At 42.8% G+C, this 72089-nt stretch overlaps 1 protein-coding gene and 1 long non-coding RNA gene across 2 annotated transcripts in view; one reads left to right on the plus strand and one right to left on the minus strand.

Moving 5' to 3' along the window:
- Window positions 1-870, minus strand: part of LOC142767888 (large ribosomal subunit protein bL21m-like) — an 876-nt gene extending 6 nt beyond the window's left edge. The window contains exons 1-2 of the mRNA XM_075870131.1: window positions 795-870; window positions 1-623 (exon numbers count right to left, since the gene is read on the minus strand). The exon at window positions 1-623 is cut by the window's left edge and continues 6 nt beyond it. Of these exons, the coding sequence (XP_075726246.1) occupies window positions 1-623; window positions 795-870 (699 nt within the window). The remainder of the gene's footprint in view (window positions 624-794) is intronic.
- A 32099-nt stretch (window positions 871-32969) lies between these two features.
- On the plus strand, window positions 32970-43368 carry LOC142767654 (uncharacterized). The gene is made up of 2 exons (XR_012885075.1): window positions 32970-33205; window positions 40788-43368. It is a non-coding gene; the product is annotated as an uncharacterized LOC142767654 (long non-coding RNA).
- The last annotated feature ends 28721 nt before the right edge of the window (window positions 43369-72089 follow it).

Here is a 72089-nt window from a genome sequence, read left to right on the forward strand (position 1 = left end):
TGAAAAGCGTGACCGAGAGCTGTCCTCGCCGTCTGAAGGTGCATCTACATCTCGGAGTAGCTTAATGGAATCGATGCACAGTATGGTCTGCGGGTATTGGTAAAAATGGTGTCTCTCATAATGGCTCCGCTTAATGTAGACGAAGTTTTGCTTTGTTTGGGACAACGGCTTCTCCACGACAGTGGCATCAACACGAACGAGGTTGCGGTGAAGCAGAGGCCGGCCTAGGAGTGTGAAGTCGCGAGCATTGACCAACAGCACCTTCTCAAGACGCAGGGAGTCCCTGATGTCCACCAGCATGTCGGCTTGAACGAGCACCAGGTCTTTTGGGGTCACCTTGAACTGCTTGCCGTAGATGTAGATGACCGCAAATAGACGACCCGTCGTGTCCTCGGTGATCTGCGCGTTGACGCTCTCCGACACGCGCCTCGTTTCTTCGACATTGTTCGACGAAGAGACCAAGCTGCCTTCGACAACGGACAGCCGCGGTGCCGCCGGCGAGGGGATGATCACGGGCTTCAGACGCGTCGCATCAGAACACAGACCGCGATTCTCTGACCGTGGAGTGCCGGCCCCGAGTGCGTGAACGGTCCGTAGTAAGGAACTCGGCTTATATGTGTCACCTACGGCACATGCAAGAAACAGTGTTCAGCTCTACGCACTCGGCAGCTGTGCTGTATTATTGGAGGACGCCATCACAAGGCATGAAAAAGTAAGGGGAGAGTCTAGAGTAATAGGGGCATTGACGCTGGATAATGACTACCATTGTGTCTCACTGAGCTGTCTTTTCTTACTTTCGTGAAGCCAAGTAAGGCATTTAAGCAGGCACCTTAATCGTGCACTGGCAAGCCAGGGATAAGCAGTTGGCATCCTTGCGTATTCAGTCAGGCTTGCAAGAGACCAAAATGAAGTATTCGAAATTCAAGGTTCAGGAGCCTGGTAATCCATCCGGATCTTTGAAGGTGGACAACCAGCACAGTGCATAGCCATCTGCAACCACTGGAAAGGAGGGGCCAAGAAAGTGTCGTCAAACTTTTCCAACTGCCTGAACTAGTCCAGAGCACTCACACTCGATGATCTAAAATATGCATTCTGAAGAGGAAAGGAGGCAGTTAACATTCAGTGACATGAACGCCACTTTGATGTTGGGTGAGAACACTGCCGATTCCATGACCACTGGTGTCACTGCAAGTTTTGGTGTTAGGCTGATAGGTCAGATGACGTCCCACCAGTAATGACAGAAGTCAGGAAAGCCTCGAAAGGAGTGCAAAGAGACAAAGCTGCTGGTGGGGACCAAGTAACGAGATATTCTGAAAAACGAGGAACAGATTGTGTTAGAAAGACTAGCCACCCTGTTTACGAATGGTATTTTCCCGAGGCGGGTACCAGAATCTTGGAAGAATGCTAACATCATGCGACAAATAATAAAACTACAAAAAAGGTATTAGGAAGTTTCCAAAACCATCGTGGTAAGCCGCAAGACTTACCCACACGCTATCATTTTGATGAACATTAATTTATTGAAAGCAGATCAATTTTACTATTATAGATTATTATTGTTCATAAAAAAGCAGAGACTCCATGTTAGTAATATATCAATTTAATCTCCATGGTATCAGTTATACTAACAAACAAATGTCACCACTCACGCAAACAAACTACGGACGTCAGGACCTACGATATCGATTACCCCGGCTATTAAACATTGTGAGGAATGACGTAGACTTGCGCACCTTGTTTTAAACAATACAAAAAAAATCTTTGTTACATTCTATGATAACTTTTCAACATTTTGTACACTGCTTATACATGTTTTTTTTTTGTTCACTGATTTTTTACTACAGTTTCAAGCTTCATGATTTGATGCATTTAGGTAAGTCATCTTAAACTGTTTGAATGATACATTTTCTTTTCCATGAAGTGTTTTGCATATGTTTCTTTTCATGAAGTGTTTTCATGATATTTTTCACTTTACATAAATTGTTTTTTATTGTATCATTTCATGAAGTGCCTGTATACTCATATTTCTTTAATGTTTACATAAATTGTTTTTATTGTATCATTTCATGGAGTGTTTATATATGATGTTTTTAATTTATATAAGGTTTTTTATTGTATCGTTTCATGAAGTGGTTGTATGCGTTTTGTTTTCTGGCGGTACTTGCATGATGTGAAATTGTATTGCACTGTTTGCATTTAGTTGTGTACATGCTGACGCTTTATTGTTGTACTTGCATTCAAAACCATGTGTACGCACACCCAATGTGCAGAGGAGTAAAAGCCTCTGTCAGGCCACATGGCCTTAGGCTCTTGCTCTTCTTTCTGTAAAACGAAAGAAATAATAAATTTCAAACTACAAATCTTAATTTATAAGATAGAGGATGACAAGGACATAAAAAATTACAGGCCGATCAGCTTACTGTCTGTTTTCTACAAACTATTCACATAAATAATAACTAATAAAATTAAGGCGACTGAGAGCTCAATCAACCAAAGAACCAAGCAGGGTATCGTACAGTCTACTCAACAATCGACCGCATTCATACTATCACTCAGGTAATAGAGAAATGCTCAGAATACACCCAATCACTATACGTAGCCTTCGTAGATTATGAGAAGGCATTTGATTCAGTAGAGATATCGGCAGTCATGCCGACGCTGCAGAATCAGGGCGTTTGTGAAGCATATATAAACATCCTGGAAGAAATCTACAGAGGATCAACTGCCACCGTAGTGCTCCATAAAGAAAGCGACAGAATACCAATAAAAAAGGGTGTAAAATGAGGGGATATAATCTCCCCAATGCTATTTCCTATGTGCTTACAGGAGGTTTTCGGAGGCCTAAAATGGGAAAAGTTAGGGATAAGAATCAGTGGGGAGCACCTTAGTAACGTGCACTTCGTCATTGGCATTGCATTGCTGAGTAACTTGGGGGACGAATTGCAATTCATGATTACTGAATTAGACAAATAGAGTAGAAAGGTAGGGCTTAAAATTAATCTGCAGAAAACAAAAGTAATATACAAGAACCTCAGAAGAGAGCAGCTCTTCAAGGCGGGTAGCAGTGCACTTTAAGTTGTAAAAGAGTACGTATACTTAGGACAGGTAGTAACCTCAAAGCTTAACCACGAGACTGAAGTAACTAAAAGAATAAGAATGGGGTGAAGCACATTCTGCAAGCATTCTTAAATCATGACTAGTAGATTGCCACTATCCATCAAGAGGACAGTATATAACAGCTGCATCTTATCAGTATTTACCTATGTAGCAGAAACCTGGAAGCTTACAAAGAGGGTTCAGCTTAAATTGAGGATGACACAGCGAGCGATGGAAAGGAAAATGATAGGTGTAACTTTAAAAGAGACAAGAGAGAGCAGAGTGGGTCAGAGAACAAACCGGTGTTAGAGATATCATAGATGAAATCAAGAAGAAATGGACATGGGCCGGGCACGTAATGCGTAGACAGGATAACCGCTGGTTGTTAAGGGTAACTGACTGGATTCCCAGAGAAGGCAAGCGGGTTAGGGGGAGACAGAAGGTTAGGTGGGCACATTAGAAAGTTTGCGGGTATAAAGTGGCAGCAGCAAGCACCGGACCAACTTGATTGGTGGGAGAGGCCGGTCAACATAGGAGAGGCCTTTGTCCTACAGTGGGCGTAGTCGGGCATGATGATGATGATGGCGATAGGTCATAATGTGCTAAGATGTGTGGGAAGGCGAGTAATGTAATGGGTGCAAAATACAATAGCTTGTTCGGGGATCCATCTAAAATGACATGTCCTTCTTCAGGAGTTCTTTAGGGCACCGGCAATGGCAGTGAAGTTTTTGATGAAACATTGAAAATGGAGCACAGGCCAAGGAAGCTTTGTCGATCTTTTGGGGAATGTGGTCTGGAGAAAAGATTTGATAGCATGAATTTTGTCTGGATCCAGTTGCCCTCCCCTTCCACTAGTAAGGAGGACAGGCATATCACTTTCCCGGCAGCCAGAACAGCATGTAGAAATATTGAACTTAAGGACTATTGGTCTGAATACATTCAAAACTACAGAAAGCCATCTTGTGGCCTTTGAATGTGAGTGTGAGACTATGATGTCATGCAGATTGCAAATGTGTGCTGACCATTTGTATCCGTGAAGGAGGGAATTAATCATTCTTTGAAACGTAGCTGGGGCAGTACTCAGTTCCAAAGAGATTACCTTAAGCAGGATAAAGCTATTAAGTGTGACAAATAGGGTCCTTTCAAGGTCTAGCTCATGGCCAGAAAGCTACCATTATGTTGATGTCAAGTATATAAAAGAGAAATGTGGACAGTCGACAGTGTCGTCATTTCATTGTTGAGGTTAGAAAAGGCCTTGTGCATCATATTAAGTCATTATTTTACTCAAAAGCACCAGCTTCTCTTCTACTTTGCTCTCATGACCGGTTATGCCTTGTACCGCAAGAAGAGTCGTCAATGTCTTTTGTGAGCATATTATTTTACTTCATGCTGAATCTTCTTTTCTTTTGCAAGGGACATGCAATTAGGATGTATTCAGATTGGGCTGCAGTGTCCAGTGTTGACCTTGTGAATGACAATGGACGTTCAATGATGTCACGAATGAGGCTTCATGTGCTGAGTATTCACCTTTGTTGGCAGAAAGTTGGGCATGTCCATCTTTTCCATATTGCCATCGACTGGGCTGTGTGAGGATGAGGATGGAGCAGAGAACAAAGTGTCTGCAGTGAATGCATATACAGCATATTTAGCGATAGAAAATATGTTGGCCAGTAATGCCTTCTAGAATAAGTTGAATGCACCTGCTGAGTAATAATATTGGTACGAGCGCTCGATTATTGGAATGGTGAAAAGTGTTTGTGGGATGCAATATGTGGCTTCTATGGCGCTTGCAATTTTCCCAGTGTCGATAATTAACCTTGGGGGTTAATATATATAACCAACCTAGCTATGTAACCAACCTAACTATGTTGGTTATAGTGACAAGGATGTCCTTATACAGTCTTTGACTTTGGGATATCGTTTTGTATGATAAACACATGTAACATTCTTGTATTTATATCAATAAAAAATCTGAAATTTGAAAAATATACTGATGGCATGCCAGTACTTGTTTCACAACAACCTCAGCTGTGTCTTCTCGTTTGGCTTGATTGTGGCCAGCTTGCACTGTTGCCAAATAAATCCATTTTTTCTAAGGATCCTTGAATCCTTTAGTGACTGATTGTTCCTCGAATACTGCACACAATGATGCAAATGTGCTAGAAAACAAAGAAACATTCCCAAAATACTGTGTGATACATTGTGAACAATGAGCCGCGGAAGCTCGTGCAATTCATCTTTTTTTTTTGTAGCTAAATGTCAAATGGAAACTATTGCAAGTGGTTATGAAGCCACAAAAATGGTAGCTAGGGATTCACTCCTCGAAGTCAGTGGCAAGGCAAAGTACAACAAGCTCGCACATCTCATGGCATTTGGCGGCAAGCTTGTTTCAGTGAGTCACACTAGACCACAAACACTATCAAAAGTATAGTATCTGACATGGACCTGATGGAATTACATTAAGAACTCCTAGATGGATACGGGGATCAAAATGTAGTAGTGAATGTGCAATGCAAATCGGACATGGCAAGACTGAAATCTCAACAAACCATTTGATGTTTGCATACAGAAGAGTAATTGTTTGGGCCGGTTGATGTTTATTCATTGTTGCATTATTACGCACTGCTTAGAGGAGGAGGACAGAACTGCACAAACATAAGCACGGACTTTCAACATTCAGTGCACAAACGAATCTCTTATCAATCTATAGTGAGTCACTTTTTGATATCCCCTTCAAATGAAAATTATGATGCACTGTCTGCAAATGTGCCAAATTTGCATTGCATGTTTTGAAAGCACTAAGTATTACATTCCAAGAAAGAAAATAAAGGAATGCATTGTTTACATGAGTTTCAGTAATTATGTTAATTGGAGTGTAATCAAATATATAATTATTCTGCTAAATTTAAGTTTGAATACTTGCATAAAAAGAATCCAATATTAGGCCCAAAATGCATGCCCAGTTCGTTCTTTTATTGTTCACTTATGCAGCCTGCACAAATGTGTACACTGTGCCTTAAGCCATTTGAAGAAACACGGTGCGTGGTACGCCTCCGAAGTTTATGTGTACAATCGCACTCGCAGCCCCCGAAGGGGATATACACACATCTAATCATAGACATAACACCACACTTACTTGTGTGGTCTCTATAACATCAGCGTATTTTATGCATGTAAGTAATAAACAAATATAAAAACAGCTGCCTAATTCCGGCAGCCACTTTTTGGTAGCCACTCCAGTTCTGCCCTTGTCCTCTAAGTGGTGCACTATAACACAGCAGTGCTTATACTTAGCGCTACTACTCAACCAGAGACCCTAGAAGCCGTCTATATCAGTCGAGTGTAGTCCTTACAGTCCAAACTGGCGATGTTGCTTCAGATGTCTCAAATGTTGGTTTGGCTACATGTGTCAGCGCTGTTGAGGGCCACTTACTTCTGCATAGTACAGTACAATGTGTCACGTTGTTGATGACTGCACTGCTGAAGTGCATTTTGTAAACTGCAATGAAGGTCGCCTTTTATAGTCCAGTGGTTATCCATCCTGAAAGGAAAAACAATAATCACTATTTAGGATTGATGGTTGATTGATTGATTGATATGTGGGGTTTAACGTCCCAAAACCACCATATGATTATGAGAGACGCCGTAGTGGAGGGGTCTGGAAAGTTCGACCACCTGGTGTTCTTTAATGTGCACCCAAATCTGAGCACACGGGCCTACAACATTTCTGCCTCCATCGGAAATGCAGCCGCCACAGCCGGGATTCGAACCCACAACCTGCGGGTCAGCAGCCGAGTATCTTAGCCACTAGACCACCGCGGCGGGGCATGACTATTTAGGTTAAGGAGGACATAATGTTCTGTGAAGCATGACAGCGCTTCGTATTGTCATTGGCACTGTCATATTTCACCCAAGTGATTTTGTCTAGCTAGCTGGCAATGCATACTGTAGCCTTTTAAAGTCGGTTCATTAGCTCTAATGTTTGCGCAAGTTTGGCTGCAAAGCAATGTTTTAGAAATAAGTTACCGTTATACTCTGCAGTGGTGTATTTCCTTTGTATTACCAAAAATTAATGATAATCCTGAAATAAATTAGTATAGGTGTGCTTTGTTAAATTGTTATGCATTCTGTGCTTCAACCCTTTATGTTTGTGTTCTTGTACTGTGCTTTCAAGTTAGTGCGGTTATAAAATTAATGTGAACTAACTTCATTTGTTTTCTTATTTCAGTGCCACTGACTGAGGAACAATAATTTCCTGAATACTTTTAAATATGGCGGCATTCTTCAAGACCATCAAGTGTTCTAGCATATTTAATTTTGTCAAGTTGTTTTTTTCATTAGGTTTCATATTATGTGACATCCACTTCGTTTGTGTTCTTTCTTGGGCATATTTGTTGGTACACCTGGTGTGTTTGTGACATGAATACTTTGATGTTTCGAGTGCATTAAGTACTTTGGTTTATTTATTCATTTTGCAAAAGAAAACATTCAGATTCCTTGGAATGTTTAGCAGTATCATTGTAGCTTTCAAATGTAGCTATTTCATTCATTAAGGATAATGTGTTATTTAGCATTGAAGTGGAATGTCTACTTTTTACAGTAGTGGCATGTCATAATAATTACCTGGTGAGTAACTTACCTAAACTGCTTTGTTATTGCATTTCACTGTCATTAAATATAGCCCAAGATAGGTATGAAATATTGTCTAGTCAGGTAAAGGCATTGTAGAAAAAACAGATCACTGACCAATGTCAAAACAGAACAAAATGATGGTTATGTAATGAGATTGTGAACAAGGGATTAAACTGTTAAAGAACAAGTGATCTTTTCTATAGTTCTATGTCCGGCCAATATTGGAGTATGGATGCTCTGTATGGGACCTTTGCTTCAGTACTCATTGCAACAAGCTTGAGAGAGTTCAAAGCATAGTGGCAAAGTACGTTATTGGCAGCTATGAAAGAACCCTTAGCGTTATGGCTACCAAGGCAACATTAAAATGGGAGCCTTTAAAAAAAAGGCACGCTTTAGGCTTGAAGCTTTTTCACAGTATATTTTATAGCCACACTAGAATCGACCACAGTAGGTACATTTTTTAGCCTCATTTTATATCCAGACAAACAGACACCGAACTCAAGATTTGAGGACATAGTTGCAGAACGGATTACTTTAAAAGTATCCTTTCCCAAAAACAGTTGCAGATAGAAATTGACTGCCTACTGCCACAGCTAACATATTAAATAATAAAGCTTTTGCAGCCACTTTTTGACAACTCATTCTGTCTTTGGAAGTAGATGATTTTTACACAAACTTCATTTATTGCATGGTTTTTCTTATCTTATGTTTATACAGTGTAATTTTTAATTTTTTTTGGTATTCGTGTAAAAAAGATTATGTAAATGTTGACATATATTGACACACATTTTGCTTCATAGTGCTCTTGATTCTATTTTTTGTTGTTATTGATGTAGTTCATATCTGCAGATTTTTGTTGCTATGTATGGTGTATTTTTTATCATTGTGATGCATTCTTGAAGAGTGAACTACTATGGGTTGTTCAAACTTTTTCTAGACATGTGGTGATTGAACGTGCTTCTCATTTTTCAAAATTATTATTTTGAGTCTTCTTTTGTCAGAGCCTACCACTGTAGTGCCGGAATGACGCTGTGGGTATGAGTAAAAAAAAAAAGAGATCGGTACGGATTCCGAATTGTCGTTTTGAATTGACATTGGTCAGTGACCTGTTTTTTCAACAATGCTTATAATGGGAAATCTGTCAGTTTCAATAAAATGTGAATACTATCCTTTTGTAATGCACAAAAGTGTGGCTGCCACTAAATACTGCGATGCCATTTGGGCCGTTGTGTTGTTGCTTCTTTTCTGTTTTCATATTTCGCACTTTGCATCATATTAACTTCTTGAACTCATATTTTCCTTAAGGTGCCTCATTTGTTGAAATATTAAGATGCTTTTGTCATGTTACATCATGTAGACACACCTATTCGAGAAGTAAGCGGGCCAGCTAGCTCGTAAATTTAGCACTTCATGCATTTATTCATAAAGGATGAAGAAATGCACCTGTGTAGTTATAGTATTAGCAGAATTATATTCTAATAACTCTTCTACTAGGAGAAGGTGTTTTTGTGTGTTGAGCATAATATGTATGCACAGAGAGTTGGGAACTTAGGTGAGACATGTATTGACTTAGTGTACCGTTACCACTTCAGTAAGACGTGCTTTATCGTGGTTCAACATTTGTACATGCAACTGTTGGAGCTATCTCTAACTGCAGGGTATACCAGGGGGGCTATTTTGTAAGCTTTTTGTCACAGAATGGGGAGGAGACAAGACAGAAGAATTGGAGGGAGCTGCATAAGATTGGTCGAGGCTAGTATGATGGTCAAGATGTGAAAATAGCCACAGAATGGTCAAAGAACAGGCGTAGGCTCTGCTCTGCAGATAGAACAAGTATTTAACAGTCTCTAGATGACGTGTATTATATAAAATTGTAACCGGTTGAGCCAGTCGAATCAAATTGGCCTGTTTTGTACCTGGCTTACCCCAGTCTCGCACCGCTAGTTTTGAAAAATTGCCACCGAATGACCCATAAAATCGCGCCGCCGCCTAGTGTCGCTCAAGACATTAAAGGGGTGGTGCCACCATATTTGTGGCTTGCACGTTCTTTGCTGCAAGCGTTTTTTATAGCTCAAATGGAACAAACACCAAGATTCATTTATTCTCTCTAAATAATTTAATATGGCCGTATTTATGTGGACAAGTTCTGGTTTCGGTTTCTGGGTGCTGAATCAGGCAGTGACGTAGCAGTGTGGCTTGGTCACGTGGTCATGCAATGCTGCAACACATGTTAAACTGAGTATTGTCTGCTTTCGCACGCATGTGCTGCACAAGCACCTGCAAAACAAGCACGCCGACGGACGGTTGTGTTGGGCAGTGGCAGCAGCCAGGATGATTTGCTGGTGTGTACGTTACGAAGGTCACCTAAGAAGGGGAAGGGGGAGCTTAAAGTCAGTCCCATACGCTGATGTAACAGGGAAAGGGGCACTGCAATAAACCTTCATTCCCTCAGAAGAGGAACCCTGCTCACTACAGATCTGTTGAGACGTCACTACAACTTCCATTGCCCTTTCTATAGAGCTACGTCAGTGCTGGATGCACCAGTGATGGGCTTCAATTAGGAGAGGCAGCATTTAGGTAAATTTTAGAAGTGAATTGAAATATATTCCAAATGTTTGCTGTGTGCAAACATTCCTGTGGAATGTCCTTGCATACAGAGAAAACACACAAAAGGCTTGTTATAACCTTGAAATTTAATGGCATCAAGCGATTAACACAAATAATGTGTTAGTCATGCCACTCTTCAATCTCAAGTTTTAAGAACCAATGCCTGTTAATACTTATGTTAAGCTATATTAAATGTATATTTCCGTTTGTGTTGAAAACATTCATAAATTTCCTCAGCTGCCCTATTGGCTATTTGCTTCCTCGCGTTATCCCATTCCCTCTCCTCTCCGTTGTGTGACAGAACGCTTACAAAATAGCTCCTTAGTGCAGTTCCACGTTGAGGGAGATGCATGGTTTGCATTGGCATCCTGTTCTTCTTGTGGCTTTGCAGATTCCTGGTACTTCGAGTCTCCTCCGGAGCAGTACTCTTCACTCGCATCTGTACAAGGCAAAGTGCACTATTGTCGCCACTGCACCTACGTGACCAAGAAAAGGACAGACATGAGAAGACACCTTTGCATACACACGGGCGAGCGCCCCTTCCGCTGCCACTTGTGCCCTGCTGCATTTCCTCAGAAAGGAAACCTCAAGAGGCACATACGCACTCACACAGAGAATCGTTAATTTTTCTGTCTGCAGTGCAATAAGTGTTTCCAAAGAAAGGCCCCTTAAACTACCACATCTCCTTTCGTCATGCAAAGAAGAAGCCCTAAAGGTCTGTGCCATACATTTAGTGATTCGGTTAACTTTTCAAATGCTCTGGTTACTACATGTTCCGGGAAACCAGCGCATACCAACCGACCTACTTGTCCAAAGATGCTCTCCTTGATCCTATGACGGCGTGTCTTCCGGACAGCCGTCCTCAAGCATGAAGTGGCTATTCTATCCCACACTATTTTGTAGTGGGCTGATGAGTAGTTTGAAGGCCTTTTTCAGAGCATGGCCAAAATACTCAACACGGATTTTTAGGCATCACGAAAATCACCAGATCAATAAATCTCAATTTTTGCTCTTCTGGAACTTCGTGCGTGAACCTGAGGCCCATACCTTTCTGCTTGAACATCTATAAAATTTCATTCATTGGTATTGAACCACGACTCTTATCTATGAGCACCTAATAATCATCTATGTAATGGAAGATCCTAATGTTCTCATTGTCATGAACATGTTACCTGGGAGTAGAAGAGGAAGAAGAAACAATAGAGAAGAATAATATGAATTGAAGAAAGAAAGGGAGAAGAGGACTATACATTGAAGCAGGCGGGGTGTAAAAAAGAACACAAGAAAGAAGAGGTTGAGGAAGGTGCCCCAGAGATCAAGCACCACAATTTTCTAAGTCATCTGTAATATTTCTAATATATAACATCCATTATTCTGAAACTACACATTATTTCATAAAACCACTCAATTCTTGGGCGATCCCCCACGGTGTGTATGTGCCATGGGCAATAAGTGAACAAGGCGATGTGGTCAGCGGAGAGAAAAGGAGGAAAAAAGGCGGGCTTGTGACGGCAAGAGGGAGACGTGAGGTGGCAGCGGCACAGCGTTCGACCGAAGTCCACCGGCAGAGCTCATGGAGAGGTGCCCCCTACTTTCTCGGCAACGCCCTGTGAACTGTGGGGTGCGACCAGGAGAGGAGTTCGGCCGAGTGATGTCATCCTTGTGAGGACGCGAAAGATGTCTAGTGGCTTCGCTACGTAGAGTGCACATCACAAGGACGAGTGGTACAGCCGCTGTGGGGACCCGAGGCTGCAGTCATGTGATACTGCAGGGACCCGACGGTGTAGCTGACGGCCCTGCACCTGTGGCGCGACAGACTCCATATAAATGTCGAGCCTCGACGGCTCTACTCCGGAGCCGCCGCCACCACGTCGAGCCTTACACCTGTACTGTAAATATATCTTTCTAGGCTGTGTATATAGTGTTTAAGGGACTGTTATAGCTTAGCTTTCGTGTAATTGATTTCAAGGATGTTGGCGCGAGTCTCAGCGATACCAAGGGTGAAAGCTTACGTGGGTATACATTGTGTGCGTGCTGCCTTTAACAGTCATCTCATTCCTCTTTCAGACATGTCTGTTCCCTCTAACGAACCATCTAAGAAGTTACATGCTTTTGATATAGCTGTGAATGCATGACACTGGCCCCTTCATATAAATTTCGTTACCATTAAGCAGCACTTTGATTTGTTGAGTATACATGATATTGTGATGGTGATGGGACTATCCACTTACTGCTGTCTCTGATATATTGTATTGGGCCCCGCCACAGTGGACTAGTAGCTAAGGCACTCAGCTGCTGACCCGCAGGTCGCGGGATCTAATCACAGCTGCGGCCGGATTCGATCCCACCACAGCACTGTTCAAGTTTCAATTATCAGTGTAAGGTAGTTGTGCCTGTCTTCGCAAAGAATTTGTTCAGGCTAGGTAGGTAGTAATGCAGACTCTATCACCTTACAAATCTGTTCAACCACGCAAATGGTCATGCAAGTCTAGCTGAAGCAAATACATTTGTATGCAAGTTACCACAGCGCTCTGAAGTGGCCCTTTAGTTATAAAAAAAGACCTTTCGCAAGCTGCAGCAGTGATGTGCCGGGTCATGACTAATAGGGTCCTGGCAGCATATTGCAGCAAAGAAATGCCTAACCAAATTTTTTTTGTGGTTCGCCTTTAAAAGTAACGCGGAAGTAATTTTTCACTGGAACTACTGCACTACTCCGTTATGCCTTTGCCCCTATCATCCTTTGTGTTTCACTTCTTTTGTTGTGCTTTGAAGTCAAAGGTATATCTAAAGCAATGTTGACCAACTATCTCAAAATTTTTATTTTTACTGTGGTGCTAATTAAGGATGTGAATGCTCTCAAATATGGCACTATTCTATTCAATTATAAAACATCGCACCATTTTTTCTTGGATCGGTTCGTTTTGTGATATTGTTTTAGGATTTCAGGATAATTTTATTCATGTTCTTAACCTTTATGTATTGGTTTATTTGGTGTGCTTATTATGTGGGAGTCTCTCTCGAGCGTTCACAGAGCGTGCTGTGGAACCTAATCTTCAGTGCCAAAGCGGTGCGGTTGCGTCTTAAACAGGCACAGAGACTGTGCAAAGTCATCAGCGAGCAACCGACAACACTTCGCCTACCGGTGCCTGCAGCCGATGTCGAAACAATTGCAAGGGGCCTGACGTCCTCGGCGGCCCCCTGCCCTATCACTAGCACCACGGCATCTTTGATCACAGTAGCGGCGCTATATACAGTGCAATCCGAAGATCCCGGCTCAATCAGTAGGGTCCTAACTTCTTCCTCGCTCCTGGCAGATTGTGTGGAATCTTGCACTGTGACAAGATTGCCGTGCGCGCACATCACTGATCCGCAGAACATACCACTGCCGTTAGACGAGGAACCTAATCTTGCCAACATGAACACTACGTCAACACCAAAGCACTCGCGTCCTAGGGAGTCAGGCAGCGACAATGAGGGTGCCTCGCGGAAGATGCACGCTGTAGCAACTGAACATGCCATGGCTACATCGCTTACCCAACCATCAAATGATGTGGTTGCCCATGAATACTCCGTCACTCACGAAACTGACAGAACCAATGAGTCTGAGTTTCAGACCGTCCTCTCCAAGTCAAAGAAGCGCCGACAGCCAGCCTCGACATTTCAGGGACCCGCTGCCCACACTGGTCCTCGTCCTGCCACTGCACCTACGGCTATGCCTGCCCACGTTGCCCCACAGCGCCCACAGCGACTAAGATCGCTCCTGCAAGTGTACGTGCTGCTGAACATACCGTGCTGGCCTCTGAATCATCGTCGCTAGACTCAGGCACAGTTCTTTTCTGACCAGCAAACGCCGGTGCTTCCTTTAACCACATCTCATGTCTTGCAATTGCGCAAGCTCTCTTTGCGCTTCCCGGAGGCAAGGAGGTGCAAGTAAACACACGCAAAAAAAACATCATGGCAGCAGATGTATCTACACCAGAATGAATGGATTGCCTCCTAGCAACATCGGAGCTTGCAGGAATACCCGTGACTGCCCACCTTCCTGCTGACCGTTCACAAAGCAGTGGTGTGGTGCAAGGCGTCGATGGTGACTATAACGACGAAGCCCTCCTGGCAGCCGTGACGTCCGAGGTGCCGGTGATTGCAGCCAAGTGACAAGGGACATCACTAGTCTTACGGTTCGCCTCTCCCGTGCCTCTCACCCGGGTCCGCCTTTTTCGCATGGTGTTCTAAGTGAGGCCATCCCGACCTCGTCTGCTTCAGTGCCTGCGGTGCGGATGCTATGGACATATCGCCGTTGCTTGTCGAAGACCAGAGTGGTGCTTGCGGTGTGGTTGCCACCATAGAAAAGATGCCAGCTGTGCCAACAAACTAAGATGTCTGCACTGCGTCAGGCCACATTCAGCTGATTCCGCAGACTGTCAGCTCTGGACGTCGTTTCTACCTTGGAGGAGGCCAAGAGCAATCGCGATGTGGTCCTCCTCGTCCTGCTGGATGTCCAGAGCGCTTTTGACAGCCTGCCTCACATAGCCATAGAGAGTGCGTTTGGCACACTCGGCTTCGTGGGCTGCCTAAGTACATTCATCAGTGCCTTTCTGGCAGGACGGACCCTTCTGGTTAGAGTACGATGCGCGCTCAGCGATCCACGCCCAGTGACAGCAGGCGTTCCACAAGGTTCTGTTCTGAGCCCCTTTTTGTTTAATCTGATATTAGTGGGGCTGCTGAGCGCGATGCCCGTTTACAAGCGTTACCCCACGCAGTGGTCCTTGTATGCAGATGATGTGGCACTGTGGGTTAAGGGGCCTAGACGTAACTTCACGGCCATAGGGCGTTTTCTGCAACGCTCCTTAGATGCTGTTGCCTCTTTCTTCAAGGCAATCGGACTGACCGTGTCGCTCACAAAAACAGAGGCACTGCTGGTTCACCCCAGAGCCGCTGCACGGAGGGCCATCCGAAAGCTTGTGCTAGGTGATCGACCGATCCTGTGGAGCAAGGCAGTGACGTACCTGGGGCTAAGGATTGACCTCCACCTTACCTGGATACCGGCCGTTAAGCTCGCCGCCTTCAAGACCATCAGGATCGAGACTGCCGTAAGCAAGCTGCTCAGCAGGGGCCAAGGGTGCACCTCGCGGCTGGCACTAAGGCTCTACGAAGGGGCTGCAACGGCAGTGATAATGTCGCGTCCATCAGTCTTGATGCTACGTCAGGCGCTGCATCACGTGGATCACCTTCACAGGGCCCCCGGGGGCGCTACCCTCCTTCAGAGACTGCGCAGCCGACTAGCGTCACGAATTACACAAATCTGCGCTCTCTATAAAGAGCTTGTCCCCGATCCTCCCAGTCCTATCCAGCCCCCTCCACCACTTCAGCAACCTCTAGACGTACAATTAAGACTGGACAACCTCAGGAAAAGGCGGACACCGGCATGCGAGCTCCACCAAGTAGCCATGGTGAAACTTTATGACAGGCTTAAGGGGCAGCTCTCGGTGTTCACAGACGGGTCTGTTCGAGACAGCCCCTGTTCGGCCGCGGCTGCCTGCGTCATACCATCAACTGGGACAACCGTACGGTGCCGACTACCCTTTCACGCCAGTTCCACCGCAGCTGAATTGACTGGCCTTCACTTGGCAGCTGACCACCTCACTGGCCACGTTACCCCAGCTGCCTGTGGCGATTATGTGCAGCTCCCAGCCAGCCCTACAAGAGCTGCTCCAACCAGACCAAGCAGACATGACTGTGGCGTTGCTGCACGCCAAACTGACCACCATCAAAGATAGCGGTGTACGCCTGTCCCTCCACTGGCTTTCCTTGCACATTGGAATAGCTGGCAACGAGGGAGCTGACGCCGCCGCTAAGGCAGCACACCACTGTGACACGCCAGTCACCAAGGCAGTAGCCCAGTCAGATTACTCACCGTAGCGACTGCAGATGCTCCTACCGTTGGCCCACCCTGACACACGGGTGGCAAGTGGCAAACCTCCACCATCCCTTCCGGAGCCCAGCCTAGACAGATGCGGGCGGCGGTTGTTGATTCGCCTGCGCACCGGCAGTGCCTGGCCTGCGTAACGCATGTATTCTGCGGTTCGCTCTTCATCGCCAGCGTGCCGAAGGTGCGGTGATGATGAAATGCTGCAGCATATTATTTGCTCCTGACCTGACCTGGCCACAGAGCATCGCGTACTGGTGAGATACTATTGTCTGCTTGGTCTACCTGCCACAACGATGGAAGACATACTCTTTCCCTCACGTTCAAATACGCAAGCCCTCCGAGCCTTCCTCAACTTCTGTGCATGTCGGACCTTGCCGCCTTATAGACGAACGCTTTTGCTTCGCACTACTGACTGTGCTGACAAGACATTCTCTTGTCATGTCATTCACTTTTTATTTCTCTCCTCTCTTCTTCCTATTATCTTTACTTCCCCCATCCCTAAAGGCGTGAGCCGTGCCCCTGCAACGGTAGGCAGAAGATAGCGTCTTTTTTATCTCTTGCTCTATCGTTAATCTCTCTCTCATTATGTGAGAACTGATTCTTAATTTGCATGCAGTTCTTTAAGATGAAGTCGGCATTATTCATTGTGACATATCAAAAGAGTCATGATCATTCATGAATGCCAAGATGGCTTTCCAAATGTGGCTTCAACATTGAGCAACCTTATTTTTCCAAGATGTCATTTAAATATTGTGATAAAGTGTAATAGCTATTCATGTGTTTGAGTGAATGAGGTATACTTATTATTTTGTTGTGCTCTCAATGAAGCAAATAGCAAAGCAATAATGGGAAACATGTACCCTCCAACAGTGCATATATGAAACAATAATTGCTTGTGTTATACATAAATGTGTGTTTGTATTTTTCACAAACAAATAAGGGGGTTCTACTTGAACCCTTATAAATTTTCTTTTTTCTTTATTATCTCCAGTTTGTTTCACTTTAACTTCTGTCAGTCAGATTTTACTTCATAGCCGTCTTGTGTTCAACGATAAAGTGATGTTTTTGCTGCCCGGTCTTGCATGGATTCTTTGATTAAAATAAAAGAAGCACGACAAGTATTTGTTGTAATGTCACATATGCGAAAACCTTTAACTGCTTGGTTACACTAATATTAGTATTACATCCGAATTCCACATCTACATATCAACAGGTCGAAGTTGAGCTAGCTGGTGAGCATTCATTGTGGCTAGTACATAGAGTGAAGAATGAATACAGAAGAAAACCAAGTGGTGCAAGTCCCGATTCAACACTTTTTTATTCACGTAAAACAGATCCTTGAAAACAAACAAAACAAAGTAAACTAAGCAGTGTAATTACATGACAAAACCAGCTACTCATTCAACCAGCTGATTGAGAGTGAACACAATAAAAAAAATATATATATGCCTTTTTTTTCATTGCTCATAACATAGCTCATGCATGCAGCCCTTTTCCAACTGCTCCAGTTCATTGTCCAAAGGTGCTACGAAAGAATGGCCAACACAGGACTCTTAATGTTTCTTGATATGGTATACTGCCCTGCCACCTCACGCACTCTTTGATTTTTATCGTGAAAGCACGCAGTGGCTTCATCAAAAGCTGGTGCGCAGGTGCTGCCCCAGAATTGTACTGAAATTCACGTTTTGACGTTTGTCTTGTGTGGTACTTCTGACTTTGATAAATACATTATTAGATGTAATCGTGGCACTGTATCAAAATAGGGATTGCTATTGCATTTCTTTTTTCTTTTGCACATTTTTTCACTGAACGCAGAAGAGACCAAAGCTCTCAGACTTTTTTAGCTTGAAAAGTGCAAAGCTGTGAAAAATTCGCCAAACACCATGGCACTAGAGGCAATAATGCACCAGGGAGGCTCCAGGCACCACTGTTTCAAGAAAGTGAAGAAGAAATGTAAGAGTGTTGATATATAGACGCTGTTGCAACAAGAAAGATCACTGAAACTACAAAACGTCATAAGAAGGTTTGAGAGTTGCCTTGGTTCGTACATGTATTCACTCTTCTAGGATCGAATTGTTTGTTACCATCGCAACAGCATTGAAAATAATGGGCAATATGATGTGCTAGCTTCCCGTGCTTGAGAGTTTTCAATTAATTTCATTGGAGCACCATCCTATGTTACAGGGCGAGGGAAACGAAGTCAGGTGACCCCACAAAAATTGAGTTGAGGGTAGGAATTCATATTGTTGTATTCTAGATTTTCTAGGCTGAATAACTTTGAACTGAATGCTTCTTTCATTGCCGTTCTTGCAGCAATAATCTATTAAGCCTTTATTGTATGCAACCCACTGGTTAAACATCACAATAATGTCTTAAAAAGTGTTAAAAGGCCCTTTAAATGGAGCATTTATGGAGAGAAAGTTGCAAACATGTGTCAGATGGTGTACTACTTGCGCATTGTCACCAATTTAGTAGCACACAGTTTATGTATTCCAGGGTTATCCCATTCTTATGCAGTAGCCTTCCTGAATGATTGATGACACAGGTATTAGGCAATCAAGAAAGCTTGCTACATTTATGATGAATAAAGTTATGTAATGTGACACGTAGTTCACATTGCCTTTCTAATTTTCCTATGGGTTCGCAGGTTCCTTTTCGATGTCTCGGGAGCAGTATGATTCACACGCGATTGTGCATGGCGGACTGCATTCTTGCCGGTGGTGCAGCTATGTGACCAGGGAAAGGACAAACATGAAACTGCACATTTGCAGACACACGGGAGAGCGTCCCTTCAAGTGCCACCTGTGTCCGGCTGCATTCATTCACAAGAGCCACCTCAAGCGGCACATGCTCACCCACACGGGAGAGCGTCCCTTTGCCTGTGTGCACTGCAATGCAACCTTTTCTCAAAACAGCAACCTCAAGTACCACATGTGCAGGCGTCATTTAAAAAAAAAGCCATGAAGGTCAATAGCATGCACTTTTCATGTAGGGAGCAAAGGGAGAGTTAATTGATAAAATAAGTCTTTAAGGGGAAAAGTGAATTCTCCGATGTGTATTAAACAGTTTTGCATGCCTCAGAAATATGCTTTCTTACAGCATATTGCTTAGAAACCTGTTATTTCCAATTGAGGTTTCAAAATAACTGTGACTATAGCTGTTTCACTGTGAAAAAGGTTTTAGTACTTGCATTAAATGGATATCGATTCAAAATGCGCTTAAAACATTTCAAGGTTATTCTATGTTTACGTACGTATTTCATGCGATAGAGACTGGTGTGCAATCGAGATCAGAATTCAGTAGTATGGGTGAAGTTTATGTCCTCCCTCCAAATAGTATGTCCACATATGACATACTTGACGTAACTGTTGATGCGTAATGCGAATTGCATCTAATTGATTATTACTTGATGGTTAAATTTTGTTTAACACAAAATTGAGTTTTGTGACATTTTATGGAGTATTTAAGTTTTCACAATTGTATCACTATCTCTAATTGACAAGGTTCATTGAAAGACGATATTTGCTAGTCACTGTAGTCCTGTAGGAAGCTATTTTCTTCATTTAGACATAGTATAACAATCCCGTTGTGCTAGACGATATTCAGTGTGCCCCATTCCATGTGACGAGGCTGCGATGTTAACAAACAGAAAGTTCCGAAGATTCAAAGGGGAGCGTCAAAAGATTTTTTTTTTCTTAAAATAAAGAAAGTAATTGTAACACCTGTCAAATAAAAACAAGAATCAGTTTACTTTTAGTTAAGGTATGAGGGTGAATTGTAGTAGGAGTGTTTGTTTTCAATTTTGAGGCCAATTTAGGTAATATTTTCTAATATTTTTGGATGCAAATAGTGAAACTGTTGACTTCTGCAAACAGAAAATTTTAAAATAATTTAAGCAGAAAAAGCTTGCCTATTGCACAGCTAACTATGTACAGGAAATTTATGCATTGTACTACTCTACAGCTCCATACAAAGGAGAGAGTAGAAATTTTGAGGGCTTGTTTTTCTTTTTCAGACGTAATGAGAAATAGCAGACAATAATGCCAAGTACAAATGAAATTATTTGTTGTAAAGCTAATAAAAATTTGAAGATAGAAAAGCACATAAAAAATTAACTTTCCATGGGCACTGACTGAACCAGCGTACTTCGAATAATGTGTTCGACAACTATTCGGTCATTCTAGCGACGCAGGAACATTCACGACATCATTGTCTCGTCCGCCATTTCAGCCTTCCGCTGCGCCGCCTACAGTTGCTGGAATGGTTGAAGTCACTGCGCTACCTCAGCGCCCCCCCCCCCCCCAACTTTGGGAGGTGTATATGTGCACTTAAAGATAAGAGCTCTGATAGAGCATTGAATGGATGCGTTATTTGAAGGTCGCAGGTTCAGACCCTGTCCTCAACAAGCTATCTTTTCGTCCACTTTTCCTTTTTTACATTTCCATTAGCCTTAATACAAATAATTCCCTGTATATTCTTGTCATTTTTGTCTGTTATTTCACATTAATATTGTGTCTTTCACAGAAAAATGAGCCTTTAAGATTTATACTCTTTTTTTTTTTCACTCTTAGCGAGGGTCCCGTTGAGGCAGACTTGGATGCCTTCAGGGACTGTATCACTGGTCACCTGCCAGCTTGTAACAAGATCATGCGCTACGTGACGCCAACAGGCAAAAAGAATGTGCCACACTCTGTCATGGCTACTAGTGGGGCTCTGACTGATGATCCGTTTAAATGCATATATTGCATATTTTAAATGCATATTTTTTAAATGCATATTTTTCTATAGCTTTATAGTACCACATATGCAGTTAGTATTTAATATTATGAAGGATGTATACCTAGCTGCTTAATATGTTCAGAAAGTACTAACATTGTCGGCCACATCGTCATTCATGCAGACAGTGAAAACAGCTGCTCTCTAAAAACTCTAGTGCTTATGTTTGCACTGATCATGTCGTCATATTTATTTTTTCATTTATTTATTTAATATACCTATAAGGCCCTCAACAGAGGGCTTTACATGAGGGAGTTTATTTCTTGAGCACGATCGATTTCTTGTTTGAGAGGAGAAATGACAACTGATTGGTGCAAGGTTTATTGCAGGTGCTTCGATTTCAGATAATCCAGAATAATTCTGTCTGGTAGAGTAATGCTGTCATTGAATGATGTCGGTTAAGTGTCATGTCAGAATTTGTCAATATGGATGATTGGGTGGGTTGGTGATACATGATTGTTTTGAAAATGAGAGCGCACTACATAGACGCGGACAGAAAGACAAGGACACAATCGCTTGTCCCTGTCTTTCTGTCCGCGTCTAAGTAGTGTGCTGTTATTTTCGAAACAGTCATGTCAGACCTCACATTCCAAACTCGTGATGTTGCTCAAAATGTCGGTGGTTCGGCTGTGACAGTGTAGCACAATGAGTCAATTTGTTGATGACTTTAATGATGAGGTGCATTGTGCAAACTAGTGATAGAGGTGACCTGCATATAAAGAGTTTGTCGAGACAGGAAGGCAAATAAATGTTATTACCATAAAAGTTCCAAAGAACATGTTCTTACGGGAAGCACTGCAATGAATTTTATGGTTAATTGAACCGACATCTTTCTTCAAAACCGTGCAGTGGTGGGCAGCATCAGAATGCTACTTGCACCCACTGAGTTCACGCATAGCATGCTGAGGCAAACCACTACTTGCCATGGTGGGAGAAAGTAAGGCAGCTTACTTTAACTGAATGCAAAGAACAAGAACATTACCGAGGATGACTGGTAATGTTCAGCCTTTAACACTATAGCGCTCGTCTCTCCCCTGGCTCTTGCCCAGTGTCTTGCTCTGCACACGAAACGGCTCGCGTTCTTGACTGCGCCCCTGCAGAAGGCTGGTAGATTCTGTTGCATTGTGATGCATATCACACACGTGAATGAACGTGAATTAAGGTGTTGATGCCAGGAGTGAAGTTCCAGTGACTCGCATCAGAATGCCCAAAACAGACAACTGACAGGCACAGACGGTGCAAAGTACAGGGTAACTAAACTCGTGTTGCATGTGCTGGCAGTTCCCGTCGGAGTTCACGCATTCTCAGAAATAGATTATGGTGCATTATGCTCTGAACAAGACGGAAGTTTATTCCTTCATCACTAGTGAACCAATCACTTGAAATTTTGTGCTGCATGAGGCTACTCCTGTTCATGCTGGCATAAGTGCTGCAAACATGAATGCACGTACTAGTTACAACAGTGTATACATGGCATATCTAGGCTGCACGCTGAAACATTTTGAATCTGTTGACGTAAAAGGGAATGATGGCTGCATGCATGCAAACAACGAAAAACACCTTGCTGCAACGCTATCGATTCAAAAAGCAGAGCGACGAAATTCACGAAAAAAAAAAGAAAACGAGAAAATTTGCTATGTGAGTAGATATGGTCTGGTATACATATACAGTGCATGACGGAGGCTGTAACAACCAGTCGAGACTGTCAATATAACTGCTGTCGCAATGAAATCTTCACTTAAACCTATCGCTGCATCAAGGCTGCTTGGCATTGTTGTGGATCTCTGCTTCTAGCGCTTCATGACGCGCCTTAACTTCGGGCACTTTGCAATGCGTCTCGCTTTCAGACACCAGTGTGAGTCTTTCTTTCTTTTTGCTAACAGGAGATCCGAATTTCCTGATTAGCTCTACTTTAACGATTTCGTAGTTGTTCGCGTCCTGCTCACTGAGTCGCGCAACAACATCGGCTACCTCGCAGGGCATAACCGTGAGTACCTTCTGAGACCAGGTGTCTCGCTCACACGACAGTTGCCTGCACTTTCGCTCAAAGAGTCTAAGATACAGGCCCATATCCCATGATGCTTCATATGGCTGCATGTACCTAGACATCTCGAACTTCGCCTCATTTTTGAGAAGAAGTACTCCTCGCTGGGGTCCCAACCTGTTACTAAACTCCATATCATGTTCGAAAAACTTCATCTTGAGGTCTAGTTTTTCATTTTCTCCGTTTCCTTCCATCTGAACTGCTCTTAACTTTCTTTCAATAATGGGGTCCCATTTTTCACTTAGTTCTTCATCATCAGCCCCCAAATCATTAATTGCTTGTATAATTATGGGTTTTCGTACCAAACTTTGTGTCACACAACAGCAACAAGTCCGACTTCTGCAGCTCACGTAAGTCCATGACCGTACTCAGTACTCGCTACTTCCAAAAATACTTCCCGAAACGGCAAAACTGAGTCTTTTGGCAAAGTTAACTGCCAGTTCTAAAATTTACCCTCTTTTAGAACCTGGTTTACTCAAATAAAAAAAAGCCAAGCACTCACCCATGCGTGATCCATGTCTCGAGCCAGTTGCTTCTCGTGGGCCGACTGTTTTTGTCTCTTGTAGCTTCGTATCCCACCGCTGCCACCAGTTGTTGCTGATCCCAGTGCTGTACACCACCAGTCTCTCAGGAGGAACTCCAGATTCAAAGGCTCGCCATGTAAGAAAGAGCTCGTCATGTACGAGAGCTCAGCTTGTATATAATATAAATAAACCCTTTTCAAGTCTCTCTTCCTCCTGCCTCGACAACTTCATCCAGGACCTCCGGTGCCTACAAACCTGGTCGTAACAGCATATAGAGCTCATTCCCACAGACATGAAGTCACAAATATCGACAGTAAGAAATTATTCGCTCAGAAAAGTAAGCAAAACCGAAATGCAATTATAAATGTACAAAAACTTGCTGCGTATACCTCTCATTTCTCGTTGCAAGCAGAGCCGTCCTTGACTTGTGAAATGCGCTGCGCCATGACGAGGATTGTGCCATGTACGCTTTACAGAAACTAAAGATTAACGATATGTCTTCTTCGATTAAGCGGGTCATGGCTTCGATGCGTTTTCGAAGACATTGGTACGGCGTGAGGCCGTTACTTCAAACAATTGCTCTACTTGTCGTTAACAGTATTTTACTGTGATTACTTTACTTTTCCTTACGCTCTTCACAAGCATATCCATGAAGAGAGGGGGAGAGTGGTATGACTGATATATATGTACAGACGAGTCCACTCTTAAAGGAAAACACCTGCCTGCGTAGCATGTTTACATTTCTCTACCTTATAGAAGCATAGTTGCTTTGATTTGCACAAGACCTGGTTGACAGAATGAATTAAAGATTGCTTCCTTACCCCCTTGCTGTTACAGGGCCAGCAATATTGATGGCGTTAATTTGAGTGTTCCCTTTAACAGTGTACCACAGTGTACACAATCTGCTCAAGCTAGCGCTGATAATCACGTCATAGAAAAAAGCTGTGCCCCCCCCCCCCCCCCCTCCTGGTCGAATCAGTGTGAACCCCACTCCCCAGAAGAAAACTTCTAGCTACGCCCCTGCCCCCCACCATGTACTAGTACATTCTGCCTAACACAAACGTCAAGTATACACCTTCTCACCGGAGGGGAAAAAACACCGCCATGAAGGGCTGTGCGCGAGAGTACAAAGGCTAAGGGCGCAGCGCGTCCAGTGCATTTTTGAGGGGACGCGCCAATTTGCACAGCCCAAGGAGAGCTATGGCGGCGCCCAGGGAGGCGTTTATGAAAAGGTGAATACACGCGATTTTTTATCTGGAAGATCGCACACTTAATTATTACGCACACCTACCCGAAGTGTGTTTCTCTTGATTTCTCGAGTTGCATAATGCTGTTTAGATCAGGTAAGCAACCATTACTGATTACGCTATTACCTCTATGTGCCATGGCCCATGGCTAGCGAATAAACTTTCAGTTTTTTGTTCCGTCCTTGAGTGCCCGTCACTTTAATAACTGTAGATAAATTTATGCTAATACTAACCAAGCATTTAAAGCCTTTACTTTAAGTAGGTTGGAGAATATCTCTAATGCCACGCTTAAAAAATTTGAACTTAACGCGCATTGTCCTTGTGCTCGAATACTGCGCATAAGCAGCCCGAAGAAAAGCAAAACCGAAACCACGTTGCAAGAAGCTCTCGTTGGAGTGTTCAGATACAGTGTCATTGCTATCGCAAAATGGCGCAAGTAGCGCGAATTGTTTCTTCGTGAGCCGTGTCGTGAGCGCAACAACGGCAAGTAATGGCCTTCTTTGTGAGAAACTATGCCATTTAGTAATTGTGCTTTGCAACAGTCGCTAGGACCGTTTTTAGCACTACTCAGTCCGCTCATTTCGTGCGCGGCGGTGGCTTCCTTGCGTGATGGGACGCATTCATCGTGAAAGCTTGCATCGAGAAAAAGTTGTGCACGCGGCGCAGCATAGCTGGCACGCGTCGTTTTTGCATGAACGAGGCCAGTGAGCGTGATTAGCCCACAAGAAGCACTCACATGCAAGCTACCAGTGGAAAGTGAGTTAAGTCCAAGAGGAGTTACGGAAATCGCGTAACGAATGAAGACGACGTTCATTGACAGTTGACTTTCATTCCCTGTGTTCGTCAAGGTATACTGTACAGTGTTCGAAGACTTAGCGTCCGCCAAGCATACAAACCGTTGGGACGCGTGTTCGTGAAGCCGCACAACCGCCGATGGTCAGTGTGGAATCATTTACAAGTATGAAGCGTAATGGAATTGAACACTGCTGGACAGGCCATAGGTTCGACCTCTAAACAGTGCGACGGTGCTGCATCATGGACGTATGGTGGAGGAGGGCTCCTGGAAACGTTTACCATGGCCTGTGTGACTACAAATGAACTGGTCGACGTCGGCTCATTTTTCCTTTTGTTTTATTTAGTTGCTAGCGTATACTGAGGGTGCACAGGAGGCGAAACGTTTGTCATTTTGTTGATTGTTGCATTAAGCCAAAGTAGAACAAGTTATAATTGCCTCGCTACTTCACTACCTTCTGACTTTCAGCCGTTCCGCGTGGCTGTTTTTCGGCCACCTGTCAAACAAGATTAGCTAAGAACCTCGGATGAAAGAATGCTCCACCAACAGAGCTAAAAGCTAAAATTCAATTGCAATGTAATTGATTTGCGACATGTAGTGTCCAAGTGAATTGTGAATACGGTTTCCTGCAGGGAACATCATCATTTTAGTGACATCCTCTAAACTGTGAAGGAAGCTCAATTGCAGAAAGGTGGAGAAGACAAGTTCGAATAAGGGAAATACACTTAACATCAGCATTTAATTACTGTTGCTACTAAAACTTAACTATAACAAAATTTTCTATTACAATTAGTGTGTGAAAAAAAGTAAGTGTGCTAAATGTCTAAGTTAGAGCAAAAAAAAAAGCTAATTGCCAGTAATGCATTAGTAGCAACTAGTTAAAGTCATAACTGATACGAAAGCAGGAGGCATTCATCTGCATGTCGACTAGCAAAATACTGTGCATGCCAACAACAGGAAAATGACCGGATCTCAAAGACTAGTTTGCTGACAGTCGCAAGGCACTCCATGTAGATCATAGTATTTTTACAAGTTTGCAGTATTTTCCCTAGAGATGACACAAGGCTGTGCCATTAAATGCGCGCTCAAGACTGACGTTGCTCTCATGGCCGGTGACTCCGCCTTCGTAGGAGAACACTGGCACGTACGTTGGCAAGACTATTTCGTTAGTTGCGGAAGCTATTCGTTTCCGGGCTTCAGTAATCCTGGCAGGCCTTTCCACACTTCTAAGATATGCACATGCATTACCGAGAGGCTGCTCCACGACTCTCATTATGCACTGCTGACATGTCTTGATACCTACCAAACGCTGTCACTACCATGCTGTCTTATTACGTTGTGCTTGAGCCTGCTCAGTTCTTTCTCATGATGCTGGTTTTTGCAGTTTTTGGCTACCAGTTCATGTTCAGGCAAACCTTGGCAGGTTTTATTTTTTTAACTGTTGGTTACTTCTTTGCATCACTGGTTCTGTCACAGTAGTTACACCGTTGCACAGTATTGCAAAGCAGTAGACTAAAAATACAAGACAGCATGTGGTGAAACGTTGTATGTGGGACAGAAAGTAACAGGCATTTGTGTGTCGTTATGGAACGCGACCACGCGAAGTTGCCACCTTGCACTTGCGCAATTTTCTTTCAGCCTTTTTTTGCAAATACATAGGGAAAAGCCAAAGTGTTGTCCCTGTTTAAAATATGAGAACTGCACTTTCTTGCGTCATCCACAATATCGGCCGTATCACCCCCAGAATTCCTCGCTACTCACGACGACCCACCTGCTTTCATGCGAGCTGCTGTTTTACGAGATGCACCCCATCCACTCGTAAAATATCGTGTACCTTGAGGGACTTGATGCTTTCGTTTGTACTTAGATCTGATATTTTGTGGTAAAAATGAGGTAATTATATATATCTAAAGATGAAAGTAGAGTCCAAAAAAAGATCAGTTGGAGGAGACAAGTAGACAACAATGGCCACTTACTACCACCTGATTTTATTACGAAAGAACTGTGGAAAATATATCACATGGAAATTGCTATGTTGCAATATGCTTTAGTTTTGGTATGACCAGCCCTGCTGGTCTGTTGGTATGACCAGCCATGTTGGTGACGTGTGATCTCCATATTTGCTACGATTCTTTCGTAATAAAATCATTCAGTAGTGAGCATTCGTTTTTGTCTACTTGTCTCCTGTGTCTCTTCAGTTTTGCGCCCTACTTTTATTTTTAGACAATGCACCAACTCTCTGAGCATTGCATTTTAGTATGTCTCCTAGGTTATTGACGTACACCAATTGCGGTAATGCTATCACAGTCTGTGGTAGCATTAATACTGTTGAGAAGCGGGGACTGGCGGGCGTCACACATTTATGATTCGTATTAAGCCAACTGCCGAGCTCTTGCATGGTCTGTCGAGCTTGTTGAAGTACAACATCAAAAGAACTTTAGGCCTAATATTTGACATAATGCTCAACAACAGGTGCTGCAATGCGTGTTGATGGCTTAGTAAACTTAAGTACCCATGAGGCAAGGCAAGAGAGGGCAGAAAAGGCAACATCACATGAATGCTATGTGAAGTTCCAGCTTCTGGATACGCATGCAATCGAGGTGCATCTAGTAGTGATCCAAAAAGCCAGGTGAACTGTATCACTGCAAAAAATCGATTGCCAAAATACTAAATTTCCAATTCTGTGAAGGAATATTGTGCTTTTCTCTCTGTCTTTATAATCATAACCATGGGGCCATGTTGGTTTGTTAGTAAAACGCTGATATTAGTACATTCGGATTTTTATTTAAACAAGTAAAACTTAGCCTTGTGTAACATTTTAGGAAATACGAAAATTTTTTTCTGTGAAGGCAGTGTAGAAGTGTCCCAAGAGGCAGGTTGGCTTAAAGTTGCATAGTTTCACGGTGGTCTTATCTATTTGTATAAGGATCTCACTCGCAGCAATTGTGGTAAAATGTCAGTTTTCGCATAACCAGCGATTGTATAATTAAGGCTGGACTGTGTAGGCTGCGCCATGTCAGCACTGCACATGACCACTTTTATATTTCCTGCCATATTAAAGTTTTCGATATTATAGTGCCCATTAGCACTTGCCTATTTATTTAATTTAAGTAGTTGCATGTAATATATTGCCAAAAAAGTAATCACTTATGTTACTAGAGATGCGACTTGTTACAAGTAAATTATTACATGGAAATAGGGTCGATGCCATGGCTAAATGTTTGTGCGAGCGTACTGTGTGTGTGCTGGCTCTTACAACTACCTCTGTACTACTCCAGATGCATTCCCTCTAGGAGCATATCAGAAGTTAATGCTTCATAGCAATACCACAAGTGTACCACACTCCACACGCTTTGCAGAGCTTTGTTGGCCATCACGCAGCAGTTTTATTTGTCAGCAGTTTTATTTGCTTGAAATTGGGATGGTTACGTGACTGTGGCCGCCATCTGGTTCCTTGAATCAATAATTATGAACTGTGAGAAAATAGGAAATTTGTTTCTTTTACTTTTATTGTCATGAAATTAAGAAGAAAGGAATGGCTATCTTTACGGTGCTTAAGTTCTAGGTGTCAGTGTCAACAAATGTTGCCTGTCTTTACAAAGCATTGATTCTAGCTGAGTTGTGGGTAATGCACACTTTTGATTTTCAAGTTTGATGAACAATGTAAATATCTACGGAAGTGCAACTGAAAGACAACACCCTGTGTGCAAGTAACCACAACACTGTGGAGCAATTCTCTGGTTTTTCAGTGCACTCTGTTATCCTCGATTATAGAAGTTTACAGTTGAAATGTTGTGTTATGGCATGTTGCACTTATCCTCTAACGCGTTGTATTTCTGTGTTGTAATTTAACATCAGAAGGATGTTAAAAGCAACATCGACTGATGAACTCTGTTTGCTTTCTGCTGTGGCACTCGATTTATCGTTGTATTTTTTCTACAGCTTGTATTGTCGGATCACTTGTATGATCTTCTGTTTTATATCAGTTGGTGTGCTCAATACCTCATTATGCGAGTGTTTGATTTGCACAGAGTGTTGTAGGTAGATGTGTGCTTTGTTCAATGTAAGACATTGAAATAGCTCTGATCATTCAGGCGTAGATGGCCTTCTACGTGTGCTTTAATGTTTAGCCACAATAGTTATTCAGAATAATCGGTTACATCTAGCGAGGAAGTGGGGTATCGATTGACGTGTTTGGTCTTGTGAGTGAGTGAATGAGTTACTCTTAATCTTCTGTTGTATCATTGTGCTTTCATTTGAAGAAATATAAGGATTGATAGGAAATACACAAGGTGTTTCAGGTATCTTGAATGTTGTGTTACAAAAAAAAAAACAAGACATGCTATATATGTCAAATTGGCACTATAGTTTTCTCAGCCGTATGCAGCACATCGCCATATATTTTCAATCCACCAAACTGAGCAATAAGCAAAGGCTGCTGAATGAAATTCTGAACTAGTGGCTGCTCACTGGCTAACTAACATAGATATTTCATTTCATTTTATTACCTTAAAGACCCCATTGAAGGGGTATTACATAAGGGGTGGGTACATATATGAAAACGTGAAAGCCATTTTTTTTTTACAATGCTAGGTAATTTGTTACGGTGTTCAAAAAGGTGGTAGGACAGGTTATGGCGGTGATTTCGTTAGAAAGGCCGTTCCAGTCCGTAGCTGCACGAAAAAAGAATGTGGACGAAAAAGTGACGGTGCGCGTACACGGCCGCTCAACTTGTTGCGGGTGACCAGTGCGATGGGAGATGCGTGCCGGAGGAAGAATGTATGGTGGCCTGCCGAGCGAGCTGTAAAAAAACTTGTGAAAAAGGGAAAGACTAGAAATGCGGCGACGAGATGGAAGCAATGATAGGCCAGATTCTGTTTTCAGTGCTGATATGCTGACGTCGTAAGAGTACGTAGAATGAATAAATCGTGTGGCTCGATTTTGAAGTGACTCGAGTTGATTGATGAGATATGCTTGATGCGGGCTCCAAATGGCTGATGCGTATTCTATCTTCGTCCTTACGAGAGATTGATAAGCTAGTAATTTGACATTATTAGGAGCGTGATGCAAATGGCGTTTTAAGAACCCGAGTGTTTTGTTAGCAGATGCAATGATGTTCGTAATGTGCGTTGCCCAGGTTAAATTGCTACAAAGGGTTACTCCGAGATATTTATAGGAAGGAACTAATTCAAGGTTTGTGTCAGCAATTTGGTACGGGAATACTATCGGATTTCGACGACGGTGAAAGGAAACAGTTTTACATTTGTTAGGGTTGAGTTCCATTAGCCAAAGGTTACACCATTTCTGTAAGCTTAGTAAGTCAGTTTGAAGAGACGTGTTATCGGAAACGTTGTTTATTTTACGATAAATAACGCAGTCGTCTGCAAACATGCGTATGTTAGAAGATACATGTAATGGTAGGTCATTAATGTAAATCAAAAACAGAAGCGGGCCTAGGACAGACCCTTGAGGGACACCTGAGGTTTCCGGGGTAGTGTTAGACATTTGATTGTTGACGGAAACTGATTGCATACGATTAGTTAAGAATTCTTCAATCCATGCTAATACGTCATCATTTAAATTCAACGCGGCAAGCTTTAGTAGTAGGCGCTCATGAGAAACTTTGTCAAATGCCTTTGCGAAATCGATGAAGATGGCGTCAGTCTGAAGGTTAGAGTCGAGGTTAACATGCAGGTCGTGAACAAACATAGCTAGCTGCGTTTCACACGAATACCCTTTCCTAAAGCCATGCTGCGCAGGATGAAAAAAATTATTGGAATCAAGGAAGTCCATGATATGTGTGTAGATGATATGCTCGAGGAGTTTGCAGGGTACGCTGGTTAATGAAATGGGACGGTAATTTAATGGTGATTGTTTGTTAGATATCTTAATTAACCTTTCATATTACCACAAGGCAGTAGTTGGATTGGTAAATATCAGTAAATATACATTTCCTTGTAAGAATATAGTAACTTCAATGAAAGATCTAAATGTAAGTTGTGCTTGTGCAGCCGTAGGCATGCGCATAGTGGTAGCAACTCTCCGTCAAATAGCCTACTAAGAGGAGGGAGGGTGCTATATCTGCCTTTTACATTGGATTATTTGGGGTACGGGGAGGGCACGCTGTCTGCCCCACACATTGATTTAATAGGAAGATTGGGGGGGGGGGGGCACGGCTACGAAGCATTGCCCTTCCCTCTTACCTTCTTAAAGGGGAGCCCTGTGTACGCCTATGTGTTCAGCAATGTCGTATTTTTTCATCTATTCTTACTCCTTATCCTAATTTTTCCTACCTGTTCTTAGAGCGAACGAAACTTCAAAATATATAGTACTTGTTGCAAGCGAGCTCAAAATGTCTGTAAAAAGCTGCCAATGGAATTTTCAAGCAATCGTTCATGTTATAGAGGAAAGTGTGATCTCGTGTTTTGGGAAATGTGAGAGCGATGCTATTTTTACGTTTGGAAACATCTTTTTTTTAAGAGGGAGACTCATTAGGCTGCCTGTTAAAGCTTAGGTGTAGAAAATTTGTCCAAGATACTATTATCAGCAGTGGGCATATGGTTCAGCAATAGTAATAGTCCACTAAAAATGGAAAAGGCGACAGATGGGTGGCAAATAAGTTTCTGGACCGACATAACCAGTAGTTGAGAGAAGCTTTAGTAAACTACCAAGATTAACCCAGTGATAAACACCATGGCGAAATGTCCCGACGTTGCTGAAGCATCTGTACAAAGTGTTGCTGCACTACGCATGACAAGAAATTCTAGCAAACGACAAATCCTGTTAACAACGACTGTAAGAAGACCGAGAAGCAACATGGAAGCCTTGTGCAAACAATTACGTGATCTGTGGGAGGGAGTGATTCTCGTTTTCAGCAAGTTTCTGCATGTCTTCCAGTAGTATATAACAATAATTGTTTTATGCTGAAAGGCATAGCTGATTCTTGACTGCCGAAAACACTGATGTTATTCAAAACCCATTCAAATATTTCGTTTGTATTTCTTTTCATATACATTTAATTTTTTTCATTTGCATTTTATTTCAAATGCATTGTGAGTTCAGAAATTGAATCGGCCCTATTCTGTCCTACATTGTATCAATACTTCTATCCGAAAGACAGTGAAATATCTAGTTGTAATGGCACATGTCCCTAAAACATTTTGGCTGTATGTGTCGTATCAGAAGTGTATCTAAATCAGACTTACATGTATTGAAGAAATGTGTTAGAATGTTTTAAGCAAATTAGGAACTTTTATGAGTCATGTGCTGAGTCACTGGACTCTTGTTTAATCTCCAGTGACATGTGGTTTGGGTTGGCGAAGTTTATGACATACCACAGCAACACTTCTTGACTGCTTAGTTCTGCTGGAGAGTTCATTGTTGTGTGCCGTTCAATCTCTCCTGTCTGCCTGTGGCTTCGCAGGTTCTTGTCATTGGATTCTCGAGAGTGGGACAGTTCACTCGTGACTGTAGGAAATGAACAGCATGCCTGTCGGCAGTGCACCTACAAGACAAAGAAAAGAATGAAAATGGAAAGGCACCTTCGCAAACACATAAGTGAGTACCTCTAACAATTCCACTGATGTCCTGCTGAGTTCATTGATAAGTGCTCTCTCAAGCACCCACACGTGAAAGAGTCTCTTTTCTTGTGACCACTGCAAGAAATCCCTTTTAAGGAAGCTCACCTTGAAGGAGCACTTGCGCACGCACACGGGAGAGCGTCCCTTTTGCTGTGACTACTGCAATGCATCCTTTACAAAAAGAGGCAACCTCACGGGCCGCATCTCTCGTTGTCATGCTAAGGAGAAAACTCTAAAGGCCAGTAGCAGCATACTAACGTTTCTTGTGGGGTGAAAGGGAGGGCTAATTTCTTAAATTAATTTTAAAGGCGAAGGTAACTTTCAAGTCATTAGATGCAAGATGTGCCATATCATCTAATCTAGGCGCATCATGTAATGAAGCTGTAATATCAACAAATGGGAAGATTGCCATGGACCAAATGAGGTAGTTATAATTTAGGCATAAATAATTTAAGAAATGCCGCATCGTTCAGGTTTCAACAATTAATTACACGCTTTGTTACTTATGTAACTTGAAAAAATGATGCTATTACAAGCCCAGCATGGTTAGAGAAAAAAATTTTTGCTTACAGTGTCCCCCATACTAACATGTATGCCAGTTTAGGAACAATTACAGAAATCAAATGTCAAATTATAGTTGCCTTCGTCTGAACTGATTAATATAGAAAGGTAACATTTACACATCTAGTATAGCACAAAACAAAAAGTGCATTTAGTGTTTGTTAAATGCCCTGCCCTATCTGCTACTATTTTTTTTATGCTTGCTTCGTAATTCTTTTTTGGCAGCAACATTCTACAACATTTCTGATGCCTCAGAAATATAGTTCTGTACAATATGTTGTTAGTGAGGAATCTGTATACTGCACAATAGAAGCGTTGTGTTACATTTTACCTGTGATGAAAGATTGCGTGGTTATTTATTATACATTTATGTTATTTAATTTACTATAAGAAGGGTGTAAGGCAGGGAGACACAATCTCTACAATGCTATTCACTGCATGTTTACAGCGGGTTTTCAGGACCCTAAATTGGAAAGAGTTGGGGATAAGAGTTAATGGAGAGTATCTTAGTAACCTGCGATTCGCTGATGACATTGCCTTGATGAGTAACTCGCCCCGCCGCGGTGGTCTAGTGGCTAAGGTACTCGGCTGCTGACCCGCAGGTCGCGGGATCGAATCCTGGCTGCAGTGGCTGTATTTTTGATGGAAGCGGAAATATTGTAGGCCCGTGTGCTCAGATTTGGGTTCACGTAAAAGAACCCCAGGTGGTCAAAATTTCCGGTGCCCTCCACTGCGGCGTCTCTCATAATCATATGGTGGTTTAGGACCTTAAACCCCACATATCAATCAATCATTGACGAGTAACTCAGGGGCTCATGATTACTGAACTGGACACGGAAAGTAGAAAAGTAGGTTTGAAAATTAATATGCTCGAAACTAAAGTAATGTGCAATAGTCTCAGCAGAAAACAGCGCTTTGAGATAGGTGGAGAAAGGCTGGAAGTTTTAAAGGAGTATGTCTACTTAAGACAGTTAATAACTGTGGAGCCGAAGCATGAGAGTGAAATAACTAAAAGAATATGGATGGGGTAGATCACATTTAGCAAGCATTCTGAAATCATGATTGGTAATCTGCCACTAACCCTCATGAGGAAGATATATAACAGCTGCACCTTGCCAGTACTTACCTATGAAGCGGAAACCTGGAGGCTTACAAAGAGGGTTCTGCTTAAATTGCGGACAACGCAGCGAGCAATGAAAAGAAAAATGAATGGTGTAACTTCAAAGGGGCGGCCCAGAAGCACTTCTTCAAGTAACTATGGATTGAATTCACTAGAAGAGCTTATTGCCTTACGAATTCAATGCTGCAAAAATTTAAAGAATTTGTCAAGTGCGAGTGAAGTTACAAAGAATTGTTGCGTGCTGCAATTGCATTCTCTCTTCTCTCGACCCTACGAAAGCACTGGAAGCTAAGCGGGGAGGGATGGCAGGGGCAAAGAAACTACGTCACCCACTCCTCGTGACCTTGAGCACTTCTTTTTTCTTCGAATGCACGGCTTTTTCAGTGTGATTGCGCGCACAGCCGAGAACTAGTTGCGACTTCCCATGGTGATATCTGTAACGACCGAGCGCTCCATGTTGAAATCACCCAATGGCTGATAGATGGAATTGCTACATTTGGTTTTTGAACGTCTTCTGTCATTTGTCGAGACAAAAGAAAGCAATTTGTTGCTGACTTTGATCGTTTAATGTGAATTCCAGGCCACGTGCTGCAATATAATATTTGGCTCGTGTGTTATCGGGAGCCTCTACTACCGATTGGCAGCATTTTCTGACCATGCTCAAAAAGTAATGCAGGGCCACTTTAAAAGACAAGAAGAAAGCAGAGTGGGTCAGGGAACAAATGAGGGTTAAGGATATCATAGTAGAAATCAAGAAGAAGAAATGGACATGGGCCGGGCACATAGCGCATAGGCAGGATAACCACTGGTCATTAAGGGTAACTGACTGGATTCCCAGGAAAGGCAAACGCACGAAAGGGAGACAGAAAGTTAGGTGGGCCGATGAAATTAAAAAATTCGCAGGTATACCTTGGCAACGGAAAGCACGAGACCAGGTTCATTGGCGGATCATGGGAGAGGCCTTTGCCCTGCTGTGGGTATAGTCAGGCTGATGGTGACGATGTGTAGGCCCGTGTGCTCAGATTTGGGTGCACGTTAAAGAACCCCAGGTGGTCGAAATTCCCGGAGCCCTCCACTACGGTTTCTCTCATAATCATATGGTGGTTTTTGGACGTTAAACCCCACATATCAATCAATCAATCTGATGATGACGATGCACAGCAGCTCATGTATCTCTACTTCTTTCACTTGCTCGGGCCTTTCGAAAAAGTCACGTTACTTTATTTAGATCAGAACGCCTTCATGGTACGACTACAGTCAAACCTGTTTGTAACAATCTTGGAGAAAGTGAGTTATAATTTACACGAACACTCAAAGCTGCTTTAGCATTATCCATGTGCAAATGTGGAGGGGAATCAAATGTTTTCTCGCCACTATTTCGAGTATTCCTATGGGAGCATGGCCTAGGATACCCTTCCCCCCCATTTAACTTTCTATAATGAATCGTACGTTGTATATCGAACTTGCCGAAGCCGCATGTGGAAGAGAACGATGAAACAGTAGATATAGACAAAAGGCAAGGGTGTTAGATATACTTTACGAAAACTGCTACGCTACCCCACACTGGAAAAAGGAAGATGGCTGTTTGAAAGCTGTCAAGAAGAGTCGGTAGAAAAGTCATAGAAAAGTACAGCTTCTAATTGAAAAGCATAGAGAACAGGAAAGAAGGGTGAGCACACACATCTTACAGTCACAATATCGCCACTAGTATTTAATTGCCGGTGCACATGTGCTCTCTCCAAAAACTGGAGCAACGTCTTCATTCCCTTCATCTGGGATGAGCTCCCAGGACAACATTCTGATATGATCTGTGGTCATGGCGAGTCAGAGCTAATGTGAGTAATTTTCTGAGCCCATTGTAGCGAGGCAGCAGCGGAATGGTGTGTTCTAGGGCCTCCTGTATACCATAGTTGTCACAAAAACGGTTTTCAGCCATTCCAATGCAAAAAAAAAAAACAGTACCGAAGACACGAGTGCAGCTATCTGAAAATGGTGGCGAGTATGCCGCTCTTCGAAAGGCCACTTGTCCAGGTCCCTGGCGCTGTGCGCCAAGGATTTGTCGTTGAAAATTCTGTCACAGTTCATGGTAAGTTAGCCGTGACGACTAGCCCGCTGGATGCGGAAACTGTTGCTATTGGGGTGGCGTCTGGTGACACAGAAGACAGAATAAGAGCAGCCGGAAGATGTCTGAAGGCGCCCAACATTTGCTGAAGCAACCTCTGCGACAGATGTGTTGCAATGCCATCTGCCGAAGTCCAAGCGAGCAGCCTTGAGTTGGTTGCCATGATGATGATGATGATATTCATGTACCTATTTAGCGACAAAAAAAGAAGAGACTAATATGCTATTGTCGCTAGCGCTTAGTATTAGCCAGATTACTATCTTGCATTTGTGTGTGTCATCATGATAAATTTGGTGTGCATTAGCTGTTGCTGTAGGGTGTGTGAATATTCAGAGCTTCAAATATGCTATAACACAATACATTTACTAACTGAAATATATGAACACCCAAAATTTCAAAACACAATCAGGTCACCTTGTTAGGTCTTGAAAGTGACACTTGAAATGTTTCATAAGAAAAAGTGGCGAATAATTTCATGAAAAAAAAAAAATTGACCACACCTTCGCTTAAAGGGGACTTTGACTTGTATGCAAACCAGCCATGGCTCGATGCAGAGTTCTGTAAAGAGGAGCTCTTTATTCATCACCTTAGACTTTTAAAACATTGTGTGATGCAACATTTCTCCTGTTAGTGGTCTTGACGTTAGACCCAATGCACTGTGACAGCTTCTGTTGTGCTTTGGAAGGTTATACATACGTATAAAATGAATGAAAACCAAATCTGAGGCGCTCAATATTTTTCAGTCATAATTTACCAAAGCCGGTGGACATTGAGAACCAAGAAAGTTGTAATGAAAATTGCAAAGTTACTATGCAGTGAAATGCAAACGAATTATCAGGAATGAATCTGGCAGTAAGATCAAAGTGCATTTATATAAGCTCGGAATCACTGAAGTGAGGGCCTTGGCTTTGTGAGATTGGACACCTCCAGGTAGCATGCGAAAGATTATTAACCCGTTGGATTGAACCGAAAAAAGTTTATGAACCATCTTGGATATGCAGCTGAAAGGATGTTCCAAACCTGAGCCACGTCTGCAGTAGATTTTCACAGCAGAGCTGTTAGGCTGAGGATAGGTCTGGTAAGGGTTAACAAGAGGGATGATCATCCTGAACCAAGACGGACTCTTCGTCCTTTTCATGTTTGGCTTCAGTGTCTGAGTATGAGCACCGATTCGCCTAGCATTGGAATTCTCTGACGGGTCATAAAACGAGTTTGGAGAGGGTAAAAGGAAGATAGAAAGAAAGAAACAGAAGCAAACAAAATTTTTCGGTAAGGTAGGATTCCCACGATCTGTAGGAGTGCCATAACAACATGCTTGTTCAGGCGTGCTAGCAGACGATAGCATAGCTTTGTATATAATGTACAGTATAGTATAAAAAGGAATGGAAGTAATGAGGGGCAGGGGAGAGAGTAAAGCATAACATATTACAGAGAGAGAGAAACAAAGGGAGAATAGGGAGAATAGGGAGAACTAAATAGAAATAAAGGGAAAAAAAAGTTGAGAAGAGATATAAAGAAAAGAAAATTAAAGGTAAAGAAAGTCACTCAGCTCAAACACTTCTTTCATGTTTGGTGCCACTAGCGTGAAACAGCTGTGATATTCATGTAATTTTACATCTAAAATACGGTCAGCCGTTAAAGGGAACACTCCAATGAACACGTTTCACATTGCTTGCCCCCTCAGTTCAAGAGGACGTAAGAACATCGCTTGAAAGTAGCATAAACTTTCAGCCACCGATAAATTTACGTGAATGAAAGTCACAATACTTTACAAAAAGGGCAAAATATGGATAGCCACTGCATGCAAGTGTTCCCTTTAACAGTGCACCTATTTGTACATAGATACATAAGCTACACTAATGTTTGTTATGCCTTGTTTTTCTCTTTGTGGCTGTGCAGTATATATTATGCACTATGCTTACGTTTTCTAGTGGAATCCTCATGAGGGTATGATGCACTGGCATTTATTTTATTTTTTTACTAGAAGGGGCAATATCTAATTTGTGTATATCAGTAAAAACAGAAACGCTCTTAATATGCTTGTAGGTACATAAAACAATGCTGCAGATCTATCTTCTCTAATTACACCTACGAAAATGAAATCCCCGCTTGACCTTCTACACTTCAATTTTTATTCTAAAATTTCCTATGTTTTTGTCTCATTACTAAGCTTTTATATTCTTTGCTGGCAGGCAATTTAGTCAGCCACACTAAATCAGCAATCACTTTTTGTCTTTTAGCTAGGTAACAACCTCAGAGACGTTTATGTTTATTTCTAATTATGGCCCACAGATGGAACATCCTTTTGGTAGACATTGTCAAACATGTAGCTCAAAAGAGCATTTTAATCATTGTGTAATGTGTTATGCAAAAAGCATAGTTTTAATTTTTCGAACCATTTTGTGTCCAGTATTTATACTCGGAGACCCATATCTGTATACAAGTGTTACATAGTTGATGCTTTGTAACTAATAAAACTATAACTGAAAAAAACAAAAAAAAAAGCTGAGACTGAACCCTTATTTAGAGGCCTTTTGGTATGTATAAATGTGTGCGCGAAGTTCTACATTAAGCTTTTGGGGGCCGAAACCTCTACTCACCTTTCATCCATTCTGATCCCATACTCAAGAAATGTAAGCTTAATTAAAAGAAGCTCACTTACTCATTTTAAGATGTAGCATCATGAGTTGAGGAAATATGTGCGTAAATCAACTGCAAAAGGACTTGTCGAATACTGCACATTAACTAACCACGGGAACAGTGTTGCGTTGTCAGGAGGAGCCCAGCAAGGGATAGCAAGGGCTCAGACATGCAGGTCATTTCTTGTGGCTGCAGTCATGACACGTTCACGTGCAGAATGACTATGGCTTCTGAAGGAGGCACAGTGTTTTGATGGTGGCCTGCAGCTTTTATCGAATGATGGCCCAAATGCTAGATGCTGGCCGAGGGCTGCTTAGGCAATAAAGCATCCAATAAATCTGTTGGCAACCTGGTGCTGTAATTGCACATTTGGGAGCAGCATGATATGAAAGTACATCTGTCATGTGTCTTTTTTCGTGTTTTTCAGGCTTTAATTGCTATATAGAAAAATACTATATGTTCAACTTATAGCACAGGAAAATATTCAGTCTGTAGTTTGAGAAGGTGCCCGACAACTCTGCATGCATGCTTTGAGTCTTTAGCCAAGAATTCAAACGTTGGGTAATTGAACGCAATCAATAAGTGAGCTAAGGGGGGAGTAAAAGATAGCCCGGGTCACTATTGGCTAGTCCAAATGGTACGCATTCAGCTCAGTTGGCTTCCAATGTGTTGAAGTCTTGGCTCTAGCTATGTGGGACAGCCTTTACATTGAATAGCGAAATACTTGTAAGTGCTGCCTAAAATTATGACTAACTATACATGATTAATTATAGACAATGCCAAGGTACGCTTTACACTCGGAAATGTCTTGTGATGACAGCTGGTCAGATTCAACAAAAAATGTAAGTCGGTGCAGGTGCTGCAGAAGTTACCTGCGTTTCTCTGGGATTTTCTTGCAGTACTGGTGTTATGGTTTTTAGGACGCATAGAGCACTCCTGTCTCTTGAAATTTTCATTTTTATGCTAAGAAAGGTGAACACATGCGAGGAGATATGACAGCCACTCATCTTCTTTCATGTCTTTTTTATTAGTGGAAAAATCAAGATGTTATGTGCTCACCAACTGACCCGACAATAAGTTTTGATTGAGTATACTCCTATCTCCCATTTGATGCAGGTGAAGCAAGTGTCCGTAGCCTCAAAAACTTGGCCCAAACAGTTGAAAAGCTTTGAAGATTGCAAGTGTGCGCTTACAAATCTGCCCAGTTTCAGTAAAAGCTGCAGTGCAGACCATAGCCGAAGCCGTATCCAGAGTACATAGAGGACATTTGTACCACAGTCCGCTGAGCAATATTGGCATCAATGATTATCGCAACTGTCTCCTCTGTCAGCATTGGCAATATTAGAGTGCTTACATTGTGCGTTACTTTAAAGTTCCCGTCAATTGAAATTTGAAGGTAGCATGAAACATTTCCTCTATAAACTACTTCAAGAAAAGCTCTTGTACAAACATTGTAATGCTATCACAACTTGCCTCATTAATCCAGGTAGATAAAGTTATGTTAAGAATAACAACCAAGATTTTTTTGGGAGTGGTTTGAGTGAATCTCTATCTTAATGACACAAAAAACTTGATTTTAATGAGCGTCTTTCCTCTATTGTATTAGAATACAGTCACTTTGCTGAAACGATTTTAAGTATATCTACACCATAGAGTTTCACAGTATTAAACTATATAACCGCTCTTCCTCGCTGCATGAACTGTTTTGGCTGCCTCAATCACAAAATCGGCTCGTTCTACAAGACGACGCAGCAGTTTCCATGTGCACAGCCTCCCAATGGTGCCCACCTCATCTGTTCGTGAAATGTAGTGCTCTTGAAGAAACTTTATACTTTCTTTTCTTCACTGGCCATGTAATTTGGGGCAAAAATAAGGTGTACACACATGTCCGCATAGCTGTGGTGGGCAACGAGTCAGCTTCTGTGGCAGCTTCACTTTCCGATGGAAAGCCGGTACAAGCCAACTGTCAAGCCCTTGTGTGGTCTTCCGCCAAGCTCATCGTTGTTTGAGAGCAAAAGAACACAGTAGCTTAATACTTCGTGTGCAGCAAGAGGTGATCATCTGTGGACACCCTGTGCTGCAGCAAGTGAATATACTCAAACCTCATTATGACAAAGTTTAGCAAAGTTTCATCTTGCAAGAAAAAAATAAGTTTGTTATATCAGAAAAGTCGTTTAAATATTATTCCTAACACTGTATCTGTTGCAAGACTATTTTTTATTTACTTCACTATACCCGATACTTCATTATATCCATGTTGGTTATATTAAGGTTTGAGTCTAGTGACTTAGGCAGCTTAGGAATACGAGGGAAGGCGTGAGAGTATTAGAGGTTCAGTGGTGACATCACATGAATGCTATGTACAGGTAAAAACCACTATGTATAAGTACGCCTATGATCTATGCTTATCCAGAAGTGATTCTGAAGGCCAGGTGAACTGTAGAAAATCAGTTGCCATAATGATAAGTTTTCTCTTTTATGAAGGCAAATTGTACTTTTGTCTCTTTCTTTATAGTCTTCAATATGGCGCAATGTCCATTTGGTATTAAAAAGTTTTATTGGATCGAGGTGAATTTTACTTTAAACCTGGGAAGGTTAGGAATGTGTGACATTTAGAAGATACTATAATAGTTTTTTTCTCATGCAGTAGTGCAGAGATGTCTGACGAGGCAGGTTGGCATAGAATTGAGTTGTTCAATGGCGCTTTTGGTTATTTGTATGGGGATTTTGCTGGCAACAAGTCGATTTTCAGAAAATGTCAGTTGCATAACAAGTGAGCTCATAATATAGGCTCTTCTGTCTCCATGTCATTATTGTGCATGAGTGATTCTATAAAGTCACGCCATATTAAAGTTTTCCATATTATGATACCCACTACTCCGTGCCTCTCCTATAAATGTAAGTGGTTGCATGTAATCGGTTGCTAAAAAGTAATCACTCGATCAGAAAACTACCAAGAAATGTCACTGATTAAAGTAAATTGTTACAGGCAAACATGGTAAATGTCTTGGCTAAGTGTTTGTGTGAGTGTGCTGGCTTTAACAATGATCTATGACCTATTTCAGACGTGTTAGTTCCTTCTATGGAGCATCAGAGAAGTGGAATGCTTCAGACATTGCCACAACTGCCACATCTGACAAGCATTTTGTTGACCATTATGCAGCAGCTTGATTTGTTATTTACTTAAGATTGTGATGGTTGTGTGACTTCGTCCTCTGTCTGCTACCCTGAATTGGTTATATTTAATTAGGGAAAAATTGAGAATTTTGCTTTCTGCACATTTGTTGTCATGAAATTTGGGAGAAAGTAATGGCTCTCATAATGATGTCAAGTTTCAGTCATCTATGCAAACAAACTGAGCCTGTCCGTACAAGCATTGGTTCTGGCTAGGACGGGGTTATGCATGTTCCGGTCTCAGAAGTCTGTTTAAGAGTAAAAACGATCATGAAGAGCTGTTCGTCGGCAAGTTACCACAACACATTTGAGTGACGCTTTAGGGTGGCTGTGCACTCCGTTTACAGGATTATGAAAGTGTTTCTTTTGCGTTTTTGTGTTATACTTTCAAATCGTGAGAATATAAAAAGTAACGTTGACCAATGAACTCTATTGTCTTCCTACTGTGACACTAACAAAAAAAAAAACCTAAATTTTCTTAAGGGTGTATTCTTTTCCACCATTAAACTAGGCATAATTTTGATTGTGTTGATTTGTTTTGTGATACCTTGCATTTTTGCTTTATTTAGTTCGTGTTTGTACTTTGATATATTTTACTTAATTTATTTATTTCATGTGGCCAGCTTATATTACAAGCTGTAGGTAGGAGCAGAATATACAAGAGAAATTGTTGAATAATCTGTGAACGTACTTAAAAACAAGTTTGTGAAATCTAATAATACTGTTCAACAATCGTGACACTATACGAAAACTCAGGAGGCAATGAAATCCAGAAAAACGCACTGTTCTTCTGGGCAATATCATTTGGTGTGCTCAATATCTAAATATTCTTATGCTTGATTTGCAAGAAGTGCTTTAATTTGCCATGGGGATATGTCATTGTAAGACATTGAGATAACTTTGATGATTTAGGCATAGATGGCCTTCTGCCTGTGGTTCAATGTTTAGGCATCACATCTTCTAAAAACTATCAGTTGAATCTGATGATAATGTAAAGTATAGATTGATTTGTTTAAGGTTGTGAGTGAGTGATTATGTTACACTTATTATCTTGTATCATTATGCCTCCACTGAAAGTGCTTTAAGGAATGATAGAGAATACACAAGGTGTGTCAGGTAACTTGTGCTTAATAATACTGTCTTGTGATACACATATCAAAATGGCATAATGTTCTGGGCCATATGCAGCATGCCATGATAATTTTCCATTCCAACAAGCTGCAAAATGAACATTTTTTAAAAATAACCTTCTTAATTATAATTCTTGTGAGAGCCATTCAGCAACTCTAATGAAATACCTTCATTATAAATGTTATGGCTCATGTTCAGAAATTTTAGAATATTTTCTAAATGCTAGGATAACTTCCTATATGCCGTGTTCACTTATTGACAAATATTGCCTAATTAACTGTCAAAAGGGCAGCATTAGTTATAAGTGTATTATAAAAAATTGTGATGTTTGTTAAGCAACATAGTATGATTTCATCATTGCTAACTGTCCTGTATAGATTTTTTTGTAGTCTTTTTTTTATAGCACACGATATTTAGAAAAAATGTTTTCACAAGCAAGCTGGGACTCCCTGTAGAAACATTGCCAATACAAGTATAAAGCAATAAGTGTTCATGTGCTTCAGAAAAGTGGGCCCATGTCTTTTCTGGCCAGTCAGAATCATCCTATTTAAACCATTGAAAATGACCTTCTCTACTGTGTCAATGTTTTCATGTTTTGTTTTCAAGTTCCTGAAATACTATATGTAACGTCTAGAAATGAACTTGTTCTAATTTTCTTGACTGACACACCAACAGAGGAGTCTGAATGCACTAAAATAAGGCTGCATCATCTTGCTCCTTGAAACGTGACAAATTTTTTTATGCATGCATACATTGTTGTGTTAAGTCTTTTTAGTGCATCAAGTTAATTTCTGAAATGTTTTTACCTTAATTTATTGCTAGGCGTATTTGGCATAGTCATGGTACGAATACGTTGATTCCCAATTTGCATGTAGTACTTCAAGTTCATGCATGCACTGTTCAGTGTAAAGTAGCAAAAATGCTTTGATGATTGAGGCATGCCAAAATGGCTTCTCACATGTGGCTTCGATGTTTACCAATCGTATTCATTCAAAATAATCTGTTACATGGTGAACTGAAAAGGAATATCTACTCGTGTTTTTTATTGTATGAGTGTATAAGTAGTCCATTGTATCATTATTGTTTCATTGAATAAGTGAGAAAATACATTATTTCAAGATGTGTGATGTAGCAACAATTCAGAAAGGCAAGCTTCTATTTTTCACCATTCAGAACACTGATGTTATTTAAACTTATGTATATGTTGCACTAATCGTATTTTCTGTCTTCTTTCAATTTAGTTTTTTATTAGCAATTTATTTCAAGTTATTTGTGCCTTCATAAGTTGAATGATGTTTTTGCTGACCTTCGCTGTATAAATATTAAGCAAAAAAGCAGTTGTACTGGCACATGTCCGTAAAACATGACATAGTACAACTACGGCAACACTTCTTGACTACCTGGTGCTGCACTCCGCCTATTTGTTCTGTGTGACTTACAATTTCACCTCTCTGCCTGTGGCTTTGCAGGTTCCTTGTCAGTGGATTCTCCAGAGCAGTACAGTTTACCCGTTACCGTAGAATGTAAATGGCATACCTGTAAACAGTGCACCTATATGACCTCGGAAAAGACAAAGATGGAAAGCCACCTTCACAAACATACAGCCAAGCCTCTCTATGAGTGCCATTTATGTCCTGCTGAGTTCATTCGAGAACGTTACCTCAAGGACCACATACGCACTCACACGGGAGAGCGCCCCTTTTCCTGCGAGCACTGCAACAAATCCTTTTCGCTGAAGTCCACACTGACACAGCACTTGCCCCTGCATACAGGAGAACGCCCTTTTCCCTGTGACCACTGCAGTTCAGCATTTACAAAGAAGTCCCGGCTCACAGAGCACTTGCGCAACCACACGGGAGAGCGCCCTTTTTCCTGTGACCAGTGCAGTGCAAGATTTACAAAAAAGAGCCTGCTCACAGAGCACTTGCGCGTCCACACAGGAGAGCGCCCCTTTTCCTGCAATCACTGCAATGCAACGTTTCGACGGAGGTCGGCACTCAGACAGCACTTGTCCCTGCATACAGGAGAACGTCCTTTTCCTTGTGACCAGTGCAGCGCAACATTCTTACAGAAGATTCATCTGATGAAGCACTTGCGCATCCACACGGAAGAACGTCCCTTTTCCTGTGTCCACTGCAATGCATCCTTTTCGAGAAAATGCAACCTCATTCACCACATTTCCCGCAGGCATTCTTAGAAAAAGTTTGAATGGTGAGTAGGCATACAGACGTTGTTGGTTGGTGAAAGGGATGCGGGAGAGGAAGAAGGGCCAGTTGTTGAAATTAAGCAGTGGGGGAAAGGAACTGCTTAGCTGCATGAAACAGTTTCAAATGCCTGAGATGTATAGTTATTACACTATATTGCATGTTGGAAAATCAGTAATACGATTAAAATTTTATAAGTGCCCGACCGGGTACCGCTCTGGATGTGTTGCATTGTCGAGAGGGACCGACAACGGGCCTACAGGGTTAAATATGCAGGTTGTCCCTCATAACTTCAACCAAGATAAGTGTACTTGCAGTATGATTATGGCTACAAGGAAATGTCTAAGCGGCCTATGTCGAAAGATGGCGCAAATGTTAGCGGCTGACCGAGGGCTTCGTTAGCGATCCAATAATCTATCGGTAACCCAGTTCTCTGATCACACGCTTGTGGGCACCAAGATATAAAGGCATGAGCGGTCCATCACGTGGGTTTTTTTCATGTTTTGCGGGCTTTCTTTTCCACACAGAAAAGAATTACTATTTGTGTGACTTATCATACAGGAAACAATTCACTCAGTGGTTTTAGAAGGTGCTATACAACTCTGCTACTATACTTTTACTCTTCAGCCAAGAATTGAAAAGTTGGGTAATCAGACACAATTAATACGTCAGCTAAGAGCAGAGTAAAAGCTAGCCTGAGTCATTATAGGCTAGTACGAGTGGTATGCATTCAGCTAAGTTGGCTTCCAAGGTTAATTTCACTTTTGAAGTTCTTGCTCTGGTTATGCCAGACAACCTGAATTTTGAATAGGAAAGTTTGTGTAAATGCTACTTAAAGTTATGACTAATTACACATGAATACTTGAAGACTAGGCTAAGGTATGCTTTACACTCGGAAGGGTGCACCTGGTCTGATTCTACAAAAATGTAAGTCAGTGCAGGTGCTACAAAAGCTACCTGCGTTTCCCTAGGATTTCTTCGCAGCACTGGTGTTATGGTCTTTAAGATGCATCGGGCACTCCTTTCTCTTAAAATTTTAATTTTTCTGCTTAGAATGATGAACACTTGCGAGAAGATATGGCAGCCACACATGTTCTTTCACGTCTACTTTATTAGTGTACATATCGAGCTGTTATGTGCTCACCAACTGACCCAACAATAAGTGCTGGGTACACTCCTATCTCCCGTTCGACGCAGGTGAAGCCAGTGTCTATAGCCTCAAAAACTTGGCTCGGGCAGTTGAGCAGCTTTGAAGATTACAAGCGTGTGCTTACGAAAGCTGCCTGCCCAGTCTCAGTAGAAGCTGGAGTGAAGACCATAGCCGAAGCAATATCCAGAATGCATACAGAACATTCGTACCACAGCTCGCCTAGCCACATTGGCATCCATGTTCACCGCAACCGTCTCCTCTGTTGGCATTGGCAACATTGCAGTGCTTAGTCTGTGCGTTATTATAAAGTTCACATCAATTGGAATTTGAAGTTAGCATAAAATATTTTTCCTAAACGTTAACGATAAGGCTGTTGCACAAATATTGTAGTACTATTGGGGCATACTTAATCTAAGGTACCTCTCTCAATATTCAGTTCAATTTAATCAGTTTGGATGCTTGGGTAATCTTGCCCAAGTTCGCTGTTAAAAACACAGACACATGGGGAATTTGGCATGGACTATGGAGATTTATTACCTTTATTTCTGTGTTTGTTTATATACATAGCTGTTAGATCATTTCTATATCTTTTGTAAAAATGGAGGAGATTTTATATCTAAGACTACTGCGAAACCACATATTGTGCCTTTGATGTTCCGGCGTGTTGGAAAAACACCATTATTTTACTAATACATCAAATAGAAGGCATGAAAAACCTCGAGTACAGGCCAGTAAACCTTTTTTTTTAGTATTGTATGGAATATCTATGAAGATGATTTTAAATAGAATAAAAGCCATACCTGAATTTAATAATAAGTACAGAAAGAAGCCGGATTCAGGAAAGAATGTGATACCACGAATAATCTTTATGCAGTCACTATTACTGACAAATCTGTTAACTCTTTCGTTACCGCACTAAAATGATTGTTTTTCATATGTCTCAGGAAGATCACTTTTTCCAGTTTGAAAAGTACTCCAGCAAGCATTGCAGCATACCAAACATTGCACAATGAAATGCTCTTTTTAAACAATATATGTTGTAGAGCAGCAAAATTATTTCAGAATGAATAAAAATGTGAAAGTGTAGAATTTATGGTTGCTAGTTGGTAAACAGTTCCATAAAAACACTATATGTGCAAAAATAAGCAAAAAGAAAATTTAGGATATAAATTTTGTAGATAAATAACCCAGGAGCTGTATAAAAAATGGTGAATATTGTACAAACTATTTATTTTCACATAGGCAAAGAAAATCAGAACCTGGGTGCTGCTTCATTGCTCGTGCTATATGGTGAAGCATTGCATGGTTTTTCATGAGACACCATTGTGCTCGTACACTTTTCTCAGTAAATGTGTGTTGTCATGCTACAAGAGTCTCCAAGTGTTCTAATGTAGATGGATACCCCTATGTGAACAATCCTTCAAGTGAGATGTTCAATAAACCTTGCCATTTTACCTCGCCTTACCTCTTTCCTTGAGCCACCTTACTCCGTACAGGTAGGCGTTCCAATATATGCATCCAAACATAATTCTTTGCATTTTAAATGCAAATTTAAAATGCAGTAGTCAGGGCAAAAATGTGCTCCAGGAGCCTTCTTGTCATTAGGAGAACCTCTGCAGCCAGCGCCAGCACACTGCACTCATGTGAAGTGCGGACCATGCACGTAATCAGAGTAGTATAAGATTGAGCACAAAGGCCAGAGGCTGTATGCACTTGTCGTGGCGGAGGCAGCTCGAGGATGTAAACAAAATAAACTAGTGAATGGCTTCCGATGTCTCACGCTGATGCAAAACATCGTGACCATAAAACTTGAAGCTGGAGTGCTTCATCCTCGTCCTCACTTGATTAAGCTGGGGTTGAAAGACAATTTCGAGCAGCGCATGTGTTTTTCAGCGCTGGTGTGCCCCCATGCGCACGTGACGACGTCATAGGAGCGACTATTGACACTTTATGTGATTCTGTGTCTAATATAACAACACAAGCAAAACCAAAACTGCTGAAAACTGTCAGAGAGGGCCACCTCAACACACAAAATGCCCGGCAGACCTTTCCAAATATATTTTGTACAGCAAATTTTTCCTGACTCCTAGAAACAGCTCTCTATTGCATAGTTGGCATAAATTTCTGGCAATTAGTACTTCTCAAGATAGTCAAATTACAAAGCTGACACTTTGATTTGATATTTGTCTTTCAAATATTATTTTCATTTCAGAACTTCGATGATACTGCAGCATAATCATGAGGGGCACGCACTTCTGTCAAGTTCTGCCAGTCTGACTGACTGTCACTTCTGCCAGTCTAGTGCACTTTTCAAACAATGCACGCATGTTGGTTTGCGCAAAGGTCTGTCAAATATTACTATGTTATTAAAACAGGCAAATTAAAATTGATTCTGAAAGTTGAGTGGCTGGAGTAATTACTAAAAATCCCTGGGTGCACGAGAAACAAATTTAACTTTACTAAATTGACGATTGATTTTAATAGGCGTGGTAACGTAAGAGAAATACAGAACAAGCCCCTTAGTATGACGTTTATGTATTACAACATGTAATTTGCCGCGACGGAGACAGCAGTAGTTCTATAAATAATATGTGGGCAAGGAGCACATGATACATGTATAAATAGCCTTGGAAGTAGTTGTGCTCCTTCTTAAACTTTTGGCATGGTATGCACACTATTGTGTACACTACTAGCTCCTACTTTTTGTACGAGCTAAAAAGAGCAAGATATTTTGAGCCCAAGATCAATCGAACGTCTCGCATGATAACTTGTCTTCATTCAATGACATTTTGCAGTGTACTGTTGCATATAATCGCTTTGCTGAAGGCACTACTGTTTTCAAGGAGACATGTCTCTTCTTGTGAGCCATGCGAGGAGTATAATTTTTCTTTGCTCAAAATAGACATAATAAAAAATGTACTTGCATTAGATGTCTAGCTGGAGATTTCATTCTATTTATGCCAAGACAGGCCATTAGTGATGCTATTTATTGATAAATAGATAACTAGTTACAATATAATTGTGTTTATTTACTATAACGGACAAAAATTAACACAAAATAATATTCTTTTTGCTAAAGTGAAATATTTACTTCCTTGAAATAACATCGTACAAATTTCACACATTTATGAACACTTCTTCATATGTGGTATCTGAAAGGGTTAAGAAAAGAAGAAAATCTCGGTAGGGGTCCAACTGAGTTGACATCGTACTACTTAATAATGATAGCAGGAAATTCATTATAGTTTGAGGTGACATCGTACTGCTTGGTAATGATAGCAGCATATTGCTAATAGTTATAATAACTAAAAAGCATCAAAGTAGGTTTAAGGATGAATATCCAGAAGACAAAGGTAATGCTAGGTGGTCTGATAAAGAAACAAAAGGTAGCAAGACAAAGTTGAATTCGAGAATTGGCAGAAGAGTATATATGTCTTACTAACTCTGGAACCATCTCATGTAAGGGAAGTTCTCTGAAGAATAAGGGTTCTCTAGTGTACATGCAGCGTACACTGTTCTCAACTCATAGCCCTCAACTTGCCACTGTTGCTACAGCAGAAAATTTGCCACCATTATATTTTGCCATTTCTCTAGAAATCTGAAGAATAAGGAGAAAGTTATCACAGCGTGTCATAGAATGAAAAATGATAAGCTTAACTCTAAAACAGGAGCAGCTGATATCCTCAGAGATATTAAGAAGGGAAAAATTTAACCTGAGCAGGTCATCATGAGCAGGATATATACCCAGTTATCTATTAAAGAATTGTAGTTATGGATTATAAGAGATCGAGAAGCTGGGCTGTGGTTGGGAACCGGTATAATGGAGTGACAAAAGTAAGCAATTTGCCCGCATAAAATGAAAATAAGCTATCATGTTAAAATAAGCGAGTTGGATAACTTTGGTAGAGGTCTTATTGTGCATTGGACAGACATTTGACTCATGTTGACAATGATTGGTTTGCGCCCATACAATGAGGTCCCAACATTTATTTCATCATTCTACAGTTTTGTTGGGCTAAAGGGAAATGTCAGTGAGCCTTGTGTGTCTTGTCAACGCCTAATTGAGTTTGCCAGGCTTGTAATGCTAACTTAGACTAGCTGTGCCTTCACTTTATAAATGCATACGATTTTTTTTAGTCAATTGATATTGCCGCATTCAACCTGCAGAGGAGAACTTGCGCAGCCAGAAAGGAAGACGAAGCTCTTGCCCGGTCCTCTTTACGAGCGCCTTTCATTTTAAATAAAGTGAGCTCTTCTATATCGGACTTCTGCTGTGTCTACGTCGTGACACTGGTGGAGGAGTTGGGTACATGTCCAGGACACCTTCCGACAGCCCGGGATCTAGTCCACAAAGACTTCCGCTCGTCGAAACACCCGTTCACCGTGCCAGTCACCGCCTGTTAGGCCTGAGCCCAGAGTTCGGTCCTTGGACAGAAAACATGACCGCGCCCGGAAGCAGTTGCCTCGCCATGACCAGCCCAAGCATAACACAGGGGACTGTTTTCACCCCTAAAATTCCTGTGGACTTCCACGGCAACACATACGAGGACACAGATGACTGGCTTGAGGAGTTAGAGCGCACAGCCAATGTTGATGGGTGGAACGCCGCACAGAGGTTGGGGTACATGTATTTCCCTCTTCAAGATGGGGCTCGCATATGGTTCACGAATCGCATGTGGTCAACGTGGGGTCAGTTCTGGTAGAAGTTCCTGGACACCTTCGCAAACACCGAAAGGTGGGAGCATGCACAACGACTCCTCGAATCACGGATTCAAAAGCCAAACGAGTCTGTTGCTATGTTTGTTGAGGACATGGCTCGTCTCTTTCATCGAGCCGATCCCGATATGTCCAAGAGCAGAAAGATCAGCCACCTCATGCGCGGTGTTAAAGAGCAGCTGTTTGCTGGTCTCGTGCGGAACCCACCTTCAAGCGTCGACAAATTTTCGAAGGAGGCGACCGCCATCGAACGCGCACCACAGCTGCGCTACCGCCAATACAACCGTCCAAACAGCAGCGGACAAATCAGCGCAACCGCCGGGACCACTGTGACACCTGACGAGCGTTTTTTGCCTGACCTGATACACGAAATTCTGCAAGAAGAGGTGAAGAAGCTCGCCGCCACACCAAATGACTGCGCGATTGCGTCGGTCACAGAAGTTGTTCGCCAAAAAATAAGGCAAGAGCTTTCACTTCCTGAGCCGAACACTGGATTAGTTAGGCCAACATATGCAGATATTCTCCGTCGACAGCCTCGATCTAACGTGCCGCCACCTCAGCAGTACCACCAGCAACAGGCGCCGACAGTGCCTTGGTACTACAGGGAAACGTCGACGCCGATGCGACCTCCACTCTGCAAAACCGAAATATGGCGTACCCCTGACTACATGCCCCTGTGCTTCCATTGTGGGGAAGCAGGCCACACCGTGTGGTATTGTCCTCATCGCGTTGCCGGATATCAAGGATTTCCGTCCACTACCCCTCGGCACTATTCCGACGGAAGACGCAACGTTAATACGAGCATGACGATCCCGCGGAACGTTTCTTCTGGGTTCCGGTCACGCTCGCCCTCCCCTGGTCATTTTCCCCAATCTAATAGAGGTAGCACCACGAACATGGCGAGAGGAAGATCTCCCAGTCCACGCCAGGGAAACTAAAAGCAGCGACCTTAGAGAAAAGGTTGCGAATTGCCGAAGAGTTGAAAATCCCCCATTATCGCCGCACGAAGCGCCGCACATTTCGAATGAACCGACAAAAGATGAGATTGTTACCGCTGACATTACACTTTCAATAGATGGTCACGACGTGACAGCACTGGTCGACACTGGTGCGGACTTTTCAATATTGAGTGAGAATCTGGCCGACAAACTCAAAAAGGTAAAAATGGAATGGACGGGGCCGCAAATTAGAGGAGCCGGAGGCCAGCTGCTGGCGCCTACCGGAAAGTGCATCGCATGAATCAATATAGGGGATTCATCATTCGTCGCAACCTTCGTTATTCTTTCTGAGTGTCGTAAACAGGCCATCTTGGGTATGGATTTCTTGCGGGAGTACAGTGCCATCATAAATATACCGGACGGTGTACTAACCTTCTCAGCGGACCATAGCGCAAGCCCACGTGCATGATTGACGACGTGATCATGCCACCGTTATCATGCCGCCTCGTCTCTGTCACGTGTAACACGCAGCATACTGGAGAAGGTGTCGCGGAACAAGTATCGACGCTTTTACTCTCTCAAGGAATCGCTTTTCCCAGAAGTCTCGTCAGTGTAGCATCTGGGCAAGCAGAGGTCCTGTTGACGAACTTCAGCAACAAGCGTCGACACATTATAGGGGGTACCACAGTTGCATACTTCAAAGAAATTGTAGAATTCCGCGAGTGCTTCGCAGTACAACAGGCAGAGACGCCGGTCGCTTCAACACCATTACCTGTCGGCGTGAGCACAGATTTATCGCCAGCGCAGAGGCAGAGTCTTCTAGATATTCTCGGCCAGTTTGAAGATATTTTTTCATCGACCTCGATGGTAAATCAAATGCCACTGACAAAGCACCAAATTATAATGGAAGAGACGGCAAGACCAATTCGACAAAACCCATACCCCGTGGCACCGAAACAACGCGAAGCAATCCAAGAACAAGTCCAGAAAATGCTCAATGATGACGTCATTCAGCGGTCAAAAAGCCCTTGGGCATCACCGGTAGTGCTAGTTAAGAAGAAAGACGGCAGCTTACGCTTCTGTGTGGACTACCGCAAGCTGAACCGCGTGACAAAGGAAGACGTATACCCATTACCGCGTATTGACGATTCACTTGACAGGCTGAGGCATGCGCGCTTCTTCTCGTCGATGGACCTGAAAAGCGGTTATTGGCAAATTGAGGTCACTGAGCGAGACGGAGAAAAGACTGCTTTTGTTACGCCTGACGGGCTTTACGAGTTTAAAGTCTTGCCCTTCGAATTGTGCTCAGCCCCAGCTACATTTCAGAGACTGATGGATATCGTCCTATCACGCCTTAAGTGGCAGACGTGTCTGGTATATCTCGACGACGTCATTGTTTTCTCACCAACATTCGAGGAACATCTAAAACGGCTGCTATTAGTATTTCGAGCAATACGGTCCGCTGGCTTAACGCTGAAATCTGAGAAATGTCATTTCGGTTTCAAGCAACTCTGATTCTTAAGACATGTGGTGAGCCATGAAGATGTTCGTCCGGACCCCGACAAGATCGACGCCGTCCGAAAATTTCCGGTGCCAACAGAAAAGAAGGCGGTAAGACGTTTTCTGGGCCTTTGCGCCTACTACCGCAGGTTTATCGCCAATTTCTCGCACATAGCGTCGCCTTTAACACGCATAACGAGAGACGATGCTCCATTTTTATGGGGCGAAGAGTAACAAGCAGCATTTGACGGTCTACGACAGTGCCTGCAGACACCACCTGTGCTTGCTCACTTTGACGAGGACGCTCCTACCATAATCCACACCGATGCCAGCAACGTAGGTTTAGGCGCTGTACTCGTCCAGTGGCAAGACTCAGCCAAAAGAGTGATTGCATTTGCAAGTAGAACACTTCCCCGTGCCAAGTCCCATTATTCCACAACTTGGCACTTTCCGTACCTCTTGGCCGTCCCTTCCACGTAGTCGGCGACCACCACTCCCTTTGCTGGCTGACCAACTTGAAGGACCCATGTGGTCGGCTGGCGCGCTGGAGCTTACGCCTACAAGAATTCGATATGACGATCGTCTATAAGTCGGGACGGCAGCACTCTGATGCTGATTGCTTATCCAGGTCGCCTATAAAGCAAGACGATGTCTCAGAAGATGATGACATGGCATTTTTAGGAGTGGTCGACACGGTTCACTATTTCATCTAAGCAGAAAGAAGACAGTGAGTTGCTTCCTCTTATTAATTTTCTTAACGGCCAGTCTACAAGCATTCCCAAGATATTTGCAAGGAGCCTGCCATCATTCTGCTTGCGCAGTGGTGTCAAGAAAAACTTCTCCCCCAGCGGAAATTCCCTCTTATTTGTCGTCCCGACATCCATTCGCGATGAGATCCTGAACGCTTGCCACGATGAGCCAACCTCCGGCCACCTCAGATACACGCGCACATTGGCCAGAATCCAACAGAAGTACTACTGGCCGAAGCTTCCAGGCACTGTAAAGCATTATGTCCGCACGTGCCTCGATTGTCAACGACGAAAACCGCCACCTTTAAAACCAGCCAGATTGTTGCAACCAGTTCAAGTGCCCACCATGCCCTTTGCACAAATCGGAATGGATCTTCTTGGACCATTTCCGACTTCTCATACTGGAAACAAGTGGGTAATTGTCGATATGGACTATCTTGCTCGCTACGCATAAACAAAGGCTTTATGAAGCGGAACCGCAGTAGAAGCGGCACGATTTTTCATTGAATATATCGTTCTGAGGCATGGTGCTCCTAGAATTATAATAACGGACAGAGGTACCTCTTTCACGGCCATGCTCCTCAAGTCAATGCTTGAGTTGAGTGGAACGGCGCATCGAAAAACTACCTCCTACCACCCATAAACCAACGGCTTAACAGAACGCCTCAACAAGACAATTGCTGATATGCTGAGTATGTACATCGACATGGATCATAAAAATTGGGACGACGTTCTACCATACGTGACGTCTGCCTATATACAGCGCAGCAGGAAACTAGACGAAGCACGCCATTTAGTCTTCTTTATGGCCGTGAAGTGACGACAAAGCTTGATGCCATGTTGCTGCACGACTGCGACGATACAGACAAGGATGTTCAAGCCTTTACCCAATGAGCTGAAGAGGCGCGGCAGTTAGCACGCGTGCGAATCGCCTGGCAGCAGAGTTACGACGCGCAACGTTATAACCTGCGACACCGATACGTCACTTATCAACCAGGCGAGAAAGTGTGGGTCTGGAGCCCTATTCGCCGACGCGGTCTTTCTGAAAAGTTACTGAAGAAGTACTTTGGTCCCTACAATGTTGTACGGCGCCTAAGTGACGTGAATTATGAGGTCATCCCTGACAGTTCCACGCAAATTTAAAAATCTGAAATCGTACACGTTGTGCGGATGAAGCCATATTGCAGTGAGCCAGTTGTGTAATACGTCAACTACATACACCGCGTATTCTGCAGCCGAGCATCGGGACGATGCTCTTTCTGGAGGGAGGCAAATGCCACATTCAACCTGCAGAGGAGAGCTCGGGCAGCCTGAAAGGAAGACGAAGCTCTTGCCCGGTTCTCTTTACTAGCGCCTTTCATTTTAAATAAAGTGAGCTCTTCTATATCGGATTTTTGCCGTGTCTGCATCGTGACAATAGAGTAAGCATTTATGAACTGTACTTAGCTCAGAATCCATCTTCCTTAGCTCAAAATTCATTGCCATTATGGCTCATATAATAAAATTTAGCTGCCTGAGCAACACATAATTGTTTAATCGTTATGTACGAGGAACACTCTGCATGTGCTTCTGAAGGTCTTTTGAAGGCGGGTGTTTGGAAGTGCACTACAGCTTTGTGGAATACTAAACCATAATTACTTTCTCTTATAATGAGTATTTCTTTGGAACAAAAAGTACTTCAGCGTTCTTGAAACACTATCTCAATAACCCAAATTGATGTAATATTTGTCTTTAGTGTAAGTTTGTCAACACTTGATTTCTTGGGATTACCATCCAATATGGCCACTGTTATTGAGGCAAAGCAGTGCTGGCTGAAATGGTCAAACAAAATGGATGGGCGGAAATAAAGAAACAAATAAAAATTGCAATGACTTACTTGCTTTAGCATTCACATATCCTTCGTATGAACACCAATTCTACTTCTTGAAGGAACGCTCTATTATTGCAAAACAAGAGTTTAGACAGTGATGCTCGGTCTTCCCAATAAATGAATAAAGAAAGCTCTGTCGGTACAGGCTGCATGTATTATCCGAGTCGTAAACTGGCACCCTTCTAAAGAAAGTAGAATAATTCTTCCAAACAGCAGTACAAAAGAAAAAAAAATTAGTGATAGGTACAAGTTCTAAATCTTGCATTAGATATAGCTCCAGTGCTATGAAACCTGAGAAAGCATATAGCATGGGCACACAGGCATTCTTGTTCTTAGGGTGCTCACTGCTTCAAGTGCCCAACTGGCAATGATGTTTGTGGTAAGTATGTAGGGTTTCCCCAGCAGGAGTAGAATCTTGTTTGAGAGACTCGCTTACTCGGTCTACGGCATGCACACTTCTTTTTCTTGTGCTTTATTGCCAACCGGCTTGTTGCAGGAGTTGATATATGTCATAATATGTGTCATGTGCAGTGAGCTCTATAGCGTTGTTCCGCCTACTGATGTACTGATGAGAAGCACTGGTGGGTGCAGCATTCGTGCACTTGGTGAGGCAGTGGTGCCCTCTTTTGTGTGGCGTGGGCATTAGCTACTTGTTTTGGAAGCGGTTGTAGCAGTCTCAGTTAATCGTTGCATCTTCTTGTTGGTCATTTTTGTTAATTCTATTATTTAAGGCCTTGACTGTATTATTTAAACTCTTTTGAACATTGCTAGCTCCTTTCAAGCCTCTATTGACTACTTAATATATTTAGTTTGATTATGCCAAATGAGATATATCAATAGACAAAGACCCTTAATGTTCTACACATTTAAACACACGAACCAAAAAAAGAAAACAAAGATGCGTATTGAACAAGTTTTATTGAATAAAAGCTTGCACGGATATATATTTTCTTCAGGTGCAAATTGTGATTCACTCTCTGTAAATACATCAAGTTGGCATGTAATGCTGCCAAGGTGCTTGGTATCACATTAAAAGAAAAAAAAACACAGGAAAGTTGTTTTGTGTGAGTTGCAATAATTTATATAATTATTGTTAAAAGAAATGTTTAATCATTCTATAATTAGTCAGCTTCAATCTCTGCATAGAGGGACTCATACAATAGATACATCATGCATAAAGTTTTTTTTGTTGTATTTGTCTGGAGCAGGGTAAAATACTCTTGACATTGGTCCTGGAACACAGCATGTCGAAAGTTCGTTCAACATGGCAGTGTTTCCAGCAAAGTGATCCTCAACAGCAGTATGCAGCCCAATGAAGTTAGATGACTATTAGATTCCAGTGGCTCCTTGCATATCAGTTTTTGTCTTTGCTTTTTTTAATTCTAGGGGAATACGAGCTCTTATCATTCTATGGTCACTGCATCGGGCCTTGCCAACTACTTCTCCAGGTGTGCACACAAAATGAAGCCTATTTCATTTTTAGTTTCACCATTGGGGGGGGGGGGGAGTGATTTTAAATGAAAAGTGAGCCCCGTAACTCTCTCAGGGGGAGGACACCTCAACTGTAGCTCACAAGGAATGGGGGTAGAAAAGGAATTGAAAGAATAGGGTTAAAAGGTAAAGAGATATAGAGAGGGGGGAAAGAGAAAGCGAGGCGCAGGGACAGCGAACAACGGAAGTAAGGAGAAGACAGTAAAGATGGACACGGTTGCAGGAGTTCGAGGACGAGGCAACACTGGCAAGAGCTCTTGTGGGCGTCAAGAGATGTAGGCCAGAGCTACGCTGACATCGGAGATCGTGAGGGCACAACCAGTCGGCACGAAATCCAGCGAGCGAGTCCTTCACCATTAGAATTGCGACACGTCCACATTTGGAAGAAGGTGTTCAAGGTCCATAAATTATTACGTTCTGCGAACTCTACAAATAACTCCCCTCTGTAATTTCTACAGCCGATGCCATCTTCCACCACTGCATGGTCTCGGACCTGTATCTTGCCTACTTTGGCATTAAGGTCGCCCATCAGAATAGTATACTGGGACTTTATTAATGGCTGACTATAAGTCTTCACAGAAGCGTTCAATCAAATGATCATCATGGCTCGATGTAAGCGCGTAAGCCTGTACAATTTTGATCTTGTCCAGTTTGTTAAATTTAATTATGATACTTGCTACCCTCTCACTGATGCTATAGTATTCCTCTATGTTGCCAGCGATACTCTTGTGTATCGCTGGCACATCCACCATCCAACAGAGATGGAGGGGCACGTACGCATTCTAGAAGTCTGGAGATACGCCGTGTACGTGCGTGCTCTTCCGGCCAACATAGCACGTGATGACCTCAGTGGCAGGCACCTTGTGCAGACGGAGGCACTGGTCCGCCATTATGGAAACAAGCACGGTGTCTTTTACATGGACGCCTCCTGCCCTGGCCATGGTGGATGGTCCACCATGGTCAGGGCAGTCGTCCACCAAAATGTCGGGGTGAATGGCCTCAAATTCAGAGTGCAGGACATATGCGGAGGAAGTCACTATCGCGCTAGTTGCCTCAAACCTGAACTCGCGCGTCATCATTGCAGACTCAAGAGGGGCCTGCAGAAATATTCTATGCAGGTATGTCCCACACCTGCCGTACCCCATCTTACAAAACAGCAATTACGTCAGGGCCCGTGCTTCCCAAAGAATCATATGGGCTCCAGCTCACATGGGCCTCGAAGGCAATGAAATGGCTGACGCCGCCGCCCACGCACTCACTCTCCGGGTAACGCCTTCAGACCCTTCCGAAATGGATCTCGAACCTAATCCGGCCTTAACATTTCGAGAAATCGTGTTCTACTGATTCAGTCATTGGATTTATCCTAAACTCTGTAGGGCATTACAAAGGCATTACACTAAAACATTGCTTTGTCTGGGAGTTTTGAAATATCTCGATCCTGCCTGTAAAGGAAAATGCCCGCACAGTGCGGATAAGTCTTCAGACATCTTTCACATAATGTGCGCATGCCAGTCAACCCCTTGCCTTACCCCAAAACGAAACTCCACCCGGGAAAACAGGGAGGCAGCCCTGCTCGGCTGCTCGGACCTGGCGAGCCAGAAGGCTGTGGTAAACTGAGACCGAGTAGCGTTGGACGCCAATGGGGCTTCTGCAATGTGGAGCCCACCTAGTGTTTGTGAGGGGTGGCTTACACCGGACCACCTCCTGCATACTCCCTGTATATAAATAGAATAGTTTTTTCTCCCATGAGCTTTCGAAGTTAATTAATATGTGTAAGGTGGCCCACATCAGAAGGTATAACATGGAGATAATTAGGCAGGCTGTAAAAAGTGGCAGACGCCTAAAAGCTGCAAAGGCAAACTTGTGAATAGGCAAAAATCAGATGTATGCATTGAGGAACAAGGAAGAAAACGTCATAACCAGTATGGATAGGATAGTCGAGGTGGTGGAGGGAAGAGAGAGAAACGAGAAAAGAGGAAGGCAGGGAGGTTAACCAGATGCTAGTATCCAGTATGCTACCCTACACTGGGGTTGAGGAATAGGGGGTTGAAAGAGAAAGGGAGAGTTAAAAAAATAAATAAGAGAAAAACACCGACACACGCACACACAAAATCAGTCCACTCAGAGGCGTTCCGACAGGCCAGTAGTTCGTAAGAAGCCCAGTAGCGCTTGCACGGCTTTCTTCTGTGACGATGAGTCATGACGATGGCGCAGTATCCTTTCTTCTGACAGCGGCTAGTCATCTAACCTGTTTAGTTTATTAGAAAGGTGCTGTCTTTCCAAGTTGTATTTCGGGCAGTCACACAGTATATGTCGAATTGTTTCTTCATCTCCGCAGTGTGCACAGTCGGCGGTGTCGGCCATACCTATGCGGAACGCATACGCACGGGTAAACGCGACTCCCAACCATAGTCTGCACAGAGCAGTAGCGTCGCCTCGTCGAATTTTTGTTGGAAGCTGCATGCTTAACGTTGGATCAAGGGATCGTAATCTTGCATGCGTAAAGAGAGGCTCATTCCAAAGAGCCATGGAGCGTTGGCGAGCAAGCATGCGGAGCCTCCTAGCAGCGTCCGTTCTTGAGAGAGGTATTGACTGGTCGTTGTCTTCTGTATGGGCTGAACGGGCTGCTTGATCAGCTCATTCGTTACCGATAATTCCACAGTGGCTTGGCAACCACTGAAATATAACGTGGTGCCCTTTCTCTGTTATGTGGTGTAGCATTTCTGCTGTTTCAAATACCAACTGCTCGTGTGGACCACGGCGTAGATTTGACAGAAGTGACTGCAGTGCCGCCTTGCAGTCGCAAAAAATCGTCCACCGTTGCGTGCTTTGGTCGTTAATGAAACGCAGCGCAGCGCTGCAAGCTCTGCTGCCGTTGTTGTGGTTGCATGAGCTGTCCTGAATTTGATAATTGTGGCGTGCGTTGGAATAACGACCGCCGCAGTTGAGCTGTTTGGCAGGACGGAGGCGTCGGTGTAGACGTGGGTGCAGTCTTGGTACTTCTCGTAAAGCAGAAGTAATGCGAGCTGCTTGAGGGCTGGTATTTAGAAATCACCTTTTTTCTGGATGCCTGGTATTGTCAGGTAGATGACTGGCTGTTTGAGGCACCATGGAGAAATTGAAGGTCTCGCCGCGGGCGTAAAACCAGTTGGTAGGGAGTCACCATGTGTAGTTATTGTTCGACAAAAGGAAGTATGAGGTCTATCCACTGGTAGAGAGGCTAGGTGGTGATGGGGATTCCGGCCCACATGCCTTATGTGTATCCTCAAAGCTTCAATTTCAATATGGGTCTGCACGAGGTGGTCTTTGGCTATAGCTATAGTCGCCATTGTTGAGGCACCCTGAGGTAGACCTAGACATATTCGAAGCGCCTGTGCCTGAACGCTTTGTATCAGCGTCGACTTGTTTTACTGGCATTTGATAATGCAGGCAGACTGTATCGTAAAAAGCCAAGGAAAAGCACCCTGTACAGTCGTAGCATAGCATTAGGCTGCATTCTCCAAGTCTTTCCAGCGAAAAACTTGAAAAGATGGCATATGCCTGTCAATCGCTTTTTCAAATACGACACATGAGGGCTCCACGATAAGTCTCTGTCGACTATGACACTCAGAAATTTGTGAGATCGACAATATGGTATATTTTGACCGTTAATTGACACTCTGTAATTCGACATGGGTTTGCGCGTAAATGCCAGAAGAGCGCACTTTCCGGAGGAAATTTCCAGGCCTCGATTGCGTAGATACAAAGCAGTTGAAGTAGCAGCTCTCTGTATTCTCGCTCGTAACTGCAGGCGAGTTACCGCAGATGTCCATATGCAGATGTCATCAGCGTATGTTGATAGATAAATATTGTTTGGTAGGTGCGTATGGAGAGCGATTAGTGTTATATTGAATAGCACGGGGCTCAGTACACCACCCTGAGGGACGCCACGACAACTGAAATGTGTAGACGTGTTCCCAGTCTCTGTACTCACAAAATAGGATCGCATTTGGAGATAACTTTGTATCCACTTAAACATTCGGCCACCCACTCCAATCTCCTCTAGTGCGGCAAGGACGGATTCATGTGTCACGTTATCATAGGCTCCTTTGACGTCAAGGAACAGAGAGACGCAAAGACGCTTATGGCTTTTCTCGTGTTCAACGTACGTGACTAGGTCGATGACGTTATCGATCGATGATCGACCACGTCGAAAGCCAGCCATGGCATTTGGGTAGATCTGGTGATACTCCAAGTACCACTCGAGTCGGCCGAGAATCATTCTCTCCATCACTCTACCCACGCAACTGGCCAATGCGATCGGGCGATAGGAGGAGAGTACCAATGGTGATTTGCCAGGTTTCAGTAATGGTACTAGACGACTAGTTTTCCAACTTAAGGGGATAGTGCCCTCTAGCCAACAATCATTATATAGCTGAAGTAGAGCTATTCTCGCGCGCTCACCCAGATGACACAGGGCTCTGTAGGAGATTCCGTCAGGTCCTGGTGCAGAGGTACGTTTGCAGATGCTGTGGTGGAGGAGTTCTACAGAAAGCTGTACAGAAGCCAACATAACCAGGATAATATCGTAAAAAGCAATAATAGTCCAGAGGAATTCGACATCCAACCAGTAACAACAGGAGAGGTGAGGAAAGCCCTACAAGGGATGCAAAGAGGCAATGCCACTGGTGGGGATAATAATGGACCTCCTGAAAGATGGCGGAGAAATTGTGTTAGAAAAACTGGCCCCCTTATATACGAAGTGTCTTTTGACGGGAAGGGTACCAGAATCTTGGAAGAATGCCAACATCATCTTAATCCATAAGAAAGGAGACATCAAGGATTTCAATAATTACAGTCCGATCAGCTTACTGTCCGTTCACCTTAAAAAATTTACAAAAAAAATTTCGGCAGACCATATGTACCTGAAAATTGAGGTTATGCGAAGCATGTGGAGAGAAGGTGACCGTGTTACAATTTTTTTATTGAGCGACACGTCATGGAATGACGCTGAATATAAGTACAAATGTTACATGCACAGACTGATGTTGAAGAGTTGGAGATGTTTATATAACCAGTTGTTTGCACTTGCGCAACGATGCCAACTGGAACATGCGTATTAGCAACACCAAAAGCTGATATGAAGCACTGATGCTCTCGAGGATGCTAACCTTGGACACTGCTACATAAATAAACTTCAGCGCATGACAATTAACCTGACGTGGCAGCTGTCGCAAAGGACTACATATGTAATGTTATAAAATTGGGTTGGCAGCACTGCAACCACTACTGACGTTTCACAAAGATTAGCGTCTATTTGAAAGTAGTTCCGAAATCTGGAGTAGCTCTGTGGTAAAATGCTTCATTGCCACGCATAATGCCTGAGTTCGATTCCAGCTGAAACCCTGACATTTATTCTTTGCATTCGTCGGTGGACAACGCTCGCATGTTAAAATTGCCCCTGTGTGTTCTCGTCGTTCCTGGGTACATATTAAGTACGTGTCAACAACCTGTGGCACACACCTGCATACCAGCAGCACATACCTGCCCGTGGGTATGTGTCACTGTCTGGCTAGAAGTGTCTGACGACGTACGCAACGGGATTGTGACATCATTGATGTCTTCACCAGTGCGTCATATTCGTCAAAAAATCTTACCCTCCCATGCTAATTTTGGTTCACGCCAAGTTAACAGGGTGACCACGAGAGCACCAAAACATGAGCGGCTACACAGACAGACAGACAGACAGACAGACAGACAGACAGACAGACAGACAGACAGATGGGTGGGCAGGCAGGCTGGCTCAAAGTCGTCGAAGTTCACTAAGAAATGCTTCGCATTTATTAGCTAATAGAATTAGGGTGACATTATAGTTCAATCAAACAAAGAACCAAGCAGGATTTCGTATCGGCTACTCCACGATAGGCTATATTCATACTATCAATCAGGTAATATAAAAATGCGCTGAATACAACCAACCTCCATACATAGCTTTCATAGATTACGAGAAGGCGTTTGACTCAGTCAAGACATCAGCAGTAATTCTGGCATTACGGAATCAGGGCATCGAAGAACCCTGCATAAACATACTGAAAGAAATCTACAGAAGATCCACAGCCACCCTAGTTCTCTATGAAGAAAGCAACAGAATCCCAATAAAGAAGGGTGTAAGGCAGGGAGACATGATCTCTCTGATGCTATGCCAGGCGTGTTTACCGGGGGTATCCAGGACCCTAGACTGGGAAGAGTTAGGGATAAGAGTTAATGTAGAGTATCTTAGTAACCTGCAATTTGCTGATGACATTGCCTTGATGAGTCCCTCAGGGGACGAATTACAGCTCATGATTACAGAACTGGACACGCAAAGCAGAAAAGTATGTCTTAAAATAATATGCACAAAACTTAAGTGATGTGCAACAGTCTAGGCAGAAAACAGCACTTTGAGGTAAGTGAAGAGACGCTGGAAGTTGTAAAGGAATATGTCTACTTAGGACAGGTAGTAACCGCGGAGCCATACCATGAGAGTGAAATAACTAGAAGAATAAGGGTGGATAACATTCGATAAGCATTCTCAAATCATGAATGGTAATCTGCCACTAACTCTCAAGAGGAAGATATACAAACAGCTGTATCTTACTGGTACTCGCCTATGGAGCAGAAACCTGGAGGTTTCAATTTATAGAATTCAATTTAATCTGAATCCTTTTTGTAATTGAAAGGGTCAAAGAAGGTTCAGATTAAGCATAGAAAGGCTGATGAGGACGATGAGATTCCACTGAAGAGGCCTTTGCGAATTCGCACACCATCTTTCAAGCCACTGGAAGAAAACACAGTTTGTGGTGCACCTTTGCGAAGTTGGTGTGCACATTTGTACTCGCCACTACTGAAGAGGATGTTCTGTCTGACGTGAATGGCAACTATTCATGCATATGCCATCTCATTACCTGCAAGTTGCAGATGCAAGGGAGTTTAATAGCGACGCCAGGTAGCAGGCAGACAGCTGGTACGGAAACAAATGCTCGAGCAGTCCTGCGTCTACAGCTCGTGCACACACTCGCCCTTCGCACTCAGAGAGAGATGGTCCCACTAGTCAGTGCCTTGCGAATTCCCCACTACAATACCCCGGCAATGAAGACGAGCCATCCTGGCGACTAAAGGTGACGAGAGAACGGGAGGGTCGTAGCAGGGCTTGAGGCGACTGACGTGAATCGTCTCACGACCAAGGCGGCGCTTGTCCGTGGATGGCTTGAGCGGTTCAATCACATAGGTGACAAAAGAAGGGTGCTGTACGACACGGTAAGGGCCAGTATACTTCGGTGCAAACTTGGTAGTCAGTCCAGGAGAGTGGAAAGGCAGTCGGAGCCACACGAGAGAACCGACAGGGAAAGTGTCCTGAACAAGATCACGGTCGTGGCGATCTTTTTGGAGGGCTTGATTATCGGCTGTGAAGGACCGTGCAAGCTGACGACACTTTTCGGCATGTTCGGCCATTTCAGAAATTGGGCGGAACTCAGAGGCATCAGGATTGTATGGCAGAATTGTGTCGAGTGTGCTGCATGGGTCACGACCATATACAAAAAAAATGGAGAAAAGCCCGTTGTTCATTGAATCGCCGTATTGTAGGCATACGTCACGAAAGAAAGAACAACGTCCCAATTGGAGTGGTCGGAATCAATATACATGACGAGCATGTCTCCGAGGGTTCTATTGAAACGTTTTGTTAGGCCGTTCGTCTGAGGGTGGTAGGCTGTTGATGAGCGGTGTACCGTAGGTCATGAATGTAAGAGCTGCTGCAGAACTTTGGACAAAAATATGCGGCCCCTGTCACTCAGGAGCTCCCGTGGTACACCATGACGAAGAACAAATCGATGCAAGATGAAGGTTGCAACGTCACGAGCACCAGCCAGAGGTAGTGGTGCCGTTTCAGCGTACCTTGTCAGACGGTTGGCAGCCATAATCACCCATCGATTACCACCAATAGAGCGCGGTAGCGGGCCGTATAGGCAAATCCCAACACGGTCAAATTGGCGTGCAGGACATGGTAAAGGCTGCAGTTGACCGGGTGAATGAGGAAATGTCTTGAGCTGCTGACACAGGGAACATGAGCGAATGTGTTTGCGTACAAACGTGTACATATACCGCCAGTAGTAACGTTGGCGGATCCGCTCATACGTATTTAGTGCATTGGCGTGTGCGTGTTGTGGCTCAGCATGAAAATATTCGCAGATATCAGACCGCATATGGCTGGGTATGACTAACAGCCATTTACGACCCACCACTTGGTAGTTGCGACGGTATAAAAGGCCATCCCGTATGGCGAAATGCGTTGCTTGGCGATGAAGAGCACGCTGGTAACCAGAAGTTGATGCATCTGAAAGCATATTCAAGAGCGAGACAATCCAATGGTCTTTCCGCTGCTCGAATGACATGTCTGTGATGCTGACGGCAGAGAAGGGAAGGTCAAGGGCTGATATTTCCGTATCATCAGATTTCACGGGTGATCGTGAAAGCGCATCTGCGTCAGAGTGCTTTCGCCCCGATCGGTAGACGACGCGTATGTCGAATTCCTGGAGGCGTAGTGCCCAACGTCCGAGGCGACCAGAAGGATCTTTCAGTGAAGCCAACCAACAGAGTGCGCGATGGTCAGTTACCACATCAAAAGTTTGGCCGTAAAAATAGGGGCGAAACTTGTTTAACGCCCACACAATCGCCAGGCACTCTTTTTCCGTAACAGAATAGTTGGTTTCTGCCTTAGTGAGGGCGCGGCTGGCATAGGCGACACAGAACGACGACTTGTTGAAGGGGAAGGTGAGCGGGAAGTAGAACGTCGAGAAGCGGAGGTTCAGGTACCGGAAGCAGCTTGCGCATCGTGTTCGTGAACTTCAGGTGGCACGTGAGGCGTGTGGTATGGCAGCCGGTACGGACAAAAATGCTCGAGCAGTCCAGCGTCTACAGCTTGTGCACACACTCGCGTTTCGCACTCACAGAGAGATGGTCCCACTAGTCAGTGCCTAGCGAATTCCCCACTACACAGTGATGGTATGCTTTTGCACAGCTCCTGAGATAGGACATGTGTTGTGCTTCTGCGATTTGTCGGTGTAATGTGTTCCTTTAGGTCACGTGAGTTATCTCGACAGGTTATGCAATGGCTAACCGATAAACCCTCAAATTCTGTAGCTTTTGTTTCTGTCTGTGTTTTGCACTGCAGTGGTTTTAGAGAATCTTTAGCTTAAAAACTTGATTTTGTTGAGTGTCTTTCCTATAGTGTACTTGAATATAGTCCTTCTGTTGAAATGAATCCAGAAATGCTTACACCATAATGTTTCATAGTATTAAACTGTGGCCTGCACTTAAGAATTCACTGTGAAAGCAAGAGAGAAATCTCTCATGCGAGAATTCAGGTAAATTGTCATTATCATCACAGAATGGCGGCATAATGCTAATAAAAAATTAGCCGAAGGATCATCATTTAGCTTGTTTACACTTCTTAATTTCATTTGTGATTGTGGGCTATGTGCATTCATTCGTACTCAGTTTTAATGTGCCACCTTTATTTCGTAATGAGCTGTCTTCATAATGTATACATATATAAGCTCACATCAGGAGAGTGTTATTCAATGTGCTGAGCATAGCTACATCACATATAGTTTTGCTTGCTCGAGGCCTGTAATTGTGAGTAGTGCAAACAAAGGCAGGAGGTCTTCGCCAATATGTCGACCAGGAAAGATTCCACGAGCCAGAACAAGAAAACATCTGGAACTCTGGGTTTTTTGCGGACTATATCGAGGGACTCCATGTAGATTGGAGATCGCAGAGGTCTGCAGCATTTCCTCCTCAATGCTGGATGCTCAGAATGTCTGCCCCAGTGGATGCGCTCTCCAGACTGATGTTGCTGACATCATGCAACTTGTGATGCAAATTCCGAAGTGAATATTGTCGAGTGCTTGAGCAGGACTAGTAGACTCCCTTTAAGGCGAACTCAAAGTAACCATGATCATTTGTTCATCTTATCAGGAGTTTGTCTTATCAGAAGTGCCCCAAAAACCACATGCTAACATGCGAAGTATGCACAAATATTTAAAAACTCTTAATGAAGTATATTAATTAGGGGAGGAAAGGAAGAAGAAAAAGCATGTATTTGGCTCAGCTTGATAAAAAATATGCTTTCAAATATAGTATTTAGACTAATCTAATGAGTACTCAATTTAGTGAGTTGATAATAAAAATGCTCATGAATAAATTGCTACCACATTTTAACAATGAAACTATAAAAATATCCAACTTTGACAAGTAAAAAACGATAAAAAGGAAGAAACAAGCACCATTTTTTTTTCTAAGAATAGAAAATTTATTCTTCTGACCGTTCTCCTTAAGAGAGGCTGTTTTACTAGCTTTGCTATCACTTTTGGATACGCCTCCATTCGATGCTGCTACGTTGAAAAAGCCATATGCGCCAAGCTGCTTATGAAAGTCGGCAAGCTTTTCTTTGAGGTTCGAATATTTTCTTATTCAAAGCCCGTAGTAGCTTTTCCTGAATGAGATGCACTGATGATCTTCATTTATGCTACTCAAAATCGCGAGCCTTTAGTGTACAAAACGACCTTCATTTGTTGTGCACTTTCATTATGAAAATGGCACATCACCATTTGCTGCATTTCACTGAGAAGAGATACAGCCCGCAGAAGTGTTATGCAAAACAACGCAAACTGACCACAACATGTGCTCAGGTGCCATTGTGTGACAGACATCACAATTCATTTGACTCCCATAATGGGAGTACTAGCGTCGCATATGTGATTTCAGTTTTAAGCGATTATAATGTGCAGACCATCTTTGGTCCCATTTTCACTTTCGTTTGGATTTTACCCCCCCTTCATTTGCATTTCAGCCAAGCTCTTGTGTTGTTCTGTTGTCTTCTATACTACTATTGTGGAACTGAAGAATGTGAGGAGAATGCAAAAGGACGAAAGCTTTTGTTGCTTTCTATGCTGATAAAGCCAACCCTTTATTCACCTGCACGCTATGGGTGAGGGAAATACTAGCTTTATGTGCTCACCTTTCTTTTTCACTTATCTTGCTTTCTCTCTCCATGTTGCACTTTGCTTTCAATTTGCTTTGAGTTCTTGCACTGGAGAGATTTCTGTTTTTTTTTCTTATTTTATTTCACTTTGCTTTCTCTTGTTCGCCTGAATGCCCACATCAAGACTATAACGTTTCTTGTGCAGGATCCTCGTTGTTCTTGGTTGCTGCAAGAGTTCATCTTAATAGAAGAAGCCTGTTACACGGCTCATCTAAGCAGATTTTTGTTGCATTGAGTCTGTGAGAAATTAAATAAATTCTCCCGTGTTGTTTGTCTTAAGCAGGAATTCGTCTTAACAGAGTTCGTCTTAAAGGGAGTGTACTGTATTTAGATGCAGAGGCCATCCACTACCGTGCTTTGAAATCCTAAGCAGGGCCTCTCCAGTCACGTATACGACTGCTGTCTGCTCAGTTCAGTCTCAGGATGCCAGTTTGTGCAAATTTCAGATCCAGGTAAAGCTATAGTTGCCATTGATGCCATTTAGCAGGAAGAAAACATGTGGATGCTGTCCTTGCTAAAAGTTGTTACCCACCCTATGAAAGCACGTTCCTTATTCTAGAACACCACCGGTGCGTTTGGCTGGCGTACATGAACAGAAATGATTTGACAGAATCTTTGCAACATTCGTGTCTGTCAGAGTGACTTAATTACGGGCAAGTGTTATTCAAGCACTTACTTGTGCACTGATATATTTTATTATTATTGATTTACCTAAAAGTTATTCCCCACTATTGGCCATTTCGTGTAAGAGACGCTGTTGAAATTGTGATGACAATGACGGTGGATGCGATGGTGATGTTTTATTGACTCATTGAACTGAACAAGCTTAATTCATTGGCAGCTTTTTGTACAACACAATTAAGGTTAACCTTCTGACCAATTCTAGTTAAGGCTTGGCAAGCATCAAACTTTGCAAGGTTTTACTTTTCCTCTTTTATGCCGCTGGCTACATTATAACACTATTTCTGTCATTTACAGTTATACCACTGCACAGTATTGCAAAGCAGCAAACTAAAAATGTGAGACAGAAAGCAGCAAAAACATTTATTGTGGCACAGGAAAAGTAACAGCCATATTGTGTATCATTACATAGTGCGATCATGCGAAGTTGCCACATGAATTTGCATAGCTTTGTTTTCAGCCTGCTTTTATGTATGCAAAGAAAAAAGCCTCAGCCTCATCACCATTTGGAACACGAGGAAAAATGCACTTTCTTGCTGCATGGACTACTTTGGCCGAATCTTGCTCAAAATCGCCTCGCTTAATGCAGAAGATGACTCAGCAGTCCCCATGTGAACAGCTCCCCAATGAGACCCACCTCATCCGCTTGTAAAAAGTAGTGTGCTTTTAGGGACTTTTTGCTTTAATTTCTATGCGGGTCACGTAATTTTAGGTAAAAACAAGGTGAACGCGTATGTACGCATAGGTTGTGGTGGGCAGCAAATCAGCTTCCGCGGCAGCATCACTTCTGATTGAAAGCCAGTACGAGCCACCTGCCAAGCTCTTGCATGTTCGTCGGGCAGACTCGTCATAGTATGACAGCAAGAGAAAACACAGCTTAACATTTGACTTGGATGTAAATATTTGACTTCGTGTGCAGCAAGAGGTGATCCTGTCAATACCCAGTGTGTCAGCATGTGAATACGTAGTGGCTTAGGTGCCCATGGGGTAAGGCGGGAGAATGTTACAGCTTCAATGGTGATGTCACATGGACGCTATGTATAGGTAAAAACCACTATGTATAAGTACACACACGATTTATGCATATATAGAAGTGATTCTGTAGGCCAGGTGAACTGTAGTAAGTCAATTGGCGAAATGTTAAGTTTCCTGTTGTGTGAAGGCAAATTGTACTTTTCTCTCTTTCTTTATAATCTAAACCATGGGGTCACGTCAGTTTGATGTTAAAAAGCTTGTATTAGACCCAGTTGAACTTCATTTTATTCTAGCAAAGGTTAGGCTCACTTAACATTCAGGAAATACGATAATTTTTTCTTTCGCTAGCAATACTGGAAAGGCGTCTGAATAGCCAGGTTGGTTTAAAATTGCATTGTTTAATGATGGCTTTTAGTTGCTTACTGTATAAAAATTTGCTGGCAGCAAGCCAACTTTTCAAACAAATGTCAGTTGTTGCATATCAAGGAAATGCATAATCAAAACTTTTCTGTGTATGTTGCTCCATGTCATGAATGTGCATAAGCAGTTCCATAATTTTTCACCACATTAGAGTTTTCTATATTATATTATGTAATAATGCTTGCCTCTTTGATAAATGTAAATCGATGCATGTAATCGGTTGCCAAAAAGTAATCGCTCATCCAGAAAGCTACCAAGAAATGTCACTCATTACCAGTGAATTATTGCATGCATCTCTGGTTGATGCCAAGGGTAAATGTGTGTGGGTAAACTGTGTGTATTTTCTTTAAGAGTGATCTC

Source organism: Rhipicephalus microplus, chromosome 7 (genome assembly GCF_043290135.1).
Source record: "Rhipicephalus microplus isolate Deutch F79 chromosome 7, USDA_Rmic, whole genome shotgun sequence".
Classification (NCBI taxonomy): Eukaryota; Metazoa; Arthropoda; class Arachnida; order Ixodida; family Ixodidae; genus Rhipicephalus; species Rhipicephalus microplus.